The sequence below is a fragment of the Vombatus ursinus genome, unplaced genomic scaffold (assembly GCF_900497805.2).
Source record: "Vombatus ursinus unplaced genomic scaffold, bare-nosed wombat genome assembly UNPS02006779.1, whole genome shotgun sequence".
NCBI classification, from domain to species: domain Eukaryota; kingdom Metazoa; phylum Chordata; class Mammalia; order Diprotodontia; family Vombatidae; genus Vombatus; species Vombatus ursinus.
This window is the reverse complement of record NW_020946557.1, coordinates 9955334-10018178: the sequence shown is the minus strand read 5'-3', so window position 1 is coordinate 10018178 and position 62845 is coordinate 9955334. Positions and strand designations below refer to the sequence as shown.

At 38.0% G+C, this 62845-nt stretch overlaps 1 long non-coding RNA gene across 1 annotated transcript; it reads right to left on the bottom strand.

Moving 5' to 3' along the window:
* Positions 1–13745: 13745 nt before the first annotated feature.
* On the bottom strand, positions 13746–31352 carry LOC114033217. The gene is made up of 4 exons (XR_003567934.1): positions 31294–31352; positions 24117–24218; positions 22201–22237; positions 13746–13878 (listed from the first exon to the last, which is right to left on the bottom strand). It is a non-coding gene; the product is annotated as an uncharacterized LOC114033217 (long non-coding RNA).
* Between the last annotated feature and the right edge of the window lie 31493 nt (positions 31353–62845).

The following is a 62845-nucleotide window of genomic DNA, read 5'->3' as shown; positions in this document are numbered from 1 at the left end:
GATAGATAGATAGATAGATAGATAGATAGATAGATAGATAGATAGATAAAGTCAATATGATTGATTTCCTTTAAAATCCTATTTTATTTTATGCACTTAAAAACATTATTATAAGGAGAGGTCCTTAGGCTTCACCAAAGAGGTTCATGATACAGAAAAGGTTAAGAACCCCTGAACTAGATTATCTGAACCTATGTGTAGAGCCATAACTAATAATTCTGGCATCTAAAGCAAATAATGAGAAATGTACCTTCAAATCAACTTTTTTAAGACAATTTCATTTGAATAATGAGAGGAAAGATAAACCTTAAAGAGTATCCTGAGACCTCAAGACGTAAGGATCTTTGGGTGTGATTGACTGGAATGATTCTGATACTCCTCAGCAGCTGCTAGGGAGTCAGAGAGTTAGAGGAATGAAAAGGTGCAAAACAGGAAATAATTCATCTAGAGTATGAGTCAAAAAATCATCTAGTAGCTTCCCATTTTAATTAATTAATTACTCTTACTGACTATTGAGGCTACATGGTATAGTGAATATGAACTAGCTTTGGAACTGGAAAAACCTTGGTTCAAGTTCTGCCTCTTACATATATTACCTATGTGACTATGACAAATTACTTAGCCTCTTAGTGCCCTGGGCAATTCCCTAAACCTAAATTACAGATGAATTACTAATTGGTACAAAAAGTTTCCATTTAGGGAGTTCCTTGGGGTGAATTTCTAGGATCTTTGATCTAGGGCTGGAAGGGAAATCAAAAGCCAGGTAATCCAACTCTCATTTTACAAAAGGAAACTGATGCCCATGGAGATTAAACAACTTGCCCAAAGTCACATGGGTTTTAAGTGTCAGAGGTGGAATCTGAACCCGGGTTCTTTCACTGCAGTGCCAGCTTTCAAAAGAAAGACCTGGACACATACATACAAATGCTTGCAAACTAAGTGCTAAGCTCTTATGCTAATACTTCATATATGTTGTTAGCACCTCTAAATTTTGACTCCCCGGTAGAGAACTCATCAACCTGTCCTCAATAATGGCTCAGATTATATCAATGTAACTCAAGCTCTGGCCACCACTCCAAAGTCTAAAAAAAAAAAACTTTGAATATGAGCCTAATGACTAGCTCACAGTTTATTTCTGGTTCTCCTCTTGAATCTATTGAAGCCTCTGCAGCTTGTTAGGACCTGCCAGAGCTTGAGCTCCCCTGGAATATCATTCAAGAGCCAAAGGTCACACCATGCCATGATGAGGCAACGCAATAGGGCTTTAGCCAAGGTTTCCCTAAGTCACTTAAATCCATACTCTCACTCCTGAAATTGATAGGGGGTCTCATTCACACGTTGCTCTCTACCCTACCCTCTCAGCAGAGGTGACCTAAGAAGAAAGTTCCTTTTGAATTCAATCTGAGCTCTAGATTCACAGTTCTCAGTAGCTGGAGGGCAAATTGGTGCCCTATGTTTGTGAGCTGGTGCTTCTTCCTGTATTTTATTTTTTAAAACCCCATTTGAGCTTTTTGCCTCATGTCCTCATATCTGCAACTATATAATGAACTGAGTGAAAAGAAAAAGCTTTCCACATAGAAAACCTCAACCTATAATGATACCAACAGACCTTTCATTTCACTGGTTGCCTGGCTGACTCGTATATTGGAAACAAGTGAAGATGGGAAAAATAACAAGGAACTAGTTTCTGCTGAGGGGAACAAATTCTGTGGTTATGAAGTTGTAAGGAATAGCACAATGAAAAATAATCTTAGACTCCTAGAAGGAAGCAATTCTCAGCAGTAAAGCAGTAACAGGGAACTGAAAATCTTGCGAAAAACACTCAAAATAGATTGTAATAGCACAGAGACATTACAATGTTTCATGCTGCAGGGTAAATTGAATGATAGACAAACTGGACTTGAGAACTCTTGACATTAGCTCTCAGATCCATTTTATTTGCTTTTCTATTTTTCTTCTCTAAGGCTTTGGAAGTTTACTTTCCTTGTTTAGTCTAACAGTCCTGTATATACATTCCAGCAACAGGAGAAAACACTTAAAGACATTTATTAATTAAAGTCCTGTTTGTACTTGTACTAAGGAGGGTAATCATTTGTTAACTTAAAACAAGGACCCTGTACCTTAAAGTAATGGATGAATGAAGGTGGATCTTTGCTGTGAAATTCAAGAAAGGGTGAAATTCAGATATATGCATAGAAATTCTAACACATTATCTTTTGCCTACAAGTACTCCTGCCCCTAAATGAAGGCAGAGGATCTGAGTTCAAACAAACACGCACTTGAGTTCAGCAAGAAGACTCTCAGTTGTTCAGTTGTATCCATCTCTCCATAACCCTATGGACCACAGCTCACCAATATTGTCCATGGGGTTTTCTTGGCAAAGATACTGAAGTGGTTTGCCGTTTCCTTCTCCAGTGGACAATCAGTAGAGCCCTAATTAATAGCTATAACAATTGTTCTTCCTAGCTATAAACACCAGTCCTGATTTTATCATTTACCAGTTACTTGTATTCTGCACATCAGTTGATTCTTGCAATTTACATACTGAGACAAATGTAGGCATAATTACATACACACACACACACACACACACACACATACCATGTATAGTAGAAGCTTAATAGCTTATACCATAATATAGTAATAATGGAGACAAAGTGATAACTGAGGAAGTTGTAAGCAGGCTCTGTGCTTGGTACTAGATTGTTTTTGAGGTCCTTCAAATTCTATAATTCAATTCTTACATTAATCTCTAAATATTAACTTATAATTATATTTATTAGTTAGGTATTGACAATTTTATTTATTAATCTTGGTAGTAGCTTGTAATTTAGTTAGATAATCTAAGAAGTGTTAAAAATGCTGGATTTAGTATCTTAGGACCCAGTTTAGAACTCTGGATCTGCCACTTTTGAACCTGTATGACTCTGGGGAAGTCATTTAGCCTCTCTAGGTCCTCAGTTTCCTCATTTTTAAAATGAGTGTTTAGACTATGGAATCTCTAAGGTCTCTTCCAGATCTGTCTGTGATCCTATCGTAGCCTAGATTTGTCACCAATCCATCCACTCTCCCTAGGCTTTCTCTCTGGGCTGGGGCTGGTTCAATTACTCTCACCTGAATTCACTTCAGCGGGTGGGGTAGTATACCCAGAGGAGTGGTCATAGTCATGATCACTAAGCTACTATCCAAACCCTATTTAAGGGGTACTAGAGAGTAATCCTTGTGCATGAGGGATGCATTCCTACAACTCAGTACTATAGATCCTGAGCCCCCACCGATATGCTCCCCATTTACACGAAATTTATCACAATGATACCATGAACTCTTTTTTTAAAAGAATGCTTTTATTTTATTTTTTCTCAATTACGTGTAAAAACAATGTTTAACATTCTCTACCTCCCTCCCTCTCCTTGAGAAGGCAAGCACTTTGATATAGATTTTACATGTGCAGTCATGTAAAACATATTTCCATATTAACCATTTTAGAAAAAGAGAACACAGACCAAAGGAAGAAAAGAAAAAGAAAGTTTAGAAAAGATGCTTCAATCTGCATTCAGACTCCATCAGTTTTTTCTCACCATTAGCTCTTAAACATAAAATATTTACTTAATGAAATGGCAAAAGCAGAAATAATCCTAACATTTACTCAACAGATGGAAAGAACAGAAATAATCAAAATATAACCATATACCCATAAACTTGGGTTATACTCTCCCAACAGGGTCCATGGGTAAAGATGGGCACACACCTACAAAAAAGTAAGGAAATCCATGTCTGGGAGAACTCACATCTCAGGATGATGGGCCTTAATGTGCTAGATCTTTGTGGATAACTATCTGCAATGTATTTCACCTGCTGTACAAAACTACTTCACTGCTATCTACTACTTTTCTGGTCCTCACAACATTCCTACTCCTTGTTTGCTACTTTCTAGCAACTAAAGCAGCAACAAATTCTGTGAGCATACAGTTCAACTTCAGCAGGATACTAAGAAAGTGTTACAGTTTGTTGCTGATTAGCAATTGCCTTAAGGGAGAACTGCTCAGCTCCTCAGATCTGCTTTGAGGCTCCTGGGAATTTTTCCCTCTCTACTTGTAGATAGTGATAGAGGAGGGCATTCTGTTTCATCCAATCAGCTCTCAGTGAAACTAAGCCTCTTCTCACAGAAAAGCAGTTGCAAGGCCTATATTTCCTCCTGTATTGCTCCCTCCCAAACCCTAGAAGAAAGTAAAAGGCATGCTTGAGAGTTTTCCTTTCTTTTAGAAGCTACAAAGGAAACTAAGGAGCAAGAAGAGCAGTTAGATGGGTGCAGTGGATAAAGCACTGGGCCTGGGGTCAGGAAGACTCATCTTCCTGAGTTCCAATCTGGCCTCAGACGCTTAATAGCTATGTGACCCTGGCCAAGTCACTTAACCCTGTTTGCCTCAGTTTCTTCATCTGTAAAATGAGCTGGAGAAGGAAATCACTAATCACTCTAGTATCTTTGCCAAGAAAACCCCACAAGGGGTCCCAAAGAGTCAGACACAACTAAATAACAACAAAAGAGCAATAAGCTCAGATAGCTCTCCATATAGCAGTAGGATTCAGCTCTTTTACGATGACCTTCCACCAGGTGTAGAGTCTATGAAGTTTCAGTCAGCTGACTTAGCCCCTATGAGCTTGCTGCATGCTACTTTTGTAAGGAAATTTTCTCATTGTCTTCTGTGTCTTCTCTTCCCCACTCATCGATGCTCTTCTTCCTCTTTTTCTTCTCCTTTACAATTCTTCTGATGGCTTCTTCCTACAGTTTCTAATGTCTTATTGGTACTTCCTTTTAAGCAGTGACCCATCTCTTACTTTTCAGGTAAAACTCAAAAATTCTAACTTTCTGAAAAGATACAACCCCAGAAGTCCTTAGATAAACTTCCCATAGCCTACAATCAATTACTTGATCTATTATTTCTAAGTTACAACCTTCAAAACACTAAAAACGAATTAGGAAAATTATCACAACACCCAATAACTATCTTTACTTCAGTAATTGGTCTGTCTTCCAACAGGTCTTTTCATTATGTTTATTGGAGGGAAAAGTTCTCTTTCAGGTCTTTAGAACGTGCAGTAGCTTCATCTGAACATTATATACGAGTGACCTTTTTTCTTCTCAAGCTGTTTTTACTATTTTCCTCACAGAAATGTTCTTCTGCTACTTTCTGTGAGTGAGTCCACATGCAAAAGGAGCAGAACCCTATACTATGAATTATTATTATTTTACCAATGGGGAAATGAAATGAAATAATTTGCTCTAAGGCTACCATCACTCGATTCAGACTATTAATAGCATAAATTGTAACTGAATATCAGGATCCTCTGCTTAAAGACCTACAATAAGGGTGAACTCACTACCTTCCAAATAAAATCATTCCACTTTTGGACAACTTTAAGTGTTAATTTTTCCTTATCTCAAGCTGAAATTTCAATTTCTATACATTGATCTTTATTCTGCCTTCTGCAGTCAACAGAATATGCCTAATTCAGGGGTGGGCAACCTGCAGTCTCAAGGCCACATGTGACCTTCTAGGTCTTTGGATATGACTTTTTAACTGAATCCAAATTTTACAGAACAAATCCTTTTATTAAGGTGATTTGTTCTGTAAAGTTTGGATTCAGTCAAAAGGCCACACTTGAGGATCTAGAGGGCTACCTGTAGCCTCAAGGTCATAAATTCTCTACCCCTGGCCTAATTCTTCCTCCACATGACTCAAAACCTTTCAAATACTTGAAAAACATTCTCCACATTGGTCTTCTCCACAGCCAGCTAAATTTTCCTGCAAAGGTGCAATGGATACAATACTGGGTTTGAAGTCTAGCTCTGCTACCTGCTATCTGCCTGGTCTTACACTTTTTTGATCGTCAGTTTGTTCTTTGTTGAGGTCCATGATTTTTTTTTAATTTTATATCCATATATCAATATAATTGGTCTCCTTTGTAGTCCTATATATTTTATTTCATGCACTTAAAAACAATATTTGAGAGAACAATCCCACACCTTTTACCAGATTGACAAAGGGGCCCATAACACAAAAAAGGTTAAGAACTCTTGCTTCAAGGCCCTTTTCTTCTAAGGTTTTTCCCCCAAAGTTCTTCCCAAATTATGGAACCCAGAAAAGAGCCCAATACTTTACATGTGGCATGACAAAAACATAATTTAGCATGACCATTGTTTATCTTATATAGACAACATGCCTCTCAATACTATTTAAGATAGCATTAGCTTTTGGAGGATCATCACATTGTTGACTCATATAGAAGTTACAGTCCACTGAAGCCCTAAGATCTTTTTAACATAAATTGTTACCTAGCCATGTCTGCTCCAACCTGTATTTGTGCACTTGACTAAAGCCAAATGTAATATTTTTTCTTCTGATAAAATTTCATGTCATTAAATATGGCTCATTGTTCCAATCTGTCAAGTCTTCCAAGATCCCAAATCTGCCACCAAATATATTAGCTATCCCTTGAAACTTTGAGTCATCAGATCTGAAAAACAAGCCATCTATGACTTCATCCAATTTATTAATAAAGATGTGGAATTGGACAGGGCCAAGAGAGGTCCCTGGAATGCTGCTTGAGAGACTTCCCTCCTAAGGTGTCACTGACCCCATTCATGACTGTTCTTTGAGTATGGTCTTTCAACAAGTGCTAAATCTACCTACCTATATCATCAACTAGCCTTCATTTCTTTGTCTACTTTCAACAACTTTGTTGAAAGGCAAGGATTCTGTCAGCTACATTTCCCTGATCTTGTCACCTGTAACCTTGTGACTAAATGAACTCAGGTTAGCCTGGCATGACCTGTTCTTAATGTTGCAATGCTGGCTCTTAAATTTCACTACTTCCCTTTCTAAATGTTTGCAAACTATCCCTTTAATTATAGTACATTTTTTGTCAAGAATGGTAATCAAGCACTCTGTACTATAATATGCAGACTTCCAACTCTTCCATTTTTAAAAAATCAATACATTTGTCCTACTAAGTTCTGAGGTAATATTACTATTCTCCACAACTTTTCCAGCATCACACAGAACTACTATGAAGTTACATCTCCCAGTTCTTTCAGGATCCTGGGATGTTTATCCTGACATGGTGAGTTGACCCCAGCAAGATCCAACAAGCCAAGATCACACGTCAATGAGTGATTTTACTCTCAGAATCTCAGTCTCTTAAATCTGCATGGATGGATAGATGGATGGATGGATGGATGGATGGATGGATGGATGGATGGATGGATGGATGGATGGATGGATGAGTGAGTGAATGAATTAATGAATGAGTGAATGAATGAGTGAGTGAATGAATGTGTCATATATTAAACACATATAACATGCCAAGCACTGTGCTAAGCAGTGAAGATACAAACAAAAAAGTAATACAGTCCCTGCTCTCAAGGAATTCACATTCTAATGGGGGAGACAACATGTATAGAAGGTCTCAACTGCAAGTCAGATGGAAAGGCTTCATGGTTCCTAGGATACAGTAGCAAAGCAGATACTAATGCTTTTTCTTATTCTCATTTCCACTGGTAAAATCACATTGGTTTCTAGCATTGATGACCATTTGACAGTGCCAAGGACAAGAACTTTCTTTCCTGGGTCTTCAATAGTTGTGGCTGTGGTACCTGCAGGAGCAGTTGCCAGGCTGCATCTCCACAGGAATAATGACTTCTCAGGATAATGGCCATGGGCACTTGGCTGGAAGCACTGCTATTTCAAAGGCTCCTGGGTTCAGGGTCCTGGGCTGTTTCCATCAGGGTCTGAAGGGAGATGGTGGTGAAGATTTGACTTGCCTGGCACATACTTTCTTCTGTCTCTCCTTCAGAGTGCCTTGCTGCTTCAGCTCAGCTGGCTTGCTTGCATCTCACATGAAAGGGGTAAGGAATGGCTACTCCCATTCCCAGGGTTCCTGGGACTATCTACTTATTGATGGCAGTTAACTAACAGTTGTTGCTGATAGTAATGAGGAGGGTGGGCCCCATCTCCACAACGAATCTTCCTTTACTGATGGCTACAGGGTCTGGGCTGGAAGTGGGTGATGGTTTGGGGGAGATTGCTATTTCCATGGTTATAGGGATCTATAATTCCATGTGCATATCCAAAGCTTAATCCCCTGAGTAGCACATGAGAAATTGGCATCAAAATACAAATAAAAAAAAAAAAAACTCCAGCCTAAAGCTCAGAACTTGGCTCTGTTCATCTTTTTGTTAGATCATCTTTAACTTCCATGGGTAAAATGAGAATGATATCTTTTGGCAAAATCATCTGAGTGATTCAACTAAAAGATGCTAGTTATAATATAAAAAATTAAAGCTATCACATCTGCTATGCCAGATGTTGTTCAGACAATTGATTTCTCTCCCCTGCAAATATACATCTGTGTATTTTCAACAGATTTAAGGAAAGTAGTTTTAAAGTGTGCCTGTAGAAAGCATGAAATGCCTCTTGCCTGAAGTAGGCTTCATACCTCAGTTCTACTCTCTCTTTTGCAGATTCTATGTAAGAAGATTTTGCTCAAAAGAATCATCTGGAACTCCTGACATGACAGACAAGATGGACTTGAGTTTTTATAAATGAGGAGAATAGCTGTGAGAATTTTGTCAGTATATTATTGTAGCTATTAATGATTTTCAATTAACCTTTGTGCCTACTTGGCAGGCTCCATAATGGTCAGATATCTGTGCTATAGAGCAACGTCACTCTTTACAAGGTATAGCTAAATTGACAATAAGGAACATGGGAGAGGAGGTGCCTGGGAAGAACAGGAATCATGATTAGTTTGATTTTGTATTTACAAAGAAAGGATAACCAAAGACGGTTAACTTTTCTGTCTCTGCCAAGTGGCAATGAATGTCTAGTATAATAACAGCATTATAATACTATATTATTATAATATAATATACTGTTATATATTATAAGTATTATAATATCAGCTAAAATTTCTATGGAAGTTTAAGATTTTGAAAGTACTTTACATATATTGTCTCACTTGATTCTCATCCCCATCCTATAAGATAGGCCCTATAAATATTGTTAGTCCAGTTTGATGAGAAAACAGAAGGTAGAGAAGATAAATGTTTTGCCTCTGGTCCCACAGATAGTAAATGTCTGAGGCAGGAATATAACATGGGGCATCTGGGACTCCAAGACAAGCATGGATTTGATCACCCCACACTGGCTCTCCTACCATTATACTTCATAATTGAATGACTGTCAATGTCAAGTGTGACATCATCAGTGGAAATATAAGTAGAATTTTTTTTAAGGGCAGCACCAAACAGAAGCATAATCACTACTTTCTCCAAGCCTAAAAAAAATCCAGAAATAAAGAAAAACAGAGAGCTTGTATATTCTGCAACTAATTCAATGCAATTAAATCAATAACCATCTATTAAGTACCCAAATTTCACCACACTAGGCACTGGTGATACAAAGATTAAAAAGAGAGTAGAGTAGGCCCTGCCCTTCAGGAAGCCTCCAGTGCAGTGTTGGGAGGAAGGGACAAGGAGAAGAATGAGAGGTGCACAAATAAATAAAATACAGCTTATAACATAAATGCATTAGATGTCATGTGGTATACTGGAGAGAGAGCTAGACTTAAACTCAGGAAGACCTAAGTTCTAAGACCCTCTGACACATACCAGGCAAATCATTTAACCTCTTTTTGTCCCATCCCAATCCCAAACAACTCATTGTCTATAAATTAGAAAATATATGCTAATCTGCTTAATCATATATCATCAGAATACTCTCCCACACCAATGAAATAAATCATAAGTCTAGTAAATACATCGATAGATAGATAGGTAGGTAGGTACATAGATAGATAGATGATGCATGGATGGGTAGATGGATAGATAGATAGATATTCATGGAGGAGGAGGAAAGTGTGAGTAGGTGTATGCCCACCCAGGCACATAAGAGAAGGACAAATAAGGTGGCATGAAAAATTCAAGAAGTAGATCAGGGAAGGCTTCATGAAGCAGGTAGTAACTGAACTTGCTCTTGAAAAAAAGGAAAGGCTTCCAGTAGATAGAGATGTAGAGGAAAACAGCCCACATCTCATAACCATATAACTTGCAAAGAGATGATATTAGACAAGATATCAAACAAACTGTTACATGATTTTCAGGGTCATTTGGTTATGTTGTAATCTATATATGTGAGTCGCTGAGTTTATAGGTCAGGAAGAAATTACCTCACTCACCCTGCAAAGGGAGTTGGGCTCTTTGGATCAAGCACATAACAATTTCACGGAGGTCAAAATTAAGGACTGAAGGAACCCAGAGAAGTGGCTCAGCCTTCCAGCGGAAGGCTTCCCTAATAATTGCTAGGTATATATCTAGCAGTCATTGAACTATACTAAAGCTGTTCAAAAATCATCTTCTTTTCTATAACTCATTGATTCCATGTGGCTATCACCAAGAATTTCTGTGTCTGTTGAAATCAGACCTCGGACATAAATAATATTTTCCTCAAAATTAAAACCTATGCCAAATGTAACTGACAATAATTGCATTACTTTGTTATCCTCCTTTTGCTTCTTAATAGACAGCTCAATCATCATATTTTAAGAAATAAAGCCAGAATTTTAAAAAATCTCCCTGTAACTGATTGTATGTACATAAATGAAAAGTGTTCTGAGCATATGTAGTCTTAGACCTTCCTCTGCTAATTCTATTCAACTCCAGAGATTTTCCACACTCACATGGTTCTATGGATCACCTGGTTATCATGTGTCAACTGGTTTTATTAGAACTGGGCATAGACCAACATCTTACACCCTATACCATGGCAAAGTCAAAATAGATACATGATTTAGATATAAAGACTGATACGATAAGCAAACTAGAGGAGCAAGGAATAGTTTACCTTTCAGATCTATGAAGAAGGGAAGAATTTATGACCAAACAAGGGATAGAGAACATTATGAAATGCAAAATGAACAGTTTTAATTACATTAAATTGAAAAGTTTTTGCACAAACAAAACCAATGCAACCCAGATTAGGAGGGATGCAGAAAACTGGGAAAGAATTTTTACAACCAGTGTCTCAGATAAAGGCATAGAGTAATTATTTAATAAATGTTTTCTAATTTATTCATTCAAAGACCATCCATCCAGCTGCAGCTGAGAGCACCAAGTGCCCTTAACTTTTCAACAGAACCCAAGGAAAGGTCTGCCTACTCACCTCAGAGCAGTGTGATGTAACAGAGCCATAGAAAAAGGACCTGATCTTAAATCTTGGCTCTACCACCTATTAGCTGTGTGATCACAGACAAGTTATCAAACTTTCATCTTTAAAACAATACAGTCAAAATTAAAATGTTTGCATTAACTACTTCACAAGATTATAGGGAAGAGAGTATTTTGTAAACCTTAAAGGAGTATGTAAATGTGTTATATCAATTTATATGAACCAGCAAGAGAACTCCAACCCTGGCTTGTAATCTACCTTGTAATCCTCAACTGGTTGAAATTAGCTAATATATTGGGCAGCTAGGTGGTCCAGTGGATAGAGTAGCCTGCCTGGAGTCAGGAAAACTCATTCCCATGAATTCAAATCTGGCCTCAGACATTTACTAACCATGTGACTCAAGGCAAGTCACTCCATTTGCCTCAGTTCCTCAACTGTAAAAGTGAACTGAAGACGGAAATGGCAAACCACTCCAGTACCTTAACCAAGAAAACCCCAAATGGAGTCACAGAGAGTCAGACACAACTGAAACAACACATCAATATCTAATGAAACTAGTCCTTGACTCAAATTACCTGGCAATAGCACATGACCTATAGGGGACATCCCTGCCCCTGCTAGAGGAACCAACAATGTGTTTTTCTTACGTGAGTATCATTTGTCGTGCCAGGTTAAAGGGTTTAATAGAGATCAGTTCTGGAAGCAGTGACTGCAATCACAGCTAACCCTAGCTATAGAAAATCAGGGCAGTCACCCTAGACCCCTATACTTTGAGGCATTCAATACTACCTTAGTGATAAGGTAGTGAAGTCATTCTGAAGGGAAAAAAAGTAACAAGGAATAAGGAGGTAAGTTTACCAGCTGATGTTTTGGGGGGGGGAAACCAGCTTTAAGCAATTATATACAAACGGTGATCTCCTCTACTATCACCAAAGGACATCTTATGATAGGTCCTGCTCCCTTCCCCACAATTCTCATTCTACATTTTGAAATTTGTAATTTCTTTTCCTTTTCAAAGTTATCGTTGGTATTTCTTTATTGAGGCAGTCAGATGGTAGGTACAGTAGGCACTCAACCTCAAATCAGGAAGACTTTCAAATCCATCCTCAGACACTTACAAACTGTGTGATCCTGGATAAGTCACTTTGCCTCTGTCTGCTTCAGCTTCCTCTTCTATAAAATGGGGATATAGTACCCACCTCCTAAGGTTGTTATAAGAATAAATGAGATCATATTTGTAAACTGCTTTACAAACCTTAAAGTGCTATATAAATGCTAGTTATTATTATTACCAGATTTCATAGTTTCATAAGATCACAGATCTAAAGCTAGGAAGGCATCCAATTGCCATCTAGTCCAGCTCCTTCATTTTAAACAGCGTCCCAGGGAGTATGGGCACACTTAGAATGTGGATAGAATATGCCAGCATACCAGGCTCTGGAGCATTGATGGAGCAGTGGAGCAGCATGCCAGAAGGATCAGATGATTTGTCCAAGACCATACAGGTAAGTATCACTTGTATCTTGTTAGTGTGAACAACAATGTGGTGCAGTAGAGAGAGCTGATCTAACATAAAGTATGATCAAGATTCTGTGATTTGGAGTCAGAACAATCTAGATTCAAGTCCATCTTATATTTATACCTTGTGTAACCCTGGGCAAGACATTTAACATCTCTAAATCTTAAGCAATTCCCTTGAGACAATAAGTGGCTATTCTTATGATAATTGCAATCTCCATTGGTGAGAGGGGAGTTACTATACCATGAAATAACAGGTCCTTGATGTATCAACAAATATTGTTTGTCTTTTGTTTTGAAGAGAACCAATAACATCTCAGGGTGATGTCTTGACACGAATGAATTGGATTTAAGTGAGACAGAGTTGTACAAAGTTATCAGCCTCACTCTCTCTTCCAGAGTCATCAAAGTCCAGTGGCAAGACAAAAATCAGGACAACTGGTGATAGATCAAATAGATCCACTTATGATTTTCACTTAGAGCTCTCAAATTCTTCTCTGTTTTCTCCATACCCAGCAACCCTCTCCTACACACACACACACACACACACACATATGCACCCATTTCAGATAACAGGTTATAGAAAATGCTCTTAGTTTCACACTAGTTTCTTTATGGCCACCTTCTATGTGAAGCCTTTCCTGATTCTCCTATTGCTAACATCCTCCTTCTATGACCTTGTGTAAAACAATGTATATACCTACATAATATTCTGTATATATCTATTATTGTATAGAGAAATATTATCTATAATATTATATACTCATATAATATTCTGTAGATATACTAATAAATATGATATGCAGAATATATATCAATAAAATATAAAACTCTTTGAGAGCAAAGACCATTACAATTTTGTGTTTTTACCCACAGGGCTTATCACAGTCCTTAACACATAGTGGGAGTCAAATAAATTCTTATTCATTAACTCAGCTATTGCCACATGTAGACATTAATCATTATCAGTAGCTTCTTCTTTTCTTTGAAATGATCGCATATGTAAAAGTTTCTGTATTTTTCACACATATATTCTGTCTTCTCAATTGTCTTCAAGGGCAGGGCTCCTGTCAATGATCCCCCTGAACAGCCTCATACAAAATTCTATGTTTGCTTTGCCATTGTTGTTGACTGCCTGTGAAAACACCATTTTCATCATGTCATTTCTCTAATCCAAAAACTTCAATAGCTATTTATTGGACAAATGAATCAAGTACAATCTCTTCATACTAGTTTTCAAAACCTTTCACAATTTATCCCCATTCAAATTATCCAAATCTTATTTTCCTATTTAGAACCCAGGTCTGGTGCACTGGATCAATGCATTTAGTAAAACATATTTACATACCTCCTGGTAAAGAAGTCCCCAACATAGTTAAAAAAGTTCACAGGAAGATAAAAGCAAATAAAAGCCACAGGCAAAAAGGCTAAAAATCACTGAACAAGGAAGTTCTCTGAGTTTTCAAGAGCTCATCACTGAAGTTTTACAGGTGACTTTTTAATGTCCTTGCCCAATGGTCCCACAGCTGGGTCCCACATCAATCCACCAAGAGGCAAAGTTAACTCAAACTCTTACAGCACAGTGGGATTGTGTTGTAGGCTTAAGGGGGCTGGTAGAGTAGTTCTGCCAGCATGCTGGCCCACAACTATTTTATAAAATCAGCACTCTACTTCCAGCCAGACTGGCCTTTTTTTTTTTCATTTTAATTCTATACCAAACAGAGTTCTGCTTCCCCATTACTGCTAATCATTGTCACCTGAATAGAATGTGCTCTCCTCTTCTCTCTGCCTATGCAACATTATAGCCCTCCTTCAAAACCCATCTGAAAATTCCACCCACTCATTGAAGCTTTCCAAGGCAATTCCAATCCACATTGATCTATCCCTTATCTGAATTCCTATAGTATTTATAGCTTGTGGCACACTCTCTTTGTCCTTTAGTTATGTATCACCTTATGTATATGCAAAACTTCATATAGATTTTATCTCTTAAAATAAATGCTAAACAACTTGAGATCTGGGTTTTGCCTTATACTAGCATTCTCCAAAGCAAGTGGCATGTACTATTTAAATTCATAGAAATTTGAATGAATTTGATGAATGAATGAATGAATAGTACATAATAACATTTTTCAAAGTACCATCATCAATACTTGAATAGATACATGATCTCAATCAGCCTAGGTACATTCTCTTTAGATATAGACCACAATTCATTCACAATCTCATTCTTTGAATCTGTGTAATTCTTACCTATGTATATCCACAAATCTTTGATATGGGATCAAGCTAATTCTCTGTACACTTGCATTGTTTTTTCTGGCATCATAGTGTGTTAAGATTCACAGTTATATGGAATCATTAAGAGAATATTGGTATTAGAAAGGTAGGTTTTGTGGGAAATTTTGTTGTGTAATCATTGAAAGAACATGATTTCTCAACAACAAAAAATGGCCCAAGGAAAAAGATACTTAAGTAATCAATAATTTGAATCTGAGTTCAAATCTTTCACTTACTATCTGTGTAAGTTCTCCATTTCCCTATCTATAAAATGAAGGGACTGAAATAGTTGACTTCTAAGGTCCCTTCCAGCTCTAAATCTTGATTCAACTTCTACTCAACTCCTGGCCAAGATTCTTGTTTACCTGTAGTATCTATTTATTATAGATCAATTCAATGAGCTATCCATCTAATAGCATGACATAATTTGGGCAATATATACTTTCCTTGTGAACTTTGTTTTTCCCATCTGGTTGGTTGGGATAATCTGGATCATGAATCTCTCTAGGAGGTCAAGTAGTGTTCCAGAGCTCCATACAATCATTACACTATCATCTGCAAATGGGAGCATCCAAAGCATTCTTTACTAAGGAATCCCTCTTCTACCTGGACTTTGCAAAGTTTAGCTTTCATTTACATATATCTTCCTGACTGATGCCTTGCTTGATTTTAATATCCTGAGGATCACTGAATAAAGTTTAATCTATCCTAGAATTTTGAATGATTTTAATATATGCAAGGGAGACATCTTGTTTGAGAACCTATAAGGCTAAATTTTGTTCTACTAAGTCAAATGCTTTTTTTTAATTAACCAAAACTAGACACAATGAGACCATATAGTCTTGCTTAATTAACTCTAAGATACCTCTGAGTTAATGTGTAGCTGCAAAGATGTAGTCTCCATGCAAAAGTCTACATGTTTCTTTCTCATAGCTTCATCAAGGATATCTTCAGTTCATTAATAGACCATTAACAAGGTTTTTATCATAAAGGAGAAAGTAGGTATATGAGAGGATAGTTTCATTCTTTTTTGAATTGTATTTTCTGCTACAAATTCTCTTCCACCTCCTCCTCCTCCATTGAAAAATCAAGAAAAACAAAACCCACTATAAACATGTATATTCAATCACAATAAATTCTCCCATTAGTCATGTCCTGAAAAAAAAAATGCTTCAATCTGGACTCTGAGTTGATCACCTCTCTATATAGAGGTGGGTAGCATGTTTTATCATGAACCTTCTGGAATTATGGTTGGTCATTTTGTTGATCAGATTAAATCTTTCAAAAATGTTTTTTACAATATTGTTTTTATTATATAAATTAGTCTCCTGGTTCTCCTCACTTCACTTTGTTCATACAGTTTTCCCAGGTTTCTCTGAAACCATTATCCCTTTCATTTCTTACCACACAGTAATATTCCATCACAATCATATATCATAACTTATTCAGCCATTCCCCAATTAATGGGCACCATCTCAGTTTTTGAAAACTAAAGCAAGGGGGCAGCTAGGTGGTGCAGTGGATAGAGCTTCAGCCTTGGAGTCAGGAGAACCTGAGTTCAAATCTGGACTCAGATACTTGACACTTACTAGCTGTGTGACCCTGGGCAAGTCACTTAACTCCAATTGCCTCACCAAAAAAATATATATATGTATAATACAAGAAGCCTTTCAGGTTCCCTACAGGGCAACTAGGTGGTGTAACGGATAGAGCACTGGCCCTGGAGTCAGGAGGACCTGAGTTCAAATCCAGCCTCAGACACATAACACTCACTAGCTGTGTGACTCTGGGCAAGTCACTTACCCACGATTGCCTCACCAAAAAAAAAAAAAAAAAAACTACAACACTTAACCATTAGCCTTTGCAAGTCCTACCAAACTTGAAAAGCTTTAAGTATGGACTCAGGGATAGAATTTATGTCCATTGTCCAAAGATAAAACTAAATAAGTTTGAAGAGCTTTATTGCCAGAAGGTTGACCACCAGGTGATGATTTTTTTCAGTCGTAGAAAGTAATGAAGATTATTTACTAATGTACAGGCATGAGGTGGCAGGAGTAAAAATGCAGATAAAATCAGGGATCTTTGAAATAGCAAGTATATGTAGAACTCTAATGTATTTACTAATTGTTCTTTCCCATACTATAAGAGTGAATGTGGTAGAGGGTAGAAACGTAGGAGTTAGGAAGGTCCATAAACTCATTGTGTGACCCTGGGCAAATCATCTAATCTCTCAGTGTCTTTCCCATTTGTTTATCCATCTAGAAAAAAAAACAACATTTTAAGAGTACATATTTTGCTTACTTTACATTAGATTTTTCATAGAATAGATGTTATTTAAATAGTGTTTTAAAATAGTTTATTCAAATAGTTCACTGGGAATAATCTAAGATCTAAAAACTTTTTGGGAGGCTCCCTTCACTGAAATGACCCAAACCAGTTCTTCAAATAGTTTTACCCCTCCCCTTCCCAAGGAAACTCATTCTTCAAAACATCAATAAATGAATTTAAGAAAAATGGAAGTTTTGACTATAGAGTTTATATTGAACATAAACATGTAATCAAAATGAAAGAAATGACCTATTTGCCTTTAAAGTTGACAATCCCACCCCCCTCCAACTATTCTCTCAGTATCACTATACCATACTATACAACTTAATTTTGGCAGCTATTTCAGCATCACCCTCAGGCATAGTTAAACTATTCAGTGTTACTGCTGTCTTTCTGCCAGCTCTGATCATCATCACTGTATTCTCTAACATTAGGAAGCTTTGTCCATGGAGGTGTGGTTATATAAGCTAATATTGGGAAACAAGAAATATTAAGCCATCCCTTTTCCATCATTATTTTTAAATGAAGGTGGTCAACAACTTGGCATCTGTATAGAAATGAAAACAACATTTCAGAAGATTCATTTGAAATATGCACACTGTGGCAGACAGCTAGAGTTCTCAAGCTGTGATTCCCAATTTGAATTTCTTGAGGCTCAGAGAAACACCTTCACTTCAGAATTTTTTTTGGTTTATTTTTGGGGGGAGGGGAGGATGGGAGAACCTATAACATATATTCACTAATTTGCATCACACATCAAAATAATTAAATTAAATATAAACTAGAATTCTCATTGGAAATCTATCTCATAAGTGATCAAATCACCACAGTGATTTCCTTTAGGTACCAAAATATTCAAGACAACATGGCAATGACCTATCAGGTGAGAGTCTTTCTGCTGCCTTGATGTTTGACTGCTTGTTGTTCTTGTTGTTATTGTTGCTGCTGTTGTTGTTGTTGCTGTTGTTGAAGTTTCTTAATTTGGAGGCACAGCACATATTTTTAGACTCAGAGATTTTAATACCATGGTGTCTAGAAACAACTTCCCCGAAGAAGATAGCCCATTCAGCAGTTCAAGAGTTTGTTGACTTGAGAGAGCTCAAAATGCAGTTGAGGAAGCAAAGATGTTTTCCATTCAGACATGGATACAGACAGGCAATCAATCAAAGAAGGACACAGCTTCAAGAAACAGGACTCCTGGAAGCCAAGAAGTCCAGGTATGGACTCAAGAGAGAGCTAACCCTAACAATCAAGAATTGAACTGAGGAGAGAAATAGAAACTGGGAACTCAACTGAGCAACCTCCTAAGTATAGATGATGCACTCAAGGTAAGTTATGTGAGGATTCTACAAAAAAAGAAAGGACTTCCAAGTCCTGCCATGAAAGAAGTTGTGAGTTTCATTGACACATGTGTATCCTACAATGTACTCTAACCTTCTCTTCTCATGGGTGCTATATGTATTTGAGGAATATTGTGCCCCAGGATTAGAAATATTATTATAACTATTGTTTTTATTTTGTTATCTTGGTAAATGCATTTTTAAGAACTAATTGTTCCTATTAGCTGATTTTTTTTTTGGTTTTGTTTTTTTAGGCAATTGGGGTTAAGTGACTTGCCCAGGGTCACACAGCTCATAAGTGTCAAGTGTTTAGTCTAAGGCCAGATTTGAACTCAGGTCCTCCTGACTTCAGGGCTGGTGCTCTATCCACTTCACCACCTAGCTGCCCCTATTAGCTGATTGTTGATGAGGTCACTTGTGAGGGTTCATATAGTTTTAGGGGTGGGTATATTCCTTGAATCCTGAAGAAGTCACTCTCCTGGAGACTCAATCTGCAAATCTATGAATAAGACTTGAGGAGAAGTTCAAACAGGATGCTACAAAAGTTAAGAAATTAACTGTGGAGCTATAAATTAGTCCAACTATCCAGGAAAGCAATTCATAATCATATTAAGATGTTAACATGTTAAGAAAGTGACTAAAATGTCTATATTTGCTAGGCAACTATCCCAAAGATCCTATATATACTAAAATATTTTTGGTAGGACTTTTTTAGAGTAATAAAATACTGGAAACATTACAAATTGGGGACTTGATTAAAAAGGTATGCTACATAAATTTACTTGTGCTGTGCTGTGAAAAAGAGTCAGCATGACATAGAAAATCATGGTAGAATGTATATGAACAGATGCAATGTAAAGTAAAAAGAATCAGGAAAATAATATACGTGCAATGACTGCAACAGTATAAATAGAAAGGACAAGAAGAAAATAATTTAAATAATTCAATGAAATTAGCCCAAAGAAGAGGCTTTAAAAGGCACCTCTCTTCTTTCTTTGGAAAAGAGGAGTACTATGAGTGAGGAACACTATATATAATATAAAACTAGGTTGATGTATTGATTAGTTTTGCTAAACTGTTTTATTTTTTTTTTGTCCTTTTATTCTTTGTTATGAGGGATGGTACTCTGAGAGGAGGATAGAAAGTGGCTTATTGAGAAATATAGGTGATGTAAAAATAAAAGATATGAACAAAAATTTTAACTGGTTGCCTTGTGAAGTAGTAAGCTTCCTGTCACTGAAAGAATTCCAGAAAAGATTAGATCATTGCCATTGCCAGGAATGTTATAGATATTACAGCAGATTACCACTAATGTCTCTTCTAACTCTAATATTTTATGACTTTATGTTTTTCACTTCAGAGCACAGACCTAAATTCAGTTAACTCATTTGTGAATAAACACCTACAATGGAAAAAAATCATAGGATATTAGAGCTGGAAGAGACCTGTGAGAACATCTAATCAATATCAATAAGCACTTATTAATTGCCTACTATGTCCAAAGCACTCTACTGGGCCTTAGAGATATATAAACAAAGTTATAGAACAATTCTTGCCCTCAAGGGGATCCTACAGAAGTATTAAGAAATTACCTGTAGAGCTATGAATTGGTCCAGTTATTCAGGAAAGCAATTTAGAATCATGTTAAGATATAAGAAAGTGAGTAAAATGTCCATATCTACTAGACATCTATCCCCCCCCAAAGATGTATAAAAATAAAAGATTATTATAAAAATAGAGATCCCATATGTATCAAAACATTTTTGGCAGAATTTTTAGCAGGAAGGCCCTCAAGGGCCTTTAACTAGAAGGTATAACATATAGTACAAACTGTATACTGTCTATGCCCCCAAACACATCCTATGTATTTTCTCATCTCTGAACCTTTGCTTACACTATTTTCTAGGCCTGAAATGTCCCGCCTTCCCTCTCCATCTATTAAATTCCTATCATCCTTTTCATCTCAGTTCAAATACCACCTTTCCATGAAGACTTCTCTGACCCCATTTCTCCCCAGGTCTTTTGACTTCAGTGTTGTTTTTACTATTCCACAAAGATAGTTTCTCTCTCTCTCTCTCTGTTTCTCTCTCTCTCTCCCTCTCTCCCACCTTCTTTCTCCCTTTTCTCTCCCCACCTCTCTCTTCCTTCTCCTCTCTTCTTTGTTTTTTGTATTTGTATTTGTTTTTGTTCTTTGTTTTTCCCTCATATAACATTTTATTTTGCAACTCTCCAATGCACTTATCATGTGGCACCATGTATTATAAAGGGGTTGACCAGAAGTTAATCTAGACAATTTAACAAGGATAAAGGATAAAACATTTGTTCAGAATTTTGATTTTTTTTTCTTTCTTGGTTGATATAAACCTCTCCATGAAAATGATGATACACCTTCCAAGAAGATATAATGAAGTCCCAAACAAAGGTCTAATACATGTTAAGTTACTCTTATTCACATTCATTATCCTCTTTTCCCTGTTAAACATTTATAGTCCCTGACAATCACAACAGAATACTTCTGGGTGCAATGGCCAGCATCCCCAATTATGAGTATCTTTCTGGGGACCTAAGAAGGTTCCACAATGCCAGGCAGCTCACTTATTCCTGAATAACTTACCCAGTGCCTTCCATCACCTTTAAAGATTTCAGAGAAACAAGTAAAATTCTTTTCATGGTATCAAAGTTCTCAAACTCTTTCCAAATTAACAATCCTTGATGGGAATTCAAAACTTACTGAGATGAATGTCTGATATTTATACTCACACTTAACATACAAATGTGCAATATTTCTCTAGCCTCAAACTAGGATAATATTTGCAAGGGTTTGTCCCAGCCCCTCCTCCACAACTAAAAAACAATTGAAAAAAGCCTAGTAAAAATTAAATCTAAAACAAGAGAGAAAAAGATTTTAAAATCTAAACAAAATCTCCTCCCATACAGATGTTCCCCTAGTAATATCAGAATATTATTCTTCCCTTCCCCTCCCTACTGGACTTTAAGTTCTTTGAGGATAGGGACTCTATCTTATCTAAATTTTATTAGTTCAAAATAGAGATGGTGTGCTAATTCGCATTTGTTGAATTTTGACCTTTGTAGGGAGTATGTTGTTGGAGCTAAAGCCCAGGTTAAAGTTTTACATTCCTATTTTGACCCTTGGTTGGAGTTGCTTTAGTTTCCATGGCTAGACATCAGTCACAGTCGTTTTGTGAAATGAAAATTGTAAAATCACATGAAAGGCATTTATAGTCATCACATGAAGAATGAATGGTATAATTTAGTTCTTTAATTTTTAGGAGATCTTGAAGTATGCATGTGCATTGGTTCACCAAATATGTAAATTTTTAGAATATGTTATGGTTTAACATTGGACTGTTCTTGTAGTCAAAGAATCCTTAATCAAAAGTCCCAATGGCCATGGCTTATCCTAGTCAAAGTCTAACACAAGGTCACAAAAGCCGTAACAAAATGGTGTAGCAAATGAAACCATTAGGAATCAAGGTTAGATAACTTACCAGGATGGGTTAAGAAGCAAGGAACTCAGGCCCCATGCTGAAAGCAGAAGAAACAGAAACAAGGTCAAAAACTTAGAAGACCAGGATCATATCACTAAACTACCAGTCTCTAGTTTGCAAGTTAACCCTTATATGCTTATTTAAGCTGCTTCTCTATAGGTTCCTGACAAATTTCTGCAGCAGAAAAAAAAAACAGTTGAACACTCAGAATTCTTGACATTTTTTAGATATGGATATTGATATATACTTAGATGGGGATATATTTTTATCTATATATATTCATTATAAATATATATACATAAACATTTATATAAGATACAAAAAACAAAGAAGAGAGGAGGAGGAAGAGAGAGGTGGGGAGAGAAAAGGGAGAAAGAAGGTGGGAGAGAGGGAGAGAGAGAGAGAAACAGAGAGAGAGAGAGAGAAACTATCTTTGTGGAATAGTAAAAACAACACTGAAGTCAAAAGACCTGGGCTTGAAACCTGACTTTGCCACTTGCTTGTATAACTTCGCCTTCCAAGTCTTGTGTTTCTGCAGCTGTAAGTAACAACAGCATGAATCTCATATAACTGAATGGGATCATGCAACTAGCTAGCAGTGTCCCCTGCTAGCTTAAATGCAAAATAAAGGGACTCCCCTTTCCCATCCTCTAGTGACTCCAGCAGGCCCCAGGAATCGTGGCTGTGACCAGGCAAAGATAGAAGAGCAAAGGAAAAGAGTTCCCAGAGAAGGAACCATGTGGCCTCAGAAAAGAAGGAACTATAGGATCCAAGAGATGGCAGCAGTCACGGACAGTGGTAGAGCAGATAGGGGTGAGTGGCCAGTATTCTTGGACCCTACCTGCTTGCAGAGAAGAGGAATAAACACAGATATGAAGATCTCTTAGAGATAGTAGTAGGGTAGTAACCCTTCAGGCAAGTGGTAATGAAAATTTATAATCAGAAAAGGACAATGGAAATAGAGGGAAGAGGAGAGATAGGAGGGATATTTCAGAGCTCAAATCAGCAAGGCTCAGACATGTCAGGTAGGAGAAAGGGCAGTGTCAAAAATAAAATAAAGATTGCATCTTTTCTGCAATTAGACATGAATTATATCAATTTACCAAGACTACCTTTCAACCTGTTTCTTTTGACTCAGAAAAGGTCTTCATCTATGCATCTGTAATGCCAATACCATCTTAGTCACACCGGGCTGTCAACTGGACCGAACCAGCCTCTAACCTATAAACAGAGCAGGCTAGAGACAGGAGAGTCAGGAATCAAACAGAAGTTTAATTTCGAAGTGAGGGAAACAGCTTGCAAGCAAGGAAGGAACAAGATACATGTGCTGGAGCCCCACCCTTAGAGGGGTGATCTGAGGCAGTGGGACTGACCCTTGATTTATATACTTGTGACTAGACAAAGAGTCAAACAGTATAGTGTAGGAACTGTGGTGAGGCACAACAGCAACAGTGAGGCAAGGTTGTCTAATGACAAAAAGTCCATTCATAGCAGGGCTTCATGTCTGGGCCTGTTGGTGCTTGCCCAAGCACAGGGCCCATTAATTCTGTGATTTACTTGCAGCAGTGTTCATCCAGAGGGTGAGTTCAAAGGATGTGATGGTTATGCCAAGCTCAGGCGCAGCTTACTTACTAGGCCTTAGCTCTAGAAAACAGGGTGTCTTCTAATAGTGTCTTGACAAGGCTAATAAAATCAAGCCAGTACACTTTGAGGGTTATGAACATTTGCTGTAACTGTTCCCCAAATAAAGTAGTTTCTGGTTTTTACCATGGTGCTTGAGTCACTGAGGAGGCCACTCAACCTTCACTTCTACCGCTTATTATGACAATTGGTTCCTCCTCCTTCCCCCAAAAGAAATCATTGGAAAGAGGGAAAAAAAATATCTCTGGTGGTATTAAACGTTAAATCTTACTTACTTAGGAGCCTTACTCTACTCAAACATCTGCATTCACTAATGTCTTCCCAACATTCCTTCCGCAGCTTCCACTAGTGCTGTGGCTCATTTCTGATGAAATCCTCTGAGTGAAATAAAGAGAGCAGATGAGTAAATGACAAAGATGAGGATGTTATTTCCTTCTTCCTTTGTTAGTTGCAAAATGTGCCATATGGACATATTACAATGTGCCTTGCAGGAATCAGAGTTTCTGATAAAGGGATTTTTTTGTTTTGTTTTGTTTTGTTTTTTAAAGAGGAACACAAAGTAGTCATGATGAATGAACTCCAAGCATGAGATGATGAATGAAATTTGGAATAAATATCCTTTCAGAATTTTTATTAAGTTTCTAGTAACATATGCATTTGAGGTCTGCTTAAGTGGCTCCGGCTTCAGGTCTTCAAACAAAGCTGATCCTTCAATAGACTTGTATAATGTTCCACCAGCTGACTAGAGAAGAAACTAACTTCTTATGAGGTTTATATAATGAGTACAGACCAGAAGCACTTACCAACTGTTATTTAAAACTCACCCACTTAGAACTTCTGGGATGAGAGGAGTCAAGTCTATTGTGAATAACTTTGTACTTTAAATCCAATAGTAACTAAAACCCCCATATCAAACTATTTAGAATCCATCCATATCAATACCACATTCAGTTGCAGAAATTGTTACAGTTAGAATAGTATAATCTTGGGTAAACCATAAGATGTGTTTGGTGTGCTGAGATCAGAAACGAGTAGATCCCAGCTTCACATTCAAGTCATTCAAGTGTGACACTAATTGTTGCCATGATTCACAATGTTCTGCACCCTCTGCTCTCCTCGCCTTCCCCTCCCTTTTAGAAATCCCCCACAGACCACAGCTACTGGGCAGACTCATAGGAGGGACTTTCTCCTCTGGTCCCTCTTGGCTCTCCCTCCTCCTCCCTCAATGGCTTATTCCTCTCAGGTAAATTTAAGTTCAAGTTTTAGAGTTCTGCTTGGAAAGGAGTAAAGGAACAAGCATAGGCTCTGTGCTATATGCTTTACAAATATTACCTCAATTGATCTTCACCACAAACCTGAGAGGTAGGTGAAGTTATTATCCCCATTTACAATTGAGGAAACTGAGATAGACAGAGGTTGAATGACTTGCCCAGGGTCATACAGCTAATAAGTGTCTGAGACTGGACTTGAATTCAGGTCTTCCTGATTCTAGGCCCAGCTCTCTATCCACTGTACCAGCATTCATAAACTAAACTAAAACTGTATAGGTCCCAGAGAGTTTTTTTTATTCTCCACATTAGAACAGCAAGATGCTAGCACAGATGTTCTGTGAAATAAAAAACTCCTCAAAGCAGTGCCTCCTTCCATCCTCTGATCTCAAGGAATGACATACCTGTAGCCAATGGGAACAAACTAATTTATAAAAAAGGGTATCTAGCTTACAAAATGTCATCTACAGTGAGACTTAGGAAAATAGGACGTTTGGTTTTGGTTGGGTTGTTTTGTTTTGTTTTGTTTTGTTTTTTCCCCAACTCTTCCTCAACAGGTAAAAGAAGGAGAGAAGGGAAAAGAAAGAAGATGACATTGGACCATGTAGCAACTAGAGGAAGAGAGGGAGGAAGGAGTCCATTAGCAGTTAGGCCTTTCTTTTGGTTTAGGTTGTTGTAGTCTCACCTTCCAATCTGGGGGGTAATGGTTGCCCCAGAGGGAACCTTCTATCCCCATTAATCCATCTCTTCCCTGATTAATGCTACCTTTCTATCCAAGCCACCACCCCCTACTCACAACTATCTCACTAGTCCCTGGAAATTTGCGTAAGGGTTTCAATAAATATTTATGAGTAGCTACCTTGTGCAAATAATAGTGCTAGAAACATTGAGGCCTTAAGGGGAAGTCAAGACACTACTCCTTCCCTCAAGGACCTTACAATGTAGCAAGGAAGATAAAACATATATATATATGTGTGTATGTATGTATGTATGTATGTATGTATAAATATATATATGTGTGTGTATAAAACAAAACATGTATATGTATATGTGTGTATGTATGTATTTGTGTGTGTGTGTGTGTATATGTATATGTATATATATATATATATAGGTAAAACACTAAATTAGCACCACGTGGAAGTCTAAGTGGTGAAATAAGATATAACTGTGGTATAATGGAGCCCTCACTTGGGAGCAAGGAGAGCTCAATTAAAGGCTCAGCACAAGACCCAAGGCCTGATTGAACCTCTTTGGGCCCCATCAAATGAGCAAATCAGACTAGCTAATCCCTAAAATCCCCTTCAGTTCTAGCATTTTACTATCTGGGCTCTGAGAGGTAGGAAAATGAATGCTTTAAGTCTGAACACTAGTAGTACGTCAATGGATATGTTTTCAAATTTGCAGATGACATAAAGTTGGGAGGGAGAACAAACCACTGGATGACAGACAGGATTCAAAAAGATCTTGAAAGACTTATATAATGAGCCAGCTATAATAGGATATTATTTAATTGAGAAGAAAGTAAAGTTCTACACTTTTGTTTAAAAAAAATCAATTTAAGTATGGGATTGAAGAACAGATAGCTAAACAATAATCCTCTCAATTTCCATTTCTTTGCTACCACAAAAAAGCTGCTATAAATATTTATGTGTATATATGGATATATATCCCTTTCCCTTTTTTTATCCCTTTGGGATACTGACCTAGTAGTTGTATTCCAGGGTCAAAAAATTTGTACAGTTTTATAGCCCTTTGGGCATAATTCCAAATTGCTCTCCAGAATAAATGGTGGGGATCAGTTCACAACTCCATCAATAGTGCATTAGTGTTTCAATTTGTCTACATCCCTTCCAACATTTGTCATTTTCCTTTTCTGTCATAATATCCAGTCTGATAGGTGTGAGGTGATATCTCAGGAACTTTATTTTGTTGTTGCTTTCATAAGAAAATTCAAATAAGTCAAAATACTACATTCTCCAGTCCTCTATTGCCAGAGATAAATCTCCATCAAGGACATTATCAGATGCCACCAATTTCCTTCATGTATTACTGGCTTTCTTCTATGTGAATGTTTCCTTCACTTCAAGGTCTAACCAATCTATAAAAGCCATTTTCTTTTGTAGCATAGACACACTGCAGGGAGGGTCCTAACATGTCTGAGCATAAGAGCCACAGAACAAAATTCTCCTTCCATGAATCATCTTACAACAGGGGCATGCTACTCATCACCCAGACTGCAAATTGGGAAGGGCTTTTCTTTGCAACCAAGAAGAAATGCAGGACCATGTGAGACCAAAGGAAGTGATCTACGTCTGAAAGCAGTAATATGTGTCAGCTGGTCGAAGTCCACTGGAGCCCCACAAGGCCCATCTCCCTCTCCCAGCATCATTGCAAGGCAATAGTTAGAGAAGTAACTGTGATGTTGAAGGATTTTAAGTCTGAGAGTATTGATCATATAGATTAACCGTGATCTTCCTCTGCCAGAAGTTCTTTTAGGCTAAGTTAGAATCTGAAGTTGCTCAAACTTCACGCCCTGTGCTGTTGATAGTCTTTCTACTGTGGGGGGGGGGGGGGGGGGGGGGGGGGAAGGGGGGAAAAGTGTTTAAGTCCTTCTGAAATCTCTACTGTGTTCTATTCAACAAACATTTATTAAGCATCACATTTGCTTTGAACCACGCACTGTGCTAAATGTTAGTGATGCAAAGAGAAAAATGAAACAGCCATGGGATTATAGATTTAAAGCTGAAAGCGACTGTAGAGGGCTATATTTTAGAGAGGAAGAAAATGAGGTCACAACCAAATCCAGCCCTCTACCCACTACACAATGCTGCCTCAGCCCTGTTCTCAAGGAATTGGAATTCTACAAGGCTAGGGGCACATGCATAAACAAGAAAACACAGAACATATACAAAGTAATACAAAACAATTTCAAGAGGGTCATAGTGCTAATAACTGAGGGGACAAGAAAAGGCCTCATGTAGAAAGTAAGGGAGCTAAGGATTCTGGGAGAATAAGGTGGGGTAAGAGTACATGCCAAGCATAAGAGACCCCTTCGGTAAAGGTAGAGACAAGAGATAGAGCACTGTATATGTGGAACGGAAAGTGTATGTTAAGTGGATTATATGAAATAAGACTGACAGGGTAGATAGGAGCCAGATTGTAGGGGGATTTAAATAACAAGCTGAGGATTTTGTATTTTGACCTAAAAGCAACTGGGATCCATTGAAGATTTTTGAGTAAGGGAGTTATAATCGGAGTTACAATTCAATCAAAAACATATTTTGATTTTATGCTCCTCAGCACAGCAAAAAAAAAAAAAAGTCCATCAACCCGTGAAGCAGAAGGTTATTGTTCATGAAGATGTAAAAGAACATAACACAACAATTGAAATGAAAACCTTATACTTTGTTTCAATAGTTACTGCTAACTTGGAACAGTATTAGAGCTCAGAGAAAATATAATTGCAATGTTTCCAGCCTTTCTATAAAAAGAACTAAGAGAAATGAGTATGTCCATCACAAATAGAGGAGTATTGCACTAGATAGAAATGAGAAGTCGTATTATAACTCCTTGCTTTCCTTCATCACTTCAAAACCACTTTTAAAAAATGTTTTATAATTATGAGGTAGAACAAATTATTTCTGCCTTTTTAACCCACAGAGGTATGTTAATCCACAGCTCTGTAATTTCTACCCAGATTGTACTGCCTGCAGAAGTCTGTTCACACACACACACACACACACACACACACACACACACACACACACACCCCTAAAGGAGGTGAGCTGCTTTTGGAGTAGGATGAATATAAGATGTTGATCTAGGGGAGGGAAAGGGAGAGAATAAGGAATAAGGAAGGTCTTCCTGACTCCAGGTTCAACATGCTACCAGCTGCCTCATTACATTCAAAGATAAGTAAATATAGGTTATGCATAAAACAGTTAATGGTAACTTAGATAGGATGGGATGAGATATTAACAAATGGGGCAATTAGGAAGGTCCTTTTGAAAAAGGAATATCCTTCTGAAAGCTCACCTTTGAACTGAGCCTCAAGGATTCCAGGAGGTAAAGGTAAGGTAGTAAACAATTCCAAAGATGAGGTACAGTCTTTGCAAAGGCACAGAAATGAGAAATGGAATCCTGTGCATGAAGAATACCAAGTAAGTTAGCTCGGCTGTAACACAGAGTATGTAAGAGGAAGTAATATGTAATCAAGGCAGTTCGGTTGGGCAGTGGATAGAGTGCCAGGTCTGGAGTCAGGAAGACTCATCTTCCTAAGTTCAAATATGATCTCAGACACTTACTAGTTGTGTGACTCTGGGCAAGTCACTAAACCCTGTTTGCCTCGGTTTCCTCGTTTGCAAAATGAGCTGGAAAAGAAAATGGCAAACCACTCCAGTATCTTTGCCAAGAAAACCCCCAAATGGGGTCATGAAGAGTCAGATGCAACTGAAACTACTGAACAAATGCTTTAGAAAGATTATTTGGGCAACTACAATGAGAAGAGAAAGCATACTGTGTAGGGCAGGGGTGCTGCTCAAATAGAAACTGATACCTATGAGCTGCATATTGACTTAGAAAAACAGAAATTACCATTATCTATATTGTACTGTATTTTTATTTATTGTGTCAAATATTTCTCAATTACATTTTAATCTGGTTCTGGTTGTACTGGGGGACTTTTCAGACCATTAATTGCCAGTGTCTGACACCTGTGTGATTAGAGAACACCCTGTGGGGGCACCTAGGTGGTGCAGTGGATAGAAAACCGGCCCTGAAGTCAGGAGGACTTGAGTTCAAATCCAGTCTCAGACCAAACACTTGACACTTACTAGCTGTGTGACCATGGGCAAGTCACTTAACCCCAGTTGCCTTAAAAAAAAAAAAGAACATCCTGTGAGTCAGGAATACCTAAGTTCAAGTCATACCTTTGATACAGACTGGCAGTATGACCTTGGGCAAGTCACTTAAATTCTCAGTGATCAAGTTAGTTCTCTTAGACTGTAATTTGCATAAGAGGTGTTAACCTCCAACTAAAATGATATGAAAGTTTGTTTCTTTTTTATTTTTTGGGGGGGAGGGTCAGGTGGAGAAGGAAAATTGCTATATGAAGACAAACTAAAAAGACTGAGATACTCTAAAATGTTCAACTGTAAGAAGGAACATGATTAAAATATCAAAACTCATGAACAATGTGGATACAGTGCACACAAACTTATGAAAAATCCTGTAAAGGGGTTAGAACATTGGACCTAGAGTTGGAAAGTCCTGAGTTCAAATCCTACTTCAGACACTTTTTTAGAGTTGTGTGATCCTGGGCAAACCACTTAACCTCTGTCTCAGTTTCCTTATTTGTAAAGTAGAGATAATAAAAGCACCTATCTTACAGGGGTGATGTGTAGATCAAATGAAATAATTTGTGTAAAGTGCATTACAAGCCTTAAAGCACTATATGAATGCTAACTATTGTTATTGGTAGAGGAAGTTCCTCACCAGAAGCTTCCTGTATCAATGTAACCACAGGCCTAGTTCCTATCCTTATGTGAAGGACACATTGGAAAGGGAAAATACTGATGGCAAGGAAACCAAGTAGGAGGCTATTTGAGCAGTTCAGGTGATAGCTAATGATTATCAGAAATCCAAGAAGGCATTGAGGAACTGACTACTGCATGTCATTACCAAGTTGAGTCATCTAACTCACTAAAGTTACTCACAGTGGCCCCAGCTGTGAGAGCAAACAGTGGCATCAGAACTGCTCAGTTCATATCATATAACCAGGTAGTATCAGTCAGGAGCCCAAGCCAGTAACTTATCTCCTACACACACCAAAAAAAGAATATAATCCACTATACAGTAACTAAGGTGTGGCTATGAACGAATGATATGCTGTAAATCTATTTCATCCCTTCAAGGACCAGTGATTTCTTTCACATTGGTACTTCCTCCACAGGGTGTTAAGGAAGGACTAGGACCTCTGGCGTAAGGACTTGCCTTGCTCTTTTCAGGCCTGCTCATCCATCTTTGGTGTCTAGTTGGTCACCCAATTCTTATCTGTGGTTCCAAGAAGCTGTAATGTGAGCAGCAACCACACCCCAGTAAAACCACCTCAGCAAACAGGCTAAATTAGGTTGAGGGTAAACCACAGGCCTCAAACCTGTAGGTGAGTTAGGGAGATGTTTACCTCAAGTATGTGAAAACTTCCCCCCTGACAGAATTGGCAGATGAGAACAATTTGTTCCAACAGTCACGAAGGCAGCTAAAGCAAGCATTGTAGAGCACTCAGAGCTTGGTCAGACATCAAAGATGCCAAGGTCATCCACTGTATCCTGGACATCACCAGTTGTCCTGACTTTTGTCTTGCCATTGGACTTTGATGACTCTGAAAGAGAGTCAAGTTGATGACTTTGTGCAACTTACTTAAATCCAATTCACTCTCAAGTCAAGACATCACCCCATAATATCATTGGTCCTCTTTGAAAACAAAAGACAAAACAAAATCCTCCATTGATGCAGATAACAACCTATCCACCACACAGTACATGGTTTCATAAGTTGCTGAGGTCAAAGAAATTCATGACTTTAGGACTACCCCCTCCATTTTAGAGGCCTTTACAGCTTGTTAGAGCTAGTAGAAGTTTGTGCTCTGTTGAGATAATCTTTGAGAACCGAAGGTCACATCCATGCCATGATTAGGCATCAGAGTATGCCCATTGCATTTCCATGAGCCATAAATTACACACACAAATGAGTATTGTCTTTAAAAATAGTCACGCTTGGGAGCTGCACACTTAGTCCAGTGATGTTACAATGATTAATAAAATATTTTGGGAGTTCCACTTTTGGAAGTATTTTTTGACTTTTTTGAATGTGAGCAGAATACAAGCACAATATGGGTCAATAGTATACTATAGCAGCCCAAAAAATAAATTCTTCCCTATTAAACTGTGAGCTCTTTGAGGACAGGGACTGGTTTTGCCTTTCTTTATATCCCAGTGCTTAACACAATGCCTGGGACACAGTTGGTGTTTAATAAATACTTGTTCATTGACTCACCAAAAGAGATGGAATCTTTTCATGCAATCTTGACTTTTCCTAGGTCACACTGTGATTTAGTGACAGAGTCAGGAATAGATTCCAACTTATCTGACTCCCAGACCACTTCCTTTTCAATTATCCTTTGTTTCATTTTGGATCTTTATTTCATTGTATCAATGAGTTTCAGAATTTCTCACTTCCCTTGTTTTTTTCCTGCTGCCCATCCTGCTTGCATGTCTGATTGCCACACCATGCACAAGACAAATGTCATAGGACTAGAGCATCAGAGTAGTATGTTTACTTTACAAAAGACACATTCATCCAACTAGGAAGATTGTTCTGGCTCCAAGATCCCATCATGTTCCATATGGAATCATTAGCTGTATCATTATCTGGCATCTGCTTTTAACCTGATTGCTTTTTATGGACCATTGTTAATGCCCTTGGATACTGCACGGACTTATTATCATAGCACCCTTTAGTTGCAATGACCTTTCCAATATGAGATCTTACCCATCAATAATTATTGTATTGTGTGGAAGCTGTTTTCCATTAAGAAACACAAACAGAAATCAATATTAAGATCTTTCTCTGCTATAACTATTTGTACCATGTACCCCCCCTCCTAATAAGTGGCTACTGAGTCAAGCCAATAGCATTTACTAGTTTCTTCTTGTAAATTAGTGACAAACAAATACAGTATTGGATTATAAATATTAAGGTTGGCTTTTTAAGAAGTAAGCCATCAAAAACTTTAAACAGTCACCATTTCCTTTGCCAATCTCTTACTAATCTATTTATGGTTTGAATACCACACTGAACAGAGTGAGAGTGATTACTTTTTCTGCCTTGCACTATGGATGTATGAATGCCTGTGAACCATTGCTTGAATCTCCTCGCTTCCCACTTTCCTAAGTGTTGGGCAATTCCTTCCATTACTTTATAGACAAACAATTTCCTTCATGAAAATAGGACTGCAAAGTTCCCATGTGCTAGAAATAAAATAGTCTAATGGAACGCTTATTCTTTCCCCCACCCCCACCCCTGTCCCCATGCTCTTTTTAGGTCATTTTCATAGTTCAAACTCTACCAAACTCCCAGATTTGAATTTCTCTCTCTGATTTCAAGCATGAACTGAAAGGAAGGCACCTGTACTTAAAAGCATTAATCAGGAAACAGACCCAAAAAAAAATTGTGACCTGGTTTTCTGCGTGTTGGGGCTGTGCTTGGGAACAGGAAGGAGCTCAAGGGCACAAAACAAGGCAGGACTGACTGCAGAGCACTTGATAACTCACAGGGTGAACCTGGGAAGCTGTTACAACATTAATATCAATAAGTTAAATATCTGCACAGTGTTTCAGAAAGCTGTGGGGGGAAAATGAGACAGAGCAGCCAGTTGTCAAAGCTTATTAACCTGCCTGGATCTTTTAGCTGCTTTGCTAAATAGCCATCAGTGGGCAGGTAATTTTCTCAGTGAACGCTGCCTTCAACAATCACCCTAAATTTATGAATGTGTGATTGGGGGGTGGGGTAAGAGGCCTTTCTTGTTGTCTCTTTTCTTTTTTCTTTGTCTTTCATTTAAGATAGTAATGAAGTATTCATTTGTGTCTTTTCTTCATTCTAGGAAAACATCCCCCAGTGACATTAAAAAAAATACTTCTATACCTTCGGCAAAGTCCAAGACCTACTCCTAAACTCATACTTAGGATCTAAGAAATGTTGATTTAGCTCTGAAAGGGACATAAGAGATCTTCCAGTCCAAACTCTTCATTTTACAGATGGGGATTGAGGCCCAGGTAAGGGAAGTGACTTGCCCAAGGTCACATAGATAGCAAGTATCAGAACTATAACTCAAACCCAGGTCATCTGACTCCAAGCCCAGTGCATTTTCCACTTTACTATGCTACCTAGAGAGCAAGAGAGGGATATTAAAAGGTAGAAGGTTAAGAAGAGAGTCAGAGAGAAGGGCCTGATATAATCTGACAACCTCATGCAGTTAATAGGCTAAAAGGAAAATCAGCCTTGACAAATTTAGGGGTGCCTTCTTGAATTGGGACCTCCTTTGCTTTGGTGTCACCTGTCCAGCCTCCTAGGACAGGAATAACAAAAATATCATCATTGGCAGTAACAACAACAATAAAAAGCTAATGTGTACACAGCACTTCAACATTTGCAAAGAATTTTGTATCTGTTATTTCATTTGATCCTCACAATAACACTGTGAGGTTAGTGCTATTTTACAGATGAGGAAACTGAGGACCACAAAAGTCAAATGACTTGCCCAAGGTCATGCAGTAAATGTCTGAGGCAGGAATGGAATTTAGATGCTATGGGTATGAGAGGAGAAAAAAGAGAGAGAAATATGCCCTATATTTCCTCCCCTAATCTCTCACCACAACAATGGCATTTTGTTGGTAGATGATTTTGGTGGCATTTAAGTATTTTTCTTTTCTTTTTTCTTTTTTTTTTTTTGTTGAGGCAATTGGGGTTAAGTGACTTGCCCATGGTCACACAGCTAGTAAGTTTCAAGTGTCTGAGGCTAGATGTGAACTCAGGTCCTCCTGACTCCAAGACCAGAGCCCTATCTACTATGCCACCTAGCTGCCCCTTGGTCTCTATTTCTTAGAAGCTGGGAATACAGCTCCATTGTTTCAGTCATGTCCAACTCTTCATGACCCCATTTAGGGTTTTCTTGGCAAAGATACTGGAGTGGTCTTGCCATTTCCTTCTCCAGCTCATTTTACAGATAAGAAAACTGAGGCAAACAGGGTTAAGTGACTTGCCCAGGGTCACACAACTACTAAATGTCTGAGGCCAGATTGTCTTCCTGACTCTAAGCCTGGCACTCTATCCATTGAGCTACCTAGTTGCCCCCCAAGGAGGTTCAGTACCTGGTTTAAGAGTAGGGTGTATATGACTGTGGCTTAGCGTTTTAGGAGCTGTGGCATGGTTGAAGAATTCTTTGAAGGGAATGTAGAGCTGAAAATAAAGACTGTGCTGGGGAAAAGAGCTTATGCTTTCTTCATCCCCTCTCCCAAGGAGCCTATATTCATATATAGTGAAATTAAAATTATGTAAAATCAGATGATATCCAGGATAGCTTCTTTAAATCATGGATTTAGGAGTTCTTCCTGGTTCCTGTTTTAGGAAGAAAGTGCCCTAAGATGGGGGAAAGGGATATTTAGTGACCTAGGCCAAGGATTTTTAACCTCAAGTCCATGAACTTATTTTTTTATATTTTAATAATTGTATTTTGATGTAATTGGTTTCCTTTGAAACCCTATGTATTTTATTTTCTGCATTTAAAAAAAATTATTCTCAGGGCAGCTAGGTGGCGCAGTGGATAGAGCAACGGCCCTTTAGTCAGGAGGACCTGAGTTCAAACCCAACCTCAGACACATGATACTTACTAGCTGTGTGACCCTGGGCAAGTCACTCAACCCCAATTGCCTCACCAAAAATAATAATAATAATAATAAATTTTAAAAAATAAAAAAAAAATTTTATTCTGAGAAGGGGTTTATAGGCTTCACCAGACTGTCAAAGGGATATAGGACCTTGTTCCCACTAAATAACTATTAAGAGACCCTCTCCTAGGTCACTGGCAATGCAACACTAGGTTTTGGTTATGCTGATTCAATAGAAAAGTAGCCTCAAGAAAAATGAAAAGAAAACCTATTCATTCTCCTTTCCTACCTCCTCCCTCTCCCCACCCCCCCACCCCCTCCAACATCTAGAACACATTCAGTCCTCCTTGCAATCCTGGGACAGAAAAGCCAGATCAGTCCTTACTGTCAGCTCATGGTCAAGGCTGACTGCATGAAACCAAATGAAGGTATAATTTAAGTTATGAGGCTGACTCATACCCTACTTTCAAGCTGAGTCTAGTTATCCCACCATTGTTGTTATACATCCAGGCTCTCCCAGTGGGGTAGTATAAGAGAGGTAGCCTAGACTAGTGGGCAAAGCACTAGACTTGAATTCAGTAAGACCTAGGCTCAAATCCCACTTCAGACAAACCACTTAACCTTTGTGTGCCTCAACTTGCTCATCTATAAAATGAGAGGTTAGACTTGATTGTCTTTAAGATCCCTTCTAAAGCTAAATTATGACTCTAGTGTAAGGGTCAAGGAAGGGTCAGCCTGGATATTTATCCCACCCATTTAAAGTAGGTACTCAACCTTGGTATCTTACCCAAGTGAAAACATGCTTCAATCAAAGACCTTTCACTAAGTGTGAAAAGTCCTTGATCAAGTTAAGATGTCTTTGAAACCCATTGAAGGAACTATATTAAGGTTAACATGAAATGTGTTATAATTGGTCAAGGGACTTGGTCATGTCCCTGGGGTATTATATAAACCTGGGAACTACAGTTCAATACGGGAGAGATTTCAGTGCCAGGTGGTAACAGAAAGATACATGCTCTTGAGGGAGAATCAATTGGTGGGAAGGAGAGAACTTTGGCTTTATCCTTAATATCTTCTCCTCTAACCTGAGCTGGAAGGAACCTGGTGAGCTTCAAAGTTTTGGGAGAATTTTGTCTTAAAAGGTTGTCTTAAAGGCATAATCGTCAGGTTAGAGGAGAAGATATTAAGGACAGGCTCTTAAGGAAAAAAAAAATACACCATACTTAAGGGAACATTTTGAGGACCCCAGCAAAAGGAATTTTAGGGGCTGTGAGTTACTCCTTTACTTTTTGTGTTCTCTAAGTCTGAGCTCACTTTTTCTTGAATTCTGTATGTACTTTTGAAAGAGTATATCACCATCTTTCAGGGTACCAATAGTTCCTACATTGTTCCATGTTGGTAAATACCACTTTCTAAAAGCTAATTGTTTGAGTGACTATTTGATAACAACTGATAATGTTGGTGGAAAGCACACCACAGGGAGCTTCCAAGCCATACTACTTTAAAAAAAAAAACCCTCAATCGCTCAGGGCTACCCCTAGAACTTTGAGAAGAGATGTGGTCAGCCTTTTTCTCAGAACCCAACCCATTAATGTGAATGAGAGTTGGGATAGTAACTTTCAGAGCATGCCTTACACTACAAAACTATGATTCTAATACCCTCTTGAATCATCCATAAATGGAGGCTTCAAGATGGCATTTTCTATCTGAATTACTTAATCTCCTGAGTGCTCTGAGAGACTTTTGGACCCACACAAACTATACTCCTTCTATAACTTCAAAATGATAACGAACCCCCCACACTACAGGATACTCTCAGTAACAGGAAATCAACAACTTTTCTTTTTAATTCCCTTTTCAAATCTGTTCAGCAGAGTCAGAGCCTGGTGAATTGTGACTCATCACCTTTCCAAAACTGAACACACAGTAGGCAAAGCAGAATAATGATGTCACTATTCAATAGCACCTCCTCCACCCAATTCTTCTCAAACACCCCCCCCCAAATCCATTTTTAAGGGAAGAAAATAAAAGAAAAGGATTCTGGAAAACTAGCATTTCCTTGTTTGCCCTATCGAACTGACAAAGAAAAGGTGAGGCTAAAATAAATGAAAAATGACAAACAGGTATCTTACAGGCCTTCTGTCCTTTCTGTATAGAAGAGCTAGGTTTCAATAGAATTTGGTGTCAAAAATAAAATCTAGTCCCCAGATATAAACAGTACACATCAAAAGCTATTTGTCCTTGGAAGGTCAGGATGGCTACATGTTTATTGATGAAACTGCTTCTTCCTGATCTGTATTCAAATCAGTGTGTTGGGCTTCTTTCAAACCAAATTTTACTTGTAGCATAGTTGCAGAAGTTGTGAGAAGAAAAGCCCACAAGCAGCACAAAACAAGCATGGGGAAACAGAAGGTTTTGCAAAGATTGTACAAAAAAAAAAACAGTGATTACTCAGGGAAAAAAATCTTTGAAAAATATATTCTGCATAGAAACAACAATTCTGCTGATGTGCCATGTCTTCCAAGTTTTTATGAGGCATCAGTGTCTCTTTAAAGGAACATTTGTCAAGAAGGATAAGTTCAAAATTTATCACCCTAATTATTACATAAGCAACCTTTAGATCCAAAATGATTTTAAAGCTAACCAAAGTACTTTAAAAAAAAAAAAAAAAAGAAGTCATTCCTGAGATTTTTCACTTGTGTGACTCCGAATCCAAATAGCCCAGCAATACCATAATGGAGCACAAGTCTTCTAACAAACTCTACTCCCTGAACCATGCAAAAATCAATGAAGATTGCTCCTGGAGCAGTGGGAGTGAGGATATGACTCTGTCACTGGTGTCTGTGGTACACGGGGAAAGAGTTGAGCCTCTTACGGTACTTGCAATCAAAAGAGAATTCTAATGCTCTTTTTAAGGCCCTTCTAAGCTCAGCAATCTCAAGAGATGAGAGCTTCTCAAGAAATGCTGTTAGTTTCTTGTCTTTCCTACTCCTGCTGCTGTGACCTTAGCCTTTCAAGTTGTTGGTCAGCATCAATTCAACCCAGACAGAAAAGTAATGTGTTTTCCATGACTTGGTCTCTATTAGTCAAGGCTAGACGGGGTCTTTCATGCATAAGGATTATACCTTTAAGACAACCTTCTCATAACCATTCATTGTGCTGGTACATAGCTTGTAAAGGGGAATAATGCTGACTGCAACAACATTGGTGCCCTACACAGCATCGATGCAATTGCATTAGGACTAACAGGATGGAAGGGCCCCAAGTATGTGTTTGCTGATGGAAAGCCTTAACATAGCTCAGCAAGCAGAAAACTCATTTGCAAAGCTCATTTCATTCCTTCCTGCAGAAGAGTGCATGAGAAGGCATAGGACAGAGGGCAGCAGTCTGTGAGTACAGACTTAGATGAACATTTTACATGCAATCACATGAGTGACAGTGCTTTAAATTGTGAAGCACTAACTACATAGACAAAAGTTTTAGCACCATTGTTGCTATTGTTACTTTAAGTCAGTGCGGCATAATGGATAGAGCGCTGAGCATCTTAAAAGCAGAGATTAGAGTTTGAAATCCAACTCAGAGTTATTCTCTCTGTGGCCCTTAGCAAGTAATTTAACTTTTCTGTGGGTCAAGACTTATCTACTAAGTTATAAATAAGTTGAGATCTACTAGGTTATGGATAGGTTGGTAGAGTTCCAAAGCTAAACTCTCCATAATAAGTAAATCACTGACCCTTTGCATATTTTGGGATTATCATCATTATTGTTATGGGTGTTGTCTGTGTATAGGATATACATACTATGTCTAGTATGAAACCTAAATCCAGCTACATAGCAACTCCTACTGCAAACTCTATCTAAAATAGGCATTGTTTTCCTGTAACGTACAATACCTTAGAGGCTGCTAGATGGCATAGTACAGTGCCAGACTTAAAGTTGGGAAGACCTGCACTCCTAACCCTAATACTACCTCAGGCTCTAATAGTATGAAGGTAGACAAGTAACAAAACTTCTTAGCGTCAGTTTCTTCACCTGTAAAATGGGTAGCTAAGCGGTGCAGGGCAGCTAGGTGATGCATTCCCTCCACTGTTGCAGATTGCAACCCATCCATGCCATCACATCTTCACATGGACTTTCATAAATGAAGCTATATGTAAACATGGCAGAAGTCTCCATCTGGACTTTCCAATATTTCACTGACACCAGTGTGATACTCAGTGACCATGTGTTATGCCTTTATCTCACTACACCACTGACCCACCTGCTTATTTAGTCATACTTGTTCTTAATGTCTCTTACAATGTTCTTTATCCTTGTGGTGTTATGTTTCAACCTATCTGCATGCACCCACCTTGAATCTTCACATTGTCCTTTAAGAAATCTGAATTTTAGGGGGCAGTTAGGTGGTGCAGTGGATAGAGCACTGGCCCTGGAGTCAGGAGGAGCTGAGGTCAAATCCAGACTCAGACACTTACTAGCTGTGTGACCCTGGGCAAGTCACTTAACCCTAATTGCCTCGAAAAAAAAGAAAAAAAGAAAAAGAAATCTGAATTTTTTATTCTTCTGAGAATATGATGTTCCATGGTTAACAAGCATATTATATTACTGAATGAATTGGAATGGTCCTGTGATTTCGATGGTATAAGAAATTTCTGACCAATAAATTTAACAATGCATTGGCATCAGGAACTCTCAGTGAAGAAAAACTCTCTACTTGCTCTGAAATTTATAGTCTTAGAGAATTACCCAAAGCACTAAGACTTGTCCAGGGTCACACAGCTAGTATGTGTCACATCCAAGACTTGAATTCAGGTTTTTCTGACTTCAAAGACAGTTATCTGCCCTAGGCTCACCTCCCTACACTTAAAAAAAATCACAGGTTTGTACCAAAAAGAAAATGAGAAAGACGGTGTTATGCGCATGGTTCTAGGTGCTGAGGATTCAAAGATGAATACAATAGTCCCTGTCCTCAAGGTGCTTATATTCTACTGGAAGGATGTACCCCATACACAGTAACATAAATACAAAGTATATACAAAGTAAGAAGCTAGGTGGCTCATTAGAAGGAGCACTAAATTTGTGGTCAGAGGTTCTCAGTTCAAATCCTGCCTCTTTTACCTAACTCCTTCTGTGACCTTGGGCAAAGTGACCTCTTTAGGCCTCAATTTGAATCCTACCTCTGGCATATACAAGTTGTGTTAGCCTCAGTTTCTTCCTCTGTCCAGTAGGGAATATCTATAGTACCTACCTTATATGGTTGCTGGCAACTAGGTGGTGCAGTAGATAGAGGACAGATCCTGGAGTCAAGAGCACCTGAGTTCAAATACTTCAGATACTTACTAGCCGTGTGACCCTAGGCAAATCACTTAACCTCAATTGCCTCAAAAAAAAAACCAAATGAAATAATGTATGTAAAGTATTTTGTAAACCTTAAAGCCCTATATAAAGTCTGATGGCATTACTATTATTTGTGTTATATCATAATGTAGCATAGTAACAGTAATAGCAATAACAACCTTAAATCCATCACTTTCTGCTAGTCAGTGGAGTGGAGAATACTGGAATCAGGTCGACCTCTGACGTGTCCCACCACAGATACTTCCTAACTGTGATCCTGAGCAAGTTGCTTAAGCTCTCTCAGACCTACTTTCTTATCTGTAATAATAACAGAAGTAGTTTAGCATTTATACAGTACTTTAGGGTTTGCAAAGTAATTTATATGTATCTCATGGGATCCTCAAGTCAACCCTGGGAGGTTGGTGCTATTATTAACATCCTGTACTTGACAAATGGGGCAGCTAGGTGGCACAGTGGATAGAGCACTGGGCCTGGAGTTAAGAAGACTCATCTTCCGGAGTTCAAATCTGACCCCATACACTTACTAGCTGTGGGACCCTGGGTAAGTCACTAAACTCTGTTTGCCTCAGTTTCCTCATCTGTAAAATGAACTGGAGAAGGAAATGGCAAACCACTCTAGTATCTTTGCTATAAAAACCCCAAATGGGGTCATTAAGAGTCAGACACAACTGAAATGACTGAACAATAATAACTTGACAAATGTACTTGCCTTTTGGTTAGGTCTGGTGTTTGAAGACCTGGTCCTGACCCTTTTGCAGATGAGGTGCTTCAAGCTAATGACTTGCCCTGGGGTAACATAACTAGTGAGTATCTGAGGTGGGATTTGAACTCAGGTCTTCCAGACTCCAGGTCCAGCACTCTATCCATTGTTCTACCTCGCCTCCTTCTGTAAAATGTACATAATAAAAACACCTACATCACAGGGTTGCTGTGAGGATTAAATGTGATAACATATGTAAAATGTTTTATAAGCCTTGAAGTGCTATGTAAATGTTAGCTATTTCTCTTCCTAACACCTATAAGAAATTTATCAATAATTCTTCGATTTAATGAGATCTAATCTACTTTTTCCCCTTCAGATTTTTAATTATCTTGTTATTATATCTTACAGGAAAATACACATACACAAAGTGCTTTGTAAGTCTTTTAATGCTATATAATTGTTCCTATGTTGTTATTATTGCATACAAATTCTATTTGTTTTACTCCTCCCCTTCACCACTTAGATGCACATTGAACACCAATATGGGATAGGGAAAGTGGTCCAGACTAAAATCCAATCTTAAAAAGACTGTACTTTTTCTAAAATGAAATGACTAAGCCCTCTAGCCAATAGATATTTTCCTTTATGGTATGACTGGAAGAAATAGGGGTAAAACCGAGGAGATGGACTATTTTGCCCATCTGACTATATTTCCCAAGATGCCTGGGCACAAAGAACAATCAAAATATAAATCAATCTCTTTCAAAGTAAAGAACCTTACTAAAACCTTACATATTGAGAACAGTTAGAGAAATATTAAATAATAAATGTCCTTAGTATCAACATTCTTGTTATGGAATAGCACAAGAGAAATTTTCAAATAATACTTTTGAGCTGTTTTCTATTTTCTGTGTTCTTTGTGGGTTTCAAGTGAACAATAACTTCTCTAAAACTCAAAATTTACATATTAATATTTCATATCATGTGCTTGGTTGCCTACTCACAAGATGTACTAAACACATTGGAGGTTTTTCTCTTCCAAAGAAGAAAAGATCATTTTCCTTCATTGGTGAGTTACACAAATATGATAATAACTTAGTTATATAACTATCATACATAAATTAAACTTCATAAAAACCAATACAAGGAAGCAAAATAATTTTCTTATGAAAATATTTCATAAAAGTTTAAACAAATAAAACAATACTTTAGATTTTTTTAACCCATTAAGAATAATAGTATTATTAATAAGAAAGTATTTTAAGATGGTAGTAGATGGAATCAATTTGTTCACTTTCAAATAAACTGGGGCAGAAGATGTTGAAGTAAATGAGAAATGTGGCCAGCAAATCAGGTCCCCAGGGTCCTGATTAAATTCACATTGCCATTTCCTTTGTCTCATCCCAAAATGGCAAGAAATAACATCCAGGCACATGCATTTGCCTTTGGTTGGGTCTGGTGTCTGAAGCCCTAGTCCTGATCTTATCTTTAAGAATATTCTCTTCAAATATTAAGAAGACTTTCTATAATTCCTAATTACTTAAATACATGATTTGCCTGGAAAAAGAGATCCCCTTATGGAGGAAATGTTTATTCATAACTTTGTTTGGCATACATGAAGTATTTAATAAATGCTTTTTTTTTTATTCATTCATGACTTTTGTTAGAAAAGGAACTTTTGAATCATAGAGAAGTTTAATTTCTTTTTTGGGGGCAAACAATGATCATTCAAAACACATGGGAACAGAGTGGCTAAAAGAAACATTAACTTTTGCTTTATTGTTGGAGTAAACCAAAAAGCATTGGGTCTAACTGACCCAAAAGCCTGATGAAGTGGGCTGAATTTTTGAAAGGGCCAGCTCTGAACAAAAGAGAACTGGAATCTCCAATCTTGGGAATCCTCCAGGTTTAAAATCTAAGGAGTTGTCTACTATTTGGAGTGATTAGGACAAGGGTGAAAAAATCTGAGGATATATACCAACATCACCATTTGCCAGAGTAGGCAAGGAGAGAGACTTGGTCCTCAGAGAAAAACCAAATGAGTGAAATGATGTGGATATGAAATTATTGCTATTTAATGATCTCTCAGTAGGGGGCAATCTGGGAATCATTTGGTTTTGTTATTTTGTAAGTGGCAGCACACAAACATTGCTTTGTTAAAATCAAATGCACACATGTGTATGGTATGTGTACAGCACTCGGAAAAAGTAAAGATTCTTTGGAGCACGTTGACTGAAGGAAAGGGAACCTGGGAATAACACCTACCTGACTCCTCTGGGATATTAATGCCAATCGCCTACACTGATTACAACTCATTCCACACTTTATGTAATAGACACATTCATGAAAATGAGGATAAATCCATATTTCTTCACAAATAGAATACTGTTTTAAATGTAAAAAGGAAAATTCATTATTTAAAGGAACCCAGCAGTGAACTCCTTTGCAAAGCAAAGAACACTTCTGTAATATGAATAATTGTCCTCTAATTTATCTTTTTTATAAGTTGTGATTTTTATATCAGATTCTCTTAGAGCAGCATGCAACCTATAACCAACAATGCATTTATTTTTGCTATGTGGTTTATAGCCTCTGAAGCAACATAAATCAGTTAGAACCAGAGAACTAGGGAATGTTAGAGCTTAGAAGGACCTGAGAGGTATTTGATTTAGACAGGGTGTTGTGAATCAAGATGCCATAACTTACTTTCTCTTAGGGCATTTGCCAGGACCTGCCAGGTGTGGTGAGTTGCTGCATTGCAGCAGCCTTCAAGCCTTGTGGCCTGAATATAGTCACACATGGGGAAATCAAACATTGGTTCTTGCTATGGTGAGCATGAGAGTATTCCCTGTTTTTGATTGATTATACATGCCATCATGAGTTGGACTTGACAGGTCTGGCTTTTACCTGCCCAGGTCTGGACATGTGACTCCTCTGCTCAATTATCTCCTCTCTTTGGCACTTAAGGCCCTCACAACCTAAATTCTAACCTACCTTTCCAGGCTTATAATGCTTTATTTGCCTTCATGCACTCTAACTGGCCTTCTTGCTGTCCTTTCCACACAACACTCCATCTCTGTCTCCATGCTCTTGCACAGGCTGTCCCTCATACCCAGACTTCATGTCCTCCCCAGTTCCACTCCTTTAAGTCCCTAGTGTCCTTCAAAACTCAGCTCAAATGCCACCTCCTACTTGAAGATTTTCTAGATCTCCCTACTCCTACCATCACCACTTTACCATGCACTGATGCCTCCCACATCAAAGCTACCTCAAATTTATTGTGTGAATGATTATATGTATACATGTTATCTAGCCAAACAGAATGTTAGCTTCTTTGGCTTAGAAATTTTCATTTTTGACTTTAATCCCTGACACCTAGCACATTGCCTGGTATGTAGTACGGATTTAATGAATATTTGTTGATTGATTCATTGGCTTACACTTCTTTCTCAACCTTTAATTTTTTATGTTCTCATCCTTAAGATCTTAACTATCTGCTAGAATCATTTCTATCCTTCATCCTCACCCTTTACTTTGACCCTCCCAGTTATGACTAATATCCCTGAACAATTGTTTCCTGCCCATTGCCTGGCATAGAAGCTACAATATGTCAGGCAGCCTGGAGGCACTTACCTTGCCAAGGTCAACTGAATGAACCCCATACTAATATATGAGCAAAAATAGCAACAGAAAGCCTTTTGTATCAATGATTCCATACTTCAGTGAAATTGTCTACAGATGGAGTTGAGTAGCTAATTTTCTCTTTATGATGCTATTACCTTAGTCCTCTTGATCTCCTAAGCCCCAAATATACAGAGAAATTCTCAATTGTGTTGCCAAAAGTCACTTTCACCAGGAAAAAGCCAAGGAAGCAGCATGAATGAATTGGTCACCAAGAAAGAAGTCAGTAAAGAGAAATAAATTCAAAGAAAACAAAGGAGCCATGAAGCCTTCAGCTAACCCAAATCACATCTCTCAATCTAGCAACCTTTCTCTGAAAATAATAATAAAATCAAAACTACCATTGCTTCCACAAAAGGCAAATCAATCAACTGCCCTATGGATCAATTCCTCATCCCTTAGACAACTTAGACCAAAACTATCTTGCCTGGCCATCACCTGGGTTGTTTAATTGTTTCTGTCATGCCCAACTCTTCATGGGCTTATTTGGGATTTTCTTGGCAGAGATACTGGAGTGATTTGTCATTTCCTTCTCCAGCTCATTTTACAGATGAGGAAACTGAGGTAAACAAGGCTAAGTGACTTGCCCGGGATCACGTAGCTAGTAAGTGTCTAAGGCCAAATTTAAATTCACAAAGATGACTCTTCCTAACTCCAGGCCTGGCATTCTATCCATTGCATCACTCAGCTGCCAAGGAAAATTTCTAAAACTTCCTCTTTATTTCTCCACAGAACTTAATTCATTGTCATACGTTTCAAACACTCAATTATTGTTGACTGAGTTGAACAGTGAAGAAAAGTCATTGGTTCTATCTCAGTCTGAGGAAAAATCAAGTTGTGTCAAAAGTCAAGGCCAACATTATTCATAGTCATAGAATTATAGCTTAAAGCTGGAAGGGGTCTTAGATGCCATGGAGTACAATTTGACCATTTTGCAGAAGAGGAAATTGAAAGAGAAGTTCAACAACTTGCTGAAGTTACTTAACTAGTAATTGTCTGAGGTGAGATTTGAACCTCGGTCTTCCTCATTCCAAATCTACTACCCTATGTTGCCTCTCAAATGACTTGTCCAAGACCATACATCTGCACATAAGAAGCAAAGCCAAGATATGAACCCAGGTCCATTCACTTCAAATCCAGTGATCTTGCCATTGTACAACTTTTCCATTTCATCCCAAAGATGAGGGAACTGGGGCTAAGAAGAGTTAAGTGATATGACCCAGAACACATAGCTTGTAAATGTCTGAGGCAAGATTTGAACTCAAATTTTCCTGATTCTAAGTTGAGCTTTCTATCCATTACTCCACCTGGCTATACAAAGCAACAGTACATGGAATAATTTCAGGATTTCTGGTAAAGCTTCAATTCTCACCACCCAAAACAGCCTCATACCCTGCTCTCACAATGACTGGGTTATGCCTGAAATTCCATTTAGAATGTCATGCCTTTCTTTAGCTCATAGCTTTAATCTCTTTTAAGCATGCAAATACTCATATGAAGGATAAGACATTAACTGTTTAATAAATTACTATTGAGTTAATAATAGAATACATTTATATGACACTTCAAGGCTTATAAAGTGTTCTACACATAATATGTCTTTGATGCTCACAACAATCCTGTGAAGTGGGTGCAACCAACATTATTATTCCCTTTTTACTATTGAGGAAACTGATGATCAGAGAGATTGTTATTTGCCCAGGGTCACATAGCAAGTAAGCATCAAAAGCATAGGTCTCTCCTGACATCAAGTCCATCACTACTACACAGTATTGCCTCTCCATGAAAAAGGACTGTGACAACAGGATAAGGTGGTGGACTGAAGAAACAGGACATTTCATAGGGCAGCAAGTAGATTTGGAGCTGGAAGAGGACTTTGAGATCATCTTGTCCATCATCCTCATCTGGGATGTAAGCCTTCATGTGATGAAAAAACACAGGCCCAAGGAAAAAATTTAGTTCAAGCCACATAGAGAGTAAGTAATAGAATCTAAACTTTTAAAACCGAGGACTGCTGTCTCTAGAATCAGGGCTCTTTCCACAATTCCTCAATGACCCTTTGAATGGAGGAGAAGGAATCCCACCAAGGTAAAAAGAGTGAGTTAAAGAGAGGCTAGAGGCACTGAAGGCAAGCTATGCCCACTTCATAATTTTGCCCTACCGTTAGGTCTGTCAATAGACTTTTACTATCCCTAATTTCAAAACTATTTCCCATTTCAGGATATTTCTGGAATTCATCTAAAAATTCCTTTAGGAAAGAAAGGAAGGAAAGAAGAAAGAAAGAAAAAGAGAGAAAAAAGAAAGAGAAAGAAAGGAAGGAAGGAAGCAAGAAAAGAAAGAAGGAAGGAAGAGAGGGAAGAAGGGGAGGAAAAAGAAGAAAGAAGAGGAAGGGAGGAAGGAAGGAAAAAATAAAAAGGGAGGGGAGGGAGGAAGGAAGGAATTTTTAAATTTTTTAAATTAAATAATTTAAGTACATATTTTAAGCATATAAATTTTAAAATGAACATTTGCAAGATATGTCCTCTCATCAAAAGCCACTCCCATTTTTATATTAAATACGACAACAGTAGTAGCTGATAAATTATCTGAAGTTTTCAATAGAATGTGGTCAAAAGCTAAAAACTGCTACCAATGTTAAAAAGGTTCTTTCTAAGCTGCATTTAAAAAAAAATATCTTCTTCTCCCAAAGGAACATTAACAAAGAAAATTAAAGCTCCAATCTGTTGTGGGTTTTGGCAGATTCCCCACCTATGTATCATACAAACACACACACACACACACACACACACACACACACACACACACATATTCCATTGCTATTGCTTTCAAATGGCAAATAAGGATTTAGCATGTCTTTAAAGCTGAGACGAAGTCATGTCCTGATGGATAGAGAGCAGGCCTCATAGCCAGAAAGACCTGGGTTCAAGTGCTGCCTTTGACACATCCTGGCTATGTGATGCTGGGCAAGTTATTTCATTTCTCAGGACTCAGGGCATATCTCTAAGACTCTAGTTACAGAGAAAGTGCTAATTTGCATTGGTAAAGAGAATTTCCTCATCCAGGAGCTCCCTATATCATTGAAATCATAGGTCTAAACCTTATCCCTCTATAAAGTCATTGAAATCTTTATTTTGCTCAGAAACAACTCACATTGAAATGTCAGAAGAGTCTTAGTTAAATTGTTCAGGCTCTGACAAGATCATTTTTTAAAGTAACAACAACAACACCACACACACACACACACACACACACACACACACACACACACACACGCATGTGCACGCCTAAGGCATTATCCTATATAACTCAAAGGATGAGGAAAGCATCTTGCAACCCACGTGTGAACTTTCTAGGCATTCTGCCTTACAAAATAGTATCCAAGGTGTCTTCTAAATTTAAGCATTTAACTCCTGCAGCCATGTGCAGAGAGGAGGAAAAATGTCTCTGCCATATCAGGCAATCTAAAAGCCATATTTCACATTGACAGGTTCAATCATGCACTCCTCCTCCGAGTCAGAATGGAACAAAAGGGGAATGTTAAACACAAGCTAAAAACAGAAGGGATGCCAACTACAACATTTTGCTCAAAAGATTTCCTTCTAATCCTGACAAAAAATGTCTCTCTCTTGTAGGTTTTCAATTCCCCCTTCTTAAGGGACTCCTTTGATCTACCCACAAAGATGCTTAGCTCTCTCCAGTTCCAAATCCCTTCAGCCTTCTGCCCCATTAGCAAATTCCCATTATCCCCTTCACTTCTAAACTTACAGAAAAAGTTATCTGTATCAGATGCCTCTACTTCCTCACCTCCCACTCTCTCTTCAATTCTTTGCAATTCACTTTCCTCTCTCAATGTGCTACTGAAACTGCTCTCTCAAATGTCACCAGTGATCTCCAAATCACCAAATCCAATTTTTTTTTCAGTTCTCATCTTCTATGATCTCTCTGTAATACTTAATAATGCTGACTCCTCTTCCTAGAGATTGTCTCACACATGGGCTTCAGAGGTACCATATTCTTCTGGTTGTCCTACCTATCTGAACTCACAATCTTACCCTCTTAAGGGAATCAGAGCTACATACCCATACTATTTATTGGCTTGTCAGCCCAAGCCAATCCCCATCTCCAGCTAAAATCCCACCTTCTACAAGGATCCTTTCCTAAGTCCCCTTAATGATGTTAACTATTTCCAGTTTACCCTACACATAGGTTTATTTATGCATAGTCACTTACATGCTGTCCTACTCATTAGACTGTGAGCTCCTTGAAAGAAGGATAACCTTTTGTCCTTTGAATTACTAACACTTATCAGTGCTTGGCATAAAGTAGGCACTTAATAAATGTCTATTGACTGACAGACTCCTGACTTAGTCACACTGATAAAGCTATGGACTGTGTATACTACCTCTATGGACTATATACTATCTCTTTAATATCTTCCTTGCCTATCTCTTATAATAGCTAATGTCTTCTTATCTTTTCTCTGACCCTTAAATGTGGTTATCTCCTGAGGGTCTGTCTTACTCTCTCATTCTGTACTGTCTCACTTGACAACTCATTCACACCCAAAAGTTTCAACTATTATTTCTATGCATATGACTCAGATTTCTATTTCCTGATGCTAACTTTTCTTCTGAGCTTCAAACTACCTACTGGACATGTTCCACCAGTTCCATGTCAACATGCCCAACCCCCCCTTTAGTAGCTTCCTCCCTAAACCTCTAACACCTCCTCTGACTTCACTAATTCTATCTGTGTACCACTATTTATTCAATCAGTCTCTGATGTTTGAAAACTTGATCCTATCTTTGACTCCTCTCTCCATCCTCCATATCTAGTCAATTACCTCATTTTGCTAATTCAATTTCTACAGAATCTTAAAATATTAAAGCTTAAATGACTTCAGGATCATCTAGTTCAAACCCTTTGTTTTACAGATAAGGAAAATGATGACCAGAGAAGTTAGGTGATTTATCCATGATAACACAACTACTGAACAGCAGAAGTAAAACTCAAAACTTAAGTCTTTATAACACATCTGGCTTATTTTCTACTCACCAGCCTGGACTTTTGCAATTAACCATTAGCAGGTAGTAAGATTAATCTGGAAACTATTACAAGAATGGGTGAGAATGGAAGTAGAAAGAACTGCCAGTGGTCAATTTCAATAGTCTAGACTGGTGGTACAGAGCACCTATATACCTCCTGTCCTGCCAGTGGCAATAAAGATGTCAGATGTCAGAAAATAAGTCATATGTGTTGCAAAGACTTAAAAGGATAGGTAAAAATTTTACTTGATAAGCAATAGGAAGAAGGTATTGTCTACTGAAAAAAGCAAAAGGCTTGGAATCAGATGACCTGGGTTTTGAGTCTTGATTCTGCTGTTTAGTATCTAGACATTATTTTCTTTATAAAATAAGGGTTTTGAACTAGATGATCCTCAGGTCATTTAAGCTTTAACATTTTAAGACTCGGCAAGGAAGGAAAGAAGGAAGAAAGGAAAAGGGAGGGAGGGAGGAAGAATTTATTAAGCACCTACTATATGTCAGTTACTGTGCTAAGCACTTTACAAATATTACCTCATTTGAAACTCACAACCATATTGAGAGGTAGTTGCTCTTATTATTTCCATTTAAAAGTTGAGGCAAATGAAGCAGACAAAGGTTTCATGACTTGCCAAAAGTCACAAAGCCAGTGTCTGAGGCTAAATTTGAACTCAGGTCTTGCTGATTCCAGGTCCAATGTTTTATCCACTAGGCTATCTAGCTACCTCTAGCAACATAAGGACAGAACCTGTCTTAACTAAACATTGCAAGTCTCCAGCACATTGTTCTGGTCTCAATAAACACCTAATGAATTTGAATAGTGGTAACTCATAATTATGTATCACTTTCAAGTTTATATACCACTTTCATGATAATGAGGTAGTTAGTACAAGGATTAGTATCATCATTTTACAGATGACTAAACTGAGGCTGAGAAGAGTTACACCAGAAACCCACTTCTAATCCATGTCAGAGTTTGTTCTTAAACCCAGGTCTTTGGACTCTGAGTATGGTGCATTTCTCCTACATCATGTCACTGCCTGCTACTTTTTGAAACCACAGCAGATATAACTATCTTAGATCAGAACCCTTAACTGGTTACCCAATTTGGACATGGTAGACACAAATCGTTGTTATATACTAGAAAAATCAGACAGCAGACTAACCAATACAGGAGTGTAAAGCAGCTTTGAAAATGCTTACCTTCAAGATATAGCCAATGTTTTTCTAACTAAGGATATTTTCAACTAGCTGAGAATAGAAGCATCTTACCTGGTTGTCAAAATTACTCCAAAATGCTTGAATTCTTCAAGGATGTATAATTTTGTTAGCGAGAATACTCTTTCTACTGTCATAGAATGTAATACATACATACCTTAATAAATGATCTTTGAGGACTGCTGTGACCAAAAACTTCATCACTCTGTAATGAATCTGGAGAAGAGATGATCCAAGTTAAAATAATAAATGTCCCCTGTCTGCTAGTCATCTCTTGATCCACATAGATTAGGGCTCAAATAGTGGGAATATTTTCAATTTATAGTTTACCTTCTATGGTAAATCACTTATGTTGGCTCACTGTACCCCCATCCAGTTTTTAAATCCATTAACTCGTAAGGTCAAAGAAATTTAGCTTTTACAGCGCTAGCAGTCCAGGCAAGGACCATGGATTAAATAGTAAAATATTTAATCAAGAAAAAATGTCAAAGTTAAGCAATAGAAAACCAATCTCATCACCCATTCCTAAGGGAATGCAGTCTCACTCATTTTCCCCAACAGAGTAACTTGAGAAACAAGGCCTTAAAAGACACAGGTATTTGAAATGGAGAACGCATTGCACAGTCCCTGTTATGGCCAGACTAAAGATTATGAAGTTTCACCCATGTAACATGTGAACCAATTCCCCACTCCATCTCTTTTTTTCAGTTAGCTTCCAGGAAGCCTTTCACAGTCCCCTACATTCACACTCACACACACACACACACACACACACACACACACGCATAAGCACACATACAACCAGAGTCTGAGCTCTGAGATTACTTTCCCTTTATTCTGTATTTTTGGTATGTTCACAGATGTTGGCATATTGTCTCTTTAGAATGTAAGCTCCTTCAGCCTCAGACACTTGATACTTCCTAGATGTGTGACCCCTGGGCAAATCACTTAACCCCAACTGCCTCACCAAAAAAAAAAAAAAAAAAAAAAAGAATGTAAGCTCCTTGAGGATATAGGCCTCATGTTTTTGTGTCTCTTCACAAGAAGTTAGCGTAATACCTGCCACATAGTAAACATTTTGTAAATGTTTGTTGACTGACTGACTGACATAATTGAGATCAACTGAAATCAACCCAAAGTTACAGGGAGATCACACTGAACAGCAAGCACATCATCTTTCCTGTAAGCCTTACTCTCTACCTTACATCGTCCTCCCCCCTCAAAAAAAATAAAAATTCCACAGCATTACGTAAAATCTTTTCAATGTGTTCTTCAGCACAATTAGTGGGAACCCCCAAAATGAATAATTCTCCTTGAGGTTCTTGTCCCACTATTGCGCACTAGTCTTTCAGTAACTAAGGAGTCATAAGATTATTCACCCCAGCACACAATTTTATAGCACCAGCCCAAAAGATAATTATATTAAGTTCCTTTGAATCATCTTGCCTTGTTTGCTAGCATAGGCTTCACTGAATAAACTAATACCAAAATAAAACTTGGGCCTAGAAAACATCAATGTAACCTACTAGTATAAGGTTATTAATATGAGCCATGTAATTTACCAGTTTAAGCCTACCTATATAAGCAATTTAAGCTTCACAATTTCTTTGTATTCTGGATGTCCAGAATATAACCTGTGTGCTCTTCTCTGAATTCACAAGATAATAGGGATATTTGCAATTTATAATTTACATTATCTAGTAAATCAATAATCTTAGCCTGCTCTATGTAGTCCAAACCAGCATAAAAAATGGGATACCTATAAGTCAACTCAATAAAATTTTCATCATTCTGACCATAAATGAAATATTCATTAAAAATAAAAATAGTTATCAGGAAAAAAAATTCAGAATAAAACAACAGAAAACTACTCCTAGCTCCTATTCTCAAATGAATGTTACCTCCTTCCCTTTTCCCAAAAAAGTAGCCTGGGAAGCAAACCTCTCTAAAATTTCTTGTCTCCAAAATAGATAAAGCATGGCAAATTGTCAAGCACAACCAGAGCCAAGTTTCAGAAGTTCATCTACACAAAGAAACCTAGATCGCCTCTGGGAACAGCTACCAGTCTACAAGTTTTAATTACAATTGTTCTTCCCTTTCCTTCCCCTCAGTATGCTTTTTGTAGACAGTAAGAAAGCTGCACCACTCCACTGTTCCTGCACTGCACCACTTTTCCCACATTGGGTGCTGCCATTCAGCATATTTTTCTCCCAACCTGTACCTCAAGTACACAGCATCATGGGAAGTGTAGTCCTGGCTTTGCCCAATTAGGAATATGCGTTAAAGCCAAATGCTTCATAGGAAAGATAGCTTTCCCATCACACATACCTCTATTAAAATAATAAGCAAACTTATAGAATTGTACACAAAGAAATAAATCTACAGAGCATTGTGGAGGTTATTAAAAAAAAAGACATTGCATCACGAAAACTAAAGGTCTGAGATATCTGATAGTTGTGTTCAAGTCTGTTAATTCTAGGCTACAAAATGATTCCCTCTTAATAATTCCTCAGAGATCCCCACTCCCAACTACTAGTGCATTCCCCTTCAAAACTACTTCTTATTTATTTTGCATATACTTATATGTGTGTGGATCATCTCTCACAATAAAATGTAAGATCCTCAAAGACAATGCATATTTCACATTTTTCCTTTGTATTTCCAACAAAAAAAACACAATGCTTGACACACACATAATAGGCACTTAGTAAAGACTTGTTGATTGGTCACTGTCATTGATAATGGCTTAAGATATTTAAAGTACAAAAAGTTCCATGCTCTCTCCCAAATTACCATCACCCAACACTATTAAATCCAATGTCTTTTCTCTATCTTTCTCGATCTCTCCGAAGCTTTTGACATTGTTGACATTCCCTTCCCCTAGATATAATCTCCCTGGGCTTTTATGTCACTTCACTCTTCTGTTTCTTGTCCTACATTTATGACTATTGCTTTTTGTTCACTTTTGTGGAATTATCATCCATGTTTCACACCCTTTATATGGTGTACCCCAGGGTTCTCTCCTGGATCTTCTCTCTCTCTCTCTCTCTCTCTCTCTCTCTCTCTCTCTGTCTCTCTCTCTCTCACACACACACACACACACACACACACACACACTCTCTCTCTCTCTCTCTCACACACACACACACACACACACCCTCCACCTTGGGTGATCTCTTCAGTTCTCATGGATTGTAATGCAAATGACTCAAAAATGTATAAATCCAACCCTCAGTTCTGTCTTGAGCTCTAATTTCATATCACCAATAACCTGCAGTATATCTCTCCCTGGATGACCAGTAAGTATCTCAAACTGAACATGTCCATAATAAAACTCATTACCTTTCCTCAAAAAGCCGACCTTCTTTCAAACTTCCCTATTTCTCTCCATGGCACCAACCTCTTTCTAGTCACTCAGGTTCACAACCTTGGAGCTATCCTTTAATAACCCTTTCTTTCTATTCACACAGTTACCACCTCAGTTCAAGCTCTCATCACCTCTCACCAAAATGATCACTGAGGCACCCTAACCAGTATCCCTGCTGAGGTCTCTTCAATCCATCCTTCATATGGCTGTCAAAATTATTTTTCTTAACTGCAGATCTGACCACATAATATCTCTGTTCAACTCCAATGATTCTTGATTGCCCCTAGAATGAAATATCAACTCTTCTGCTTCAATTGTAAAGGCTTTCACAACCTGGCCCCCAATCTATCTTTCCAGGTTCATTAGACATCACTCCTCCTCATATACTCTTCAATCCAGTTAAACTGACCTTACTTTGTTCTTCATATACAATACTTCATCTCCCATATCTGTGACTTTGCAATAGTTGACCCCATTCCTGGCATGTATTCCCTCCTCACCTCTATCTTATAGAATCATCTCTTCCTTCAAGACACAGCTCACATAGCACCTTCTACATAAAGCTTTTACCGATCCACTTTACTACCAGTGCCCTAGATCTCAAAACTACCTTATATTTAACCATTTTGTATTTATCTTAGTTCTCTTTGTTATATATACTTTATTCTTTGTTATATATAACATAATAGATATGCTTAAAATATATCCTTGTTGTGTCCTCTACTAGAAGGTAAACTCTTTGAGAGTGAGAATTGCTTCTTTCACTTGTATCCCAAGCACCTAGCACAGCCCAGGCATATATAGGTGTCTCTGAAATACTTGTTGATTGATTGATTGATTAACCCTTGATTCTTTATTCTCTCTCATCTCAATATTCTGTCAGTTTCCAAGTCCTACCAACTTTACCTCTATGATATCAACTGCATTTGTCACCTTATCTCCATTCACACAACCACCACACTAATTCATGCTTTCATGATCTCTTGCCTATATTATTGCTATAGACTCCTAATTGATCTCCCTAACTCCAGCTTCTCTCCTATCCTTAGCCCTTACTCTACATATTACTAAACTGGTTTTCCTAAAGTCCAGGTCTAACCATATCACTCTCTTGCCTAAGAAGCTTGGTGGGTTTCCTATTGCCTCTAGTATAAAACAAAATTGTCTGCCTGGCATTTAAAACCTCCCACAATTTTTATAAACCAATCACATTACTTCTTTCTGTGTGCTCTATATTCCAACAATATTGGTCTTACTGTTTCCTGTATTTGATATTCCATTTCCATCACCATTCCATCTCGTCTCCATGCTTTTGGTCAGGCTAGACCTCATAACTATAAAGATTTCCTCCCCTGCCTGTGTCATGGAATCCCTAGTTTCGTTTTGAAGTATAGCTCAGGTGCCACTTTCCAAAGTAGATCTTTCCTAATCCTCCCAATTGTTAGTTCCACTCACCGGCCAACACTACCACCACTGCTCTCACCCTAAAATTACTTACTATGTATTCTGTTTATAGCATATATGTATACTATGTGCATTGTGTATTCCTCCAGTAGAAGGTAAGTTCCTTTAGAGTAGGGAATGTTTCATTTCTGCCTTCATATCCCTAGTGACTAACACAGTTTCTGGCATATAGTTGTTATTTTTCAGTTTGACTTTTTGTGACCATGTTTGGGATTTTCTTGGCAAAGATACTGAAGTGATTTGCCATTTCCCTCTCCAGCTCATTTTCCAGATGAGGAAACAGAGGCAAACATGGTTAAGTGACTTGCCCAGGGTCACATAGCCAGTAAATGTCTGAGGCCAGATTGGAACTCAGTAAGATGAGTCTTCTTGACTTCAGGCCCAGCACTTTATCCACTGTACCACCTAGCTGCCTAGGCATATAGTCTCAACAAATGTTGTAAATTGAATTGAATGAAGTAAATACTAAATTTAGTAAATACTAAAATTCTCACAAGAAATGTACAACATAAAGGAGAAATGCCCTATTGTTAGTATAACTGTCCCAGTAATCCTTGAGCTAATTTTCAAAAGAAAGCTCCTGTGGCTCAAGACAAAATATGTTTTCGATAATATTTGCCCCATGTTGAAAAGCTCCTGCATCTCTGACTGTCAAGTTCCATTGATAAAAGGTTACTTTATTGGAACTTTCAGAACTCGTCAATGAAAACCTGATGACTTCACATATTGATCCCAGATACTAGAAAGGAAAAAAAAATTACTGAGCCAATAACCAATTTCCAAGAAACCAGTGGGAAATGGGCCAGTTCCAAAATGACCAAAGAGGGCCCTGAAACTAGTCATCTCTGAATGAATCAAGTAGATAGGACCCTAAAATTTCACAACGGCCATAATCTGTTATAAGTAACTGGCTTACTTCCATCACAAGGGTATTGTGGGCCAGGATATAATGTAGTGTTACCAATCCAATGTTCTTGATGCTAGAAGCCAGGCCAGGATTCTTGCACCTTCGGCAAGATTTTAAAGAGTTTGGAGAGTCTCCATTCTGGAGACATAAATTAGTATCTGAGATTTTCCTGGCATAAAAGATCTTTAGGAAAGAGCTTCTGATTTTCTCTTTTGTTGAACAGTATTTCTTCATCCTATTACGGTGTTCCCTGCCAGGATTGGTGAGTTCGTGGACTATCCACCAAATGGAGAACATTCGTGAACGCTGTTTTGTTTCATTTTGTTATTGTTGCCAATTATTGGTGGTGGTTTGTTTTGTTTTGTTTTAAGTCTGGATCTGTTATTCTATTGGTAATTTGGACTGAACCTGTGATTTCATTAATATATGGAATTGACAGGTATATAAACTCCCTCTACTAATGTAAATCAGCATTTATTATTCAGTTTCTTCAATTTACAGTCTTAGATAGTGGACTGGGGCACAGAGAAGTTAAGTGATCAGCCCATAGTCACACAGTATGTCAGAGACAGGACAATAACCCAGGCCAAGCCAAAGTCTCAATCTACTACTTCATAATACCTTTTATAAATACTGGTTACCTTTAAACAGAATTCTGTAAGATGCCTTTATCCTATTCACCTAAAAAAAAAAACCTTAGTTTAAAGATACTGCAATTAATGCCAATGAATCCTATGGGGACATATCTAAGCTCAGGGCAACCTGGTCTAGTGGGCAATTGGCCAGCCTTGGCTTTAGGAAAACCTCAATTTAAATCCTATCTGTGAGAGCCACTGGTTGTGTGAACCTGAGTAAGTCATTTAACCACCCAAACTATAAATCTCTCAGGCAATAAATCCCAGATGTGCAAGATGGTGGAGTAAAGGCAGGGACTCACCTGAGCTCTCCCCCAAACCCCCCCTCAAAGACCTTTAAAAATGACTCCAAACAAATTCTAGGGCAGTAGAACCCAAAAAAAAGAAAGTAAAAAAATTTCCAGTCCAAGGCAACTTGGAAGTTTGGCAGGAAAGGTCTATTGTACCAGGGTGAGAGAGGAGCCCAGTCCAATACAGGCCATGCCAGAATGGGCCCCAGCAAACCCTGAGCAGAGCTCAGGGTACTGAATCACTGGCAGTAGTGGTGGTTTCCAAACTTCTCAGCCCACAGACCCTAAAGACAACTTAAAAGGTCAGCAGGAAAGGTCTGTCAGACCTGTGTGAGAGAGGAGGACAATCCAGCACAGGCCACGCCAATATAGCTCTGGCCTCAGCAAACCAGGAGCAGGCCTTGGGAGTGACTGAATCAATAGCAGCAGCAGCAGCAGCAGCAGCAGCTGCTTCTGGAGCTCTCAGACCATAGATGGTAAGGGGATCAAACAACTGGTCAGAAGGAAGTTACAGGAGTCTCTTTGCTAGCACTGAGGCTTGACTCCATTGCTTTGTCCATACTTGGATCTGAGTCCCAGTCCTGGGTGGCAGTCCTGGGGCAAGAAGGACCACTAACATAGCAGAGCTTCTGGCAGCAGTGGAGGGGGAAGCCTCTTCATAATTCCAGGGCAGAAAAAAGTGTTTGTGGTCACTCACAGACAAGAGCATAGGCCAGGAGAGGAGTAAACACCCCTCCTTAGATCATACCACCTTGGAAGAACTGAAAACTTGTAGGTCCCAAGAAATATCTCTAAAAACAATGCACAAAACCCCTGAAGCTTGGGACAGTCCACCCTCCACAGTAGAAGCAGAGCCCTACTTAACAAAGAGTTAAAAAGTCAGATAATAGGCTGGGGAAATGAGCAAACAATGGGGAAAAAAAACACTCTGACTATAGAAACTTACTTTGGTGACAAGGAAGATCAAAACATACAACCAGAAGAAGACAACAAAGTCAAAGCTCCTACATCCAAAGCCTCCAAGAAAAATATGAATGGGTCTCAAGCCATGGAAGAGCTCCAAAAGGATTTTGAGAAGCAAGTAAGAGAAGTAGAGGAAAAACTGGGAAGAGAAATGAGAGTGATGCAAGAAAATTATGAAAAACAAGTCAACAGCTTGCCAAAGCAGGCCCAAAAAAATACTGAAGAAAATAACACCTTAAAAAATAGACTAACCCAAATGGCAAAAGAGGTCCAAAAAGCCAATGAGGAGAAAAATGCCTTAAAAAGCAAAATTGGCCAAATGGAAAAGGAAGTCCAAAAGCTCACTAAAGAAAATAATTCCTTAAAAAAAAAAGACAAATCTCAGATATGTTGTTGAACTGAATCAGTGGAGTGAGTTCTCTGTACTGATGAGCTACAGAAATGTGTGAGTTACTTAGACATGCAATAATTTGATAAGGTTTCATTTTGTGATAGCAACAGTTGTACTTGTGTGATTTTACTGACACTAGGCTAACCCAGGAAGTCTGACCTGGACAAGATGAAATCAGATTCAATCAATCATTTGTCAATGGAGTACTGGATTTCATGCCAGATACAAGTGTTTCATTTCTCTCTTTTGTTGTTTTATTTCTATGGGTTTTTTTTATTGCTTCTTTTTATTATCATTAATTTATTTTGATTTATCAACAATCACTTCCATAAGCTTTTGAGTTTTAAATTTTTCTCCCCCTCCCTCCCTAAGATGACAGGCAATCTGATATAGGCTATAATATACATTCCTATTAAACATATTTTCACATTAGTGATGTTGTAAGGAAGAATTAGAACCAATAGCAGGAACCACCAGAAAGAGGAAACAAAACTCAACAGAAGAAAAAAAATACCAAATAGTATGCTTCGATCTGCATTCAAATTCCACAGTTCTTTCTTTGGATGTGAATAGCATTTTCCATCATGAGACTTTGGAGATGTCTTAGATCCTTGCATTGTTGAGAAGGGCTAAGTCTATCAACATTAGTCATCACACAACGTGGCTGTTACTGGGTACAACATTCTCCTGGTTCTGCTCACTTCACTCAGCATCAGTCCATACAAGTCTTTCCAGGTTTTTCTGAAGTTCACCTGCTCATCATTTCTTATAGCACAATAGTAGTCCATTACATTCATATACCACAACTTGTTCAGCCATTCCCCAATTGATGGGCATCCCCTCAATTTCCTATTCTTGGTCACCACAAAAAGAGCTGCTGTAAATATTTTTGTGCATGTGGGTCCCTTTCCCATTTTTATGATCTTTTTGGGATACAGCCCTAGAAGTGCTATTGCTGAGTCAAAGGGTATGCACATTTTTATAGCCCTTTGGGCATAGTTCCAAATTGATTGCTATGGTTTTTAAGATCAGATATTACTCCAAGGGAACATGCAAAAGTTGTAGCTTTTAAAGAACACCCTTCAATAACTCAATAGAGACACTACAGAATTGTTAGTGTGGGAAAGTCAAGCTATTCAAAGATTATTTCAACCCACAGTGAAATGGGATCAGTAACACTGTCACTGTAAAACAGGAGAGAAAAAGTGAAAACCTTCAGAGGATCCTAGAAGCTATAAAAGGTGTTGCTGTTGTTGTTGATTCCTCTAAATATTTACATATAGATCACATTTTTTTATTTCTTTGGGGCATAAGCCTAGTAGTGGTATAGCTGGCTCAAAGGTTATGTACATTTTTTGGTAACTTTGTGAAAATAGTTCCAGAATTGCTTTCCAAAATGGCCAGACCAATTCATAACTCCACCAGCAGTGCATCAATCTACTTCTTTTTTCACAGACCCTCCAATATTTGTCATTTTCTTCTTTTATCATCTTTGCCAGTCCAAAAACTATCAGGTAGAACTTCAAAGTGGCTTCAATTTGCATCAGTTAATGATTTAGAGCATTCTCTTCTATAACTGATTGTTGACAGCTTGGATTTCTTTCTTTGAAAACTACCTGTTCATATCCATTGACCATTTACCTATTGAGGAATGGCTCTTAATTTAAATCAGTTCCTTATATGTCTTGGAAATGAAACTTCATCAGAGAAACTTGTTGCAAAGACTTCTTCCTCGTTACCTGTTTCCCTTCTAATTTTTAATACATTTTAAAAAGACTTTTAATTTCATATAAGCAAAAATCTTCATGCTCCTACTTCCTTAATTCTGAAAACTTTGCCCAAGATCTCACTGAGAAAACAATTGAAGTTATTCACCAAGAGCTCCCTCTTCTCCCTTCCTCTTGGTTTCATCCAGATGCCTTCTGCTACTATTTCCTCTTTCACCCATCTCACATGAAGCTAACGTTTCTACATGTGCAAATGATCCTATTCTATCACATCTTCTCCAGCACATTGTTTCCTCTGTTATTCCAACTCTCTAATTAGTTTTTAATTGTTCCCTATCTCCTGCCTCCTTCCCTATTGCCTACAAATATGCCTATATATCCCCCATCCTCAAGAACCCTTCATTTGCTCCATCTTCCCCACTAGCTTTCATTCCATATCTTTCCGCCCTTGAATGGCTAAACTTCTAGAAAAAGCCACGTACAATATATGTTTTTATTTCCTTTCCCCTCACTTTCTTCTTAACTCTATAGTTTTGCTTCTGACTTCACTAGTCAACAAAAACTACTCTCTCTAAAATTACCAATGACTTCTTAATCACCAAACGCGATGTCTTTTTCTATCTTTATCCTTCTTGACTTCTCTGCAACCTTTGACATTGTCAATCACCTTCTTGTTCATGATGTTTTATTTATTCTCTCTAGGTTTTCCTGATACTAATCTATCCTATTCTCTTCCCCTCCTGGGCAGTGATGCTGTGATAGCAACATGAATCTTTCTACTTTCTTCATTTCTAGATTAAACACTTAAAATTGAGATTTAAGTGACCATCTATTATAATAGTGTGTTTCATAAAAACATGTATCTGCATCTTTGTTTAAGGTTTAACTTTTTAAGTTGTAATGTTGTCTTTGGTTTTTGTTTTTGTTCCTATTGTTTTTTACATCTTGGTCAGTTTTCTCCAGCAGAACTCTCTCTTATCACAAAGAAAAAGTTAAAGAAAATCAACCAATAGTGACCATATCTGAAAGTATACCCAATATTAAACATATATATATTTCACCTCAACCCACCTCTCCACTGAAAAGGGAATGTATTTCATCTTTTGTACTTGGGAACTAACATTAATCATCTCTTTTCATCTGAGTTTATATGCATTTTAATGTTGTTGTCACACATTATAATCAGTCTGTTTATTAAGAGGTATGTGGTGTAGTAAATAGAGAACGAACCTTGAAGCCAATAAAAGTTTATTCAAGTCTTGCCTCTTCTATGTCCTGGTTCTGTGTCCCTGGGCAAGACACTCAACCTCTACCTGCCTCGGTTTCCTAAACAGTAAAATGAGGATAAGAGCACCTACCTAGAGTTGTTGCGAGGATAAAATGAGATAGTATTCATAGTGCATAGCACAGTGCCTGGCACATAGTAGGCACTTAATAAATGCTTGGTTCCTTCCTATTTCTTCTCCTTGAAGTCTTAGTTAGATGTTTTTTGTGTTACTAGCTTTTATTTCAACTTCTGCTACTGGGTCTATCTCACAAATATACT